The 72,089-nt window shown below is 39.7% G+C and overlaps 1 long non-coding RNA gene across 2 annotated transcripts; it reads left to right on the forward strand.

Moving 5' to 3' along the window:
* The first annotated feature begins 36,789 nt into the window (after window positions 1-36,789).
* Window positions 36,790-51,835, forward strand: LOC149919714 (uncharacterized). 2 transcript variants are annotated; one of them, XR_016469631.1, is made up of 3 exons: window positions 36,790-37,011; window positions 44,446-44,533; window positions 50,299-51,835. It is a non-coding gene; the product is annotated as an uncharacterized LOC149919714 (long non-coding RNA). The 2 variants fall into 2 exon arrangements; XR_016469632.1 differs by having other exon boundaries at window positions 51,580-51,835.
* Window positions 51,836-72,089: the final 20,254 nt, after the last annotated feature.

Consider the following 72,089-nt stretch of genomic DNA (forward strand, 5'->3'; position numbering starts at 1 on the left):
CTGTATCTTACCCATCCAGCATAGCACCTCTTTTAATCTATTATTAATTTATTCAAAAACACATTAATTAACATTGTGCTCAGGTAAAGTTTGTGATATTAAGTTTCATTTGCTTAAAATGCACTCTTTCAACTAAGTTGACCCACCTACTCATTGCTGTAGTACACCCCAGCTACAAACACCCCAGTGAAAAAATGGCATGATAAAATGTCATGAGCACAGTTACCAGTCAGGGGTTTCAGAACAAGCATCTATTCCTTGACAAAGGATTCCTGAATACCTAAGGCTTTATTGGAGTTGCAGTATTGGTATTTTCAGGGTGGCTAAGAATATGGTTCATTTTTCTTCATTTAAAATTCATTTTATTATTCATGTAAAAATATATTATCACACTAGTCTAGAAGTTATCTCATTATAAAAAGTAGCTAACTGCATTATTTCAGGTTATAATAAAAGTGTGTGTTAATTTTTATTTGGGTAACTTAAACTGTAACATCTTGAGACTGGAACTATCTTTTTTATTCTGTTTCTTTACAACTCTGGGCTGTGACTAAGATTCATAGGAGTTGCCCCAGTATTCATGAAGTAACAACAAAAAAGTAGCAGTTCCGAGCTTCCATTATTTGTGTTTAAATGCCATAGTCAATGCTATTGAGTATCACTGATATAGTCTAACAAGATATATCACAGGAAATGAATTCAGGCTTTCTCCTATCTGAAGAGATAGCACAAACACAAAAATAAAAATAAACAAAGGACAAAAGCCTTCATGTGTTTTGAAACAAATTAGATTAATCAGAAATAACATTGCAAATAGTAAAATGCAATAATCTTGGCAATATGATTAAAACCAGGAATTTCATGAATGTAGAATTCAGAACACCTATGTGGCTAAATATTGCAACTACATTCTAAAACATGCTTGATACACTTTTAAACTTTAATCTTTTAGCTTTACTTTTGTGTATGCACAATAGCTATTTCTGGGATAATTACAACAACTATGCAGTGTTTTATGTATTTTGAAATGCACAGTAGATAACAATGTACATTAACTTGAATACTAACATTATTAATTTGCGTGAACACAATGAGCTATGTAACATTTGAATTGGCATCCACAGCCTTTAGTTAAGTAGCTGCACTCAAGATAGTAAAGGATTATAAAATAGAAATCTTGTCAGTGTTTCATTTCAGTCTACCCTAGAAAAAGAAATATCTGTTGGTTCAGAGTTCAACTGTTCCATGTTTTTCAAATTTCACAACGAAAAATGCAAATCATTGTCTCAAATCTGAATACTCTGTCTTGTGACAAATTGCCCCAAACTCTCACGTATTCTGTTTTTTATTTATTTTTACATGAATGGATTTCTAGTGGCATTAATTTTGCAAAAGTAAAACAAAACTGAATCTCAACTAAAAAAAGAGCAATTCCAATCTTTTAGAAGAAGCATACATTAATATATATGGAAACTGCATATTAAACACAGAAGAAATAGAAATAAAATACACATTAAAAGTTCAACAGAATGGCTTCAAAACAGCAACTCCTGTCTCCAAGATAAGAACACCGATGTAACTATGCTTAGTTAGGGAATTTTGTGGGCTTCCTGGGCAAATAATGGACTCTAATCTCAGTTATTCGCGATGAAAAGAAGGCAAAGTCATAAAATGGCATTAAAGGCACATTATCTGCCAATATAGCCTGCTCCAAATGCGATTATTACTTGTAGAACATCAGCTTTAACAAGAAACCCATTTGAAATCACTAGACTTTTTTCATTAGTGTTTGTTCTGCCATAAGTCAGTTACTCACGATGCCTGCATCCCTCTTGTTCTTAATAGCATCTGAGAGGCTGTAGTCACAGAGGAGACATGAGTAGTACAATACCTGGCAAATAGCTTGGGTGCTCCATATGGGTCTCCTAATGTATAGGGAGAGCTTTCCTTTCTGTGGCCAGTGAATCTTACTGAAGATGGGTCAAATTAAAGACTAATTTGAAAGTGCCTGTTATTTACCAGTGTAGTCTCTTGGATGTCAAATGAAAAAATCCTTTCTTTAACAATTCAGGAGTGCTTGGTTACCAGTCTTTCATATAATTATATACATAATAATTGTATTGTTACTGTTATTTACATGTTTCCAGGACTACATCTAAATTCTTTATCCAAGGAGCATTCTCTACACCATTGCTGGTCAGAACTTGAAGCAGAAGCTTGAAAAAACAGATCTTTTGTTAGACCTTACTTGATTCTTCCGGTGCAATAAGTATGGGAAAGATGCAAGCTTTGTATGGACTGTCATGCAAAAGCTATCCGTAATAATATTTACTCAGTGACTTTATTTTAGGTGTAAGATTACAGGGCCTGAGTTTTATAAACTATCAAGTATCTACCCTTTCAAGATTAAGTATACAAACAGGTTTCTACTAACCAGCTCGCACTGCAGTGACAGACAGCCTACTATCCAGACAATGTAGCCCATCTCCTCCCAACACTCCATGTCCCTGTCTCTTCCTTGCCAAGCATTGCAGTCAGTCAACCTTATGGCCAGCACGCATGAATGTTGTACACAACATGCAAAAGCTGAGCATCCTAAAACTCAGTGCTTCTGCAGATCGTGTCCACACTCACCCCATGCTGGGGAAAGAAGCTGGATGCAACAGCATAGCTACTAAAATATTTCAGTCACTGAAACATTTAATCCCTTTCCAAAATCCCAAGGGTGAGTAGACAATATTGTAGACTGACTGTACAGCATGGACCAAGTTTTTACAGCCATATGCAAAACCAAACAAACAAAGGAACACAACCACCTGCAAAGAGGGGCATTCACGTAATGACACTCTTGGTCTAAACACTGCAAGTGCTAAACCTGTATTTACAACAACCATTATGGAAGCTCACAAAATCTATAAGTGTGACTCTGATCATCCATACATAGGGAGAGCAGGATTTGGGGAAGTGGAAACCATTGGTTCAGTTGTACTGAACAACCTCCTAGGTGACAGCACCCAAAAAATGACCCTGCCAACAAATCCCATCAGCTTGCCTCTATTCATGTGGCAGCAGAAGTGTCCTGGGCCTTATCAACCTATCTGTGGTATGGGGTCCCAGGAATTCCCAGGGCAGAATCCAGCCTGCATGGCTGCATTTTGGAAAAAGACAGTGTTTTGGGTGCTGCTATCCTTCCAATATGTTATCATTTCAGCCAAAAGAGAAAGATGAAGCACAAACTGTTGTCATCATGTGACAATCTACCTCAAACTCACTCCCCTTTGCAGCTAGTACTGTTTGAAGAAGTCAGATGCAGACCAGGATCCTTCTTTCTGTTAGTGAATAAAGGCAGCATCAACTGGGACATCCTGCATCAGGAGTGGACTGTTTTAATGAACCATACTTCCATAGAAGAAGATTCCAAACAACTAAGATAACTCTTGAGACCCCAGTGCTATCTTACAACAGACCAAACTGAAAGAAGTTTAGAGGACTTCACATCCTATCCTCAAGCACAATTAGAGCATGTTCATGTGCTACACACACACAAATGAGGAGGGCAGTCTCTGAAAACGCTACAGGAAAGCAAGCACAAGTGTACCTCTCAATAATGACACCAGGGTTACTGTCACTTTAACAAGCTTCTACTATAGTGCTATTATCATTCAAAGCTCCTTATCACGCCAAGTGCAAATATTATGACTAGCTGAACATCTAGAGTAATCATTGCCGTAACTGTGTACGTATATTTGTATTTAATATTGAGGGCTGTTGCTGTCACCAGGCTATAAAAACCAAACTGGCATTAACATCAGCACTGAGGATTTGCATAACGCTGACAAGGATAAAGACTGGCACACTGCTTGATGTGCACTGCACAGGCAGATTCGTTGCAGCGCAGAGCAAATGGCTGACCAGCACAGGCCAAGATTAGAGGCTTTCTCAGCAGATGTCAGCTTGACAGCTGACCGAATAAAATGGGGCACAGAAAATGATCACTGCTCAGCAGATTGCGAGCAGAAAGCTAGAAATGCTCTTGTGGCTCCCTAACTTGGTGACTAAAAGGAATCTGAGTTGAAACTCTGAAATCTCTGGCCAATAGTTTCCTCCTTCTGCTGCTTCTTCATCCCTGCAAGAATGAGCCTCTCTCAGAAAGGCCTGCTTAAAGCTGCCAGGGAAGACATGAGATACGGCACACTGGCACCAGACAGATGCTTTATTTTTCAAAAGAGATCTACCAATTGTTTTTTTGGTAGGTTTTCAAGGAATTGAAATTTCTGACTGCATCTTAATCGAGGCCCATAGATGCTGGTTAACATTAACTGGGACTCAAGATGATTGTGCTGTGCTCACCTCTGCCACAAAGCTTCTGCTTCCAGAGTGCTCAGGGTTTCCAAAGAGAAAAGTGAAGGGAAAAAAAAAGTTTGCATTTTTGAAAACCCACCTATCCTCAGTGTATAAGTCCTCATATATAGTATATATGGTCCTCATATAAAGCAGGACCATCTTTTGCCCAGAGATGTGGTGGAAACACCATCCCTGAAGGCTTTCAGTGTCAGGCTGGACAAGGTTCAGAACAACCTGATCTAACAGTGGATGTCTCTGTTCATTACACAGTCCAATGGGAGTTGGACTAGATGACCTTTAAAGGTCCCTTCCAACTCTCAGGATTCTATGTGCCCAGGTGGCCAAAAAGTGCAGACATCATAGAAATGGAGAAGGGGGGCAGCAACTGCAGTAAGGTTCCACTTTTACAACTATTTCTTTATTGAAATTAGTGCAAACCTGACTTAAACATGCAAAGGTCTTGTGAAGTATTGGAAAAAACTTGTGTCAAATTTCTGTCTGTTAAATTCACTGCTTTATACCAGAGGCCCCTGCCATTAGCTAAGCTCTGGTCACAAATTAGGTACATTTTGAGGATTCAAATTCTTATAGATTAAAGGAAGCAAAATGTCCTCTGAATTTAATTTTAATTTATGGTAGGATTACAGAACAATATATCCACAGAGAAATTATGGATGTGTGATTGCCAGTGCAACAGCTACCATTATCAGCAGCTTCCATTTTGAGGAATTCACTCTCCAGAAGGAAATATGCACACAATAAGACAGACAGATTTAAACATAAGAGGAAGGAGTGCATGTGCTGCAGCATCGGGTGTCTAAAAGGGAATATGGGTTCTGTGTCACAGAAATACAGACTTCTTCTGGCTGAATTGTTTATATCTTGCTTTTCACTGGCACTAAATTCATCAGCACGGAAGTTGAAAGTTGAGACCCCTCATCAGTGGCATTAATTAATTTTTTTTTAAGTGATGTTAAATCCTAAATCAGATTTTGCAAATTGCTACTGGCATCACTTTAGCTGGTATGAAACAAACTGAATGATTCATAACAATGACACTAATCAAATTCAGGGAAGCCAGGAGACCCCCTGCTCTTGCTTGATAACTGGGAAACAGTGAGAGAGAGGGCAGAAGGCTGCAAGATAAAAGTTAAAGAGGAAGAAACTGAAGCCAGCGATACTCTATGTAGCTATGCTATACAGAGAAAGCAAGCTGACAGATCTATTGTCCTAGAAAATGGGAGAATTTGCAAAAGTTTTCAGTGCACAACTTCTAACAAGCACATTCTCAGGTGTAATATATTAGAGCACAGCTATGTTTTGCAAATGTTTTAATATACTCAAGTCTTTTGGATATGCACGTGGATGCTTTCCTTGTTAAAACACAACTACATCATTTCCAATGACTTTGAGTTCATAACCACAAGTATGAAGTAACTAGCACGGAAGTAACTAGCATTACAAAATAATCACCAGCGGAATATTTCTTATTCCAGAACAGTAGCAAATGCCTGCTACCAACAGCTACCTCCAGACACTTCTAGATTTTTACTCTTTTGAGATTAGGTAGATAAACCTATACTGAACATAGCCCTCATTCAATTTTCTACTGCAACTGCATACGTAACGCACCTGACTGCATCAGCCTATGTCTTTTCCATGTTGTCTAAGGTACCACTCAGTGTGACCTTGCACAGGACACTGTGTATCCAACAGCACTAGAAGGTGGAAGAGGAAGAAAAATGTTTTTTTTTTTTTTTTTGAATACTAGGCACCATTCCATTCCATGGAGAAGGACATTTTAAATCAGGGTTTCCTAACTACAATAGTAATTGAAATTTAACAGGGCAAGTATTGTACAGTGAACACTGCTAAGTATGTTTTATATAAAGATTAGATGTAATAAGACACTTGTCATATATTCCACAACTGCCAAATGATTTTTAAAAACAGATTTATTGAGGGTGACCAGCTGTGTAAAAGACTGTACGACCTGTAACACTGTAGTTAAAGAAACATTATCAGCTCCAAAAAACAGTGAAATTACTTTATCTATTATAGCTACAAATGATGACTAGCTCTGTTACAACTGAACTACACTAGCAAAAGAAAAACCATTCCCTGTATTTTTTTCAAGTTAGCTCCACTGTACATTTGACAGCAGTTTGCATCTAGATGAGTTCAGAGCTTTACTCGTGATTAGTTGTCTCAGACAGCAGCTATCTGCAGTTGCTACGCTCATATCCATTTACTTCCTCTTGGCAAATGACTCTTAGAAGCATCACTGGAGATAAAGAATAAAGCTTTTACGTTTTAGAAGTATGTATTTTAACTCAAGTGGAGCCTTTATTTTTAAGGACGATTCTATCAGGAGGTTCTATAAATCAATATCAAAGACTCAGAAATTTCTAGTGACTGTGCTTTATACTCATGCTGAGATTATATACATATAAAGAACAAATATACATATGCCTATGTACACCTACACACAGGCATGTATACAAGCAAAAATTAATACACATAATTCAGCTATGAAATCCAGATCCAACTTCAGACTTCAAGACACTGCCCTGGGTAGCAGAGGGGGGCTGTCATTTGGCAAAGGAACTATGAGAAGATATAATTGTGAAGATGGACTGAGCTGGTTTGGTTTCTCCAAGCATTCCACCAGCTCTCTGTAATGAATACTGCAGGCCATGGCAGGCCCTTAATACAAACAATTCAGGAAGAAAAGTAATGTTTTTAAAAAATGCATTTTTAAATAGCTTGGCATGAGGCTGCCTCTAATTTCAAATTTTAGGCATGTCTCTCATTTTGTATTTCTTTCTCAGTAATGAAAATCTATGCTCTTATATCTGAGAGCTTTCAAAGAAAGAGTTGCCAGTGTTGCCACTACAAATGTACACTGTCAGCATGACACCATTATCACCTCTTCTTAAATTAATACCAGGCAGTTTACTCCAATTCAAGCTTATGTTCTGAGACAATCAGTTTAATAGTCTATGCAGGTGCACTGCCAAAATCAAGACAGATGCAACAGCACAGCCGTATGTCTTTTCTAATGTCTCATTTTAAGTTACCTTTAATTCTGCAAATCCAATTTTTCCATATTTTCAGCTCTTCGTAACAAGATTTACACCACCTATCCCTTTTCTCCTTCATTATAACTTTATGTTTCAGCTGATCAATAAACATCCCACCTTCTATAATTCCAGGAAATTTTCTATGGACTGCTGTCCTGACGTAGTTTACATGCTAATGCTCTGAGGAAACCATGCATTCACAGATGGCTTTCAACTCATTATGTCGACCAGCTAACTATAGGCATGTAAGGCTCAAGCTGGAGAAAAATATTCTGTTTGCATAGGGAACATGCAGGAAAGCTTATATACTGTTTAAAGATACACTGTGCAGTTCCTGTACACTACAGCTGCAAAGCCACATGCATAATTATTTCAATGAAATCTCTTCTGCTGACTAGGTAGATACCACAGGGACAGTGCAGCTGTTAGAAATAAGGTCCAGATCCATAAACACATCCATAAGCCTTTGATTTCAAGGGGCTATTAGCTGCAAAATGTCTCTATGGATCTGCACACAAGTCAGGAGAGCTTTTCCCACCTATGACACCAAGTCTTCACATGACTCTTGGTCACATCACTTAGCCTCATCATTTATATCACCCACCTGTGAGCAGAGGAAAGGGGGACAAGCATTCTCTACAACAAGGGCTCGGGGAGTTTGGTATTAATTTGTTTTTATTAATTGCTTGGAGAGCTAAGGAAGAGAGGGAAGCGTAAAAGCAAGTGTCATTTTATTAAAGGCATTTGGAAGACAAAAAGTGGGACAGCTCTTGTAATCCTGAAGGAAGGATCCCAGCTGGGAAAGGGAGCACAAGGGGAGGCAGCACTGTGGCAGAGCTGCCATCAGGCTTGCAAGTATTCAGCCTTCTTCCTTTATTCCTTCCTGCTGCACATTCCCTGTATCTCAGGTACTATTCAGATCTATTTCATTTCATACTCTGTGTACTTCTCCCAACCTCTGTGATTGCTTTTTCCTTGAACAAGATCAGAGCCAGGGCTCTGCTCCAGCTGCAGTTCATTGCAGGCTCTAGTCCTGCCTGGTGCTGAGCTCTATGGCCACAGAAGTCAGCAAGCTCTGAGGATGTTCCAAGCTCTGCAGAAGGGCAGAATCCCACCCTCAGAGAAGAAACTCAGCAAACAAATTGCTCCTGACAATACAGGTTAGCTGATGCTTCCTTACCTGCTGTGCAGTTCCCCTCATCTTACTCTGCAACCTAACAGCTGACCTGGAGAACTGTACAAGGTACAAGTCTCTCAGCAGGCTCTCAGGGACATCGCAGTACGGAAAAATCCTACAGCGCTCAATGTTAGCAGAGCAGCCGCAAGGGATGTGTGATCTGCCAAATGAAACATCCTCAAACACAGCCTTATTGGTACAGGACACAAAACATTTCATCTCCAGAGTGACAAACCAGTGCCCACGTTCTATTTTTTTCTAATTAATATTTGACTCACAACTCCAGCCGGCTGGAAATACATACACGTTCCTAAAAGACTTGATAGGCATAAAGTGACTGGTCACGCAGTATTAGCTACTAAGTCCTTTTCTTAGAGAGCCAGCTGTTCAGAAATCTAATGTTTTTCATGGGCAATTCCTAAGGTTCAACCCTGGAATTTGCTGGCTTTTGCTATCTATTCTAATAGCCAGCAACTGTGCTACACCTTTAAATGATCCCTTTTGCTGCAGCCTATCATGTCCGCCAACTGATAGAAGCGCTTTGTAGAGACTGCAAACCCCCATTTTGAAACAAATAAAACACATGTACAATAGCATACAATGTACATTTAGGAGAAGCCCCAAAACATTTGGCTTGTACAAACTCATATTTCTGGCTTATCTGTCCCCAAACAGCCCACAGACAGTACGCAGGTCTATATTAATACATATCATAATTCAGTTTATTCTGGATGACTGATAATGGGATTACTGTTCATACCAAAAGGAAGACATCCAAAATTGTATCAGTTTATTCCTAAGGAACAGAATGATTGTCACAGCCTAATATGTTTATTGTCATGAGGCTGAACCAGCAAGGTTAGCTCTACACAGTGCCTGGAAATGAGAGGATATGATTGTGTCACAGGATTCACAGTCAGTGTTTGATACAGCAACTGTCTATAAAAAAGGACACCCAACAAGAAAAGTGATTCTCTTTGGAACGGTACCTGTAATTTACAGGAACGTTTCATAATCTTCTAACTAACAAAGCAGGGAATACGAGGTGGTTTATAGACACATAAATGGTAGCTCCTGAATGCTCACTCCCCTCCCTACTTCCTACGTCTGCAAATGGCAGCTGAGTTTTTACGTTTTTCTGCACAGGTGGGGTGGGCCTGAGCACCACATCTGGGTAGGTCATTTCCTTCCTATGGGTCACAGTTCCCCAAAGGGTTTTACTGCAGCTAATCCAACCCTGAGAAGCATCCTTTTGCTACTAATCCTGACACTACCAGCCCTCCCCTCGAGTTTTACAGAGATCAGAGGCTGGCTAGACAGGGAAGCCAGGTTTGCCTCTCACCACAGTCAGAGCCTTCAGAAGTCAAAGGAGGGACTGGTGGTATGTAATGAGGGCTGGATAAGACTTTAAGGACAGAGCTGATTGGCAGAACCAGAGATGATGAGCTGGACTGTAACCATTTCCATGAGAAATGAGAGGCCTACTATACGGGTTGTCAAGCATCAGCTACACTAAGATATATTTTACCACTTTAAACTTCACTGCAAAAGCCTTGCAAAGCCACAGATTCCGCTAGCCACAGCAGAGACTTCATTAGCAAACAATGCCACAAGGAAGATATCACCAGAAGGAGAACTAAGAAGCACCACAAAGGTAAAGCACCCTCCTATTTCAATACTGTACCGCAGAAAAACATCTGTCAAACAGTATTGCAGACTGAAGTAATCAGTGCAACTAATTATCACTAATTGTAATATAGTTTCTGTCTTGCTGCTAATACATTTAGACTTGCTAATCAAATCAAACCATTCCACCTTGCTGTGCTGCTTTCAAATAAACATTTCAGCAAGGATAAAAAATGAAGCTTTGTTCTCTTTTGTTGTTGTTATGGCTGTCTGGAGAGGCCAGTGGCTTTTTTCATTTATTTCACACAGCGACAAAAGTAGTAGGAATGCCATCAGGAAGATTACTTGGTAAGATGAGAGGTCTAGTTTAAGAAGCAGAGCACAGGTGAGCAACCACATGCACAGCCCTGCCCTGCCTGGCAGCCTCCACTGCTTTTGGCCCAAAAGAAGGGGAATGGCACAGAAAGACAGGGAAGTGTTGTGGGTAAACAAAATAGACATAAAAACCCTGGATTCAGTTTCCAGCTCTGCTGCAAACTTTTGAGTGCAAACTTTGTCTGCCTTGCTAAATGCCTCTGTGCCTCAGTTGCTTATCCAAGGAAGAGGGATTTTAACATGTTTCTGTCTAAACTGAAAGCTCGTCAAGATAGAAATTGTTCTCCAGTGTCTGCCTGTGCCTGATTAACACAAAGAGAACCCTAGCAGGCGACCCTAGCAGACTTCTGGAAGCTCTTTTAAAATAATTAAAATATGATTTTCAGGACTGAATTTACATTTGCAAATACTTGATTCTTCTTCACCCTGATAAAAATTAATGGAACTTTGTAACACACATGGAAGTCCACCTACTCCCATGTGTGAAGCCAATAACTTTCGGAGGGAAAAACAACTTTTTGCATTGTGTCACAACAGAAATAAATGTTCTCAAAATGCTATCATCTGTAAATACACACTCACTTAGCTTTCACTGCAAAACGTTAGCCACTATTTTCATGTATGTAAATGCAGAAAATACCATAGTTATTGTAACAATAGAATTGCCTTTGAATATTTAGCAGCTCCTCAAAAAGCAATAACCAAATTAACTTGCAGCTAACATTAGTTGCCAATTTAGCACTAACGTTTGACATTCCTAACAATGAAGAAAGAAAACAACTTAATATTTCATACTGAAGAGTGCCTCAGATTTTAATTAATTTTTAGTCTTTGAACTTTGGAAACAGCTACTTATAGCAGAGTTTACAAAGGCCATTTAAAATCATGATGTTGATCTAGAAATCAATGCATCTTCACAAAAGGCAACTCATTAGGAGCAAACATTCCTAAATGCTGTTTTCCACACAGAAGATGAAGCACCTGGAGGCTACTGAAGTGAACAGTTGTGAGGATGGGGGAGGTTAAAATCATGACAACATGATCAAAAATAGCTGAACATAGACATTAAAAATATAGATGAAAAATTATCTGAATATAGACATTAAAAAACACTGACCTGGCTGAGAATAAGTAAGAATTCTTAAAAATCAGTGCCTACATTCTTTTAAAATGATTCTTTTGGAATTAGAAATATCTGAGGAAGCCCAAGTCTCTGTTGCAAGAGGCACTGTCACTCCACTAAATAAAAGTCATGCAAACCATGTAGCAGAAATTGCCTGGCAAGTTGCAGACTAATTCTGTAAAGTGCTTAACTGCACTTCCTAGGAGATACTACACATCTTCAATGCCCTCTCATTCAACAGGAATGTGAGGCATGCAGCACTGTCATGACTGACGAGAACAAAATAGAACCTGTGGACAGTTGTGACAACTCACACTATTATCCTATTCACAGTAATATCTTACTAACATGTTATCCATGCCCCATCCCCGGAAGTGTTCAAGGCAGGGTTGGATGGGGTTTGAGCAACCTTGTCTCCTGGGAGGTGTCCCTGCCCATAGTATAGGAGATTGGAATCAGATGCTCTTCCAACCCAGATCATTCTGTGATTCTACAACCCAGCACTTTGGAGCGCCTGCAGGAAGTCTCAGACAAAGTATCCACTTGTGGAGCTGCAGGGAAGGAAAAAAGGTATCCAAGAGGCTTTCTGAATGGCAGGATTAATGTCAAACAGCTTGAGTGGATTGCTCAACCTGCCAACACAAACCACTGGCCCCAGTTGGAAGCAAAAAAATTCAAGTTCTCATGCTATCACCAGAATATGCTTAGAAGGAAATTAAAGCTGAGAGGTACTAGGGTGTGTGATCAATGCTATGGAAAAGCTTCTTCCCAGAACTAAGGAAGCAAAAGATAGAACTCCACCAAACTTTCCATGAAGTCATAAAGTTCTTGCTTCCAGCCCACCGAGATCATTAAAAGTCTATGAACCAAGCCACAAAACCAATATTATACTTCAGCAAATCACATAATTTCCAGATAATGCATGTTTTTTTTTTACATAGTCTCTGTGTTTCAACACCAACAAAATATGCACCATTGAGTAAGGAAATATTTCAACAATATCAATTCCAAAATGAAGTAAAAACTTTCTCTGGTACAGGATCCTGCACTACATCAGGAATGTATTTAATGTATGGTGTTATGGAATTGGAGCTATTCTGGCTTTCGGAAGGAATCAGGACTGTGGATAAGAGTTTGGAGATGTGTAAGTACAAAGAAGTTGTGTGGGAAGGAGCGTGAACCTGCACAATACACATTTGTCAGCTCTAACAGATCTTCAGATACAACTTGAGTACCAAGAGACATCCATGGATTTTGCTTGACTTATTGAAATTCTTTGCAATTGACGATTATCATGTTGATTACATTAATGTATACATTAAAAACTTTATTCTGAGGAGCTAGAATATGGATAATATTCTTCATTTGAATTTTCTGTGATTACTCACGTAAAAATTAAGCATAATTTTACTAACACAGGTATAAATACGATTCAGTTAACTGCTCCAGAACATTGTATGAAAGAAAACAACCAAATGGAAAGATTTTACATGACAGGTCCGTGGGGATTAATCCACTATGTGGCAGCCTGCAAACCTACCAGTGATAATATCAAGCATGTCACATGTTTCCTAGTTGTAAAATGTTGCCATTGCATTATATGTGATATAGTCTGTCATGTACCATAAAATAGAACAGTCCAATTCTGCTTTCGTAAAGTACAGTTTGTGCCAATTTGCAGACATAATCCTGTACAGAGGTCTTGCCAATCAATCTGTAACCTGGGGGAAATAAATAACAGTATTTTCAAGGGTGTAAGGTTAGATGTGGGCTGAATCAGCTTCCTCAGCTGGCTAATCACCTCACTGCAAGAGCGTCATGCCACTGAAAGGCAGAAACAGGGCATATTCTCACCTAAAATATTACCCCAAAATGCGAATGCTTCTAATAAGAACTGTGCCACCGTATAAAAAAATAAAATCTTGACACTGAACTTCAGTGACAGCAAGAATTGTAATTACCATGAAAACGGGGTTTCTTCCAGGGCTTCTAGGACAAATGAATTTTCAATGGCATGAAAAAAAAATTAACCTAGCTTCATTTGGCCCTTTTCAGATTCACAAGTGTATAAAGTCCTCTTGACAACTCAGACCTCTTTTGGCCTGAATTAGTCCATAAGATTTTCAGATCTCTCCTGAAATCTTTTCTCAAGACTATTGACAGAAACAAATCAATGAACAAGTGTGTTTGCAGCTTACTGAAGGAAAGAAGTAGTTTGTGTTTTGCTTTGTATCTTACAGAGAGAATATTCTCACTTTTTCTGGAATTTCTATGTTGCGCAACTTTGAATTTAGATATTTGAACATTTTTGAATTCAGACACTTATATGACCATGGCAAAATTACAGCTGCATCATTTACATGTGTATTTATATATGTGTTTATACATTCAGCTATGCAGCAATCTTGAAAGTATTTATTCTGAAAGTACCATAGTGATTATGTGAAAAAGAGTGATTTACTGCTTCCATTTTAGAAACGTGAAAGGAAGCCCATGTACTTTAAGGAACTACTAAATTCCACACAGGAAGAAACCACCACAACAAGGAACTGAACTTACATCTCCAAAGACTCAAGCCAACAAGGCAGCTGCTAGAATCTTATTTCCAAGACATGTCAAATCTGGAGCCTATCTTTACCTTCCTGTTACTCCCTTTCTTTGTCATTGTCACAATTAAATTAAGCTTTTACCTGACCATGTAGTCAGCTGCCCTGCTACCCTTTTTCAGAATTAATTGCTAGATAGAGGACTAAGATAGCAAAGTCTGGAGAACAGTCATTTAGACCTCTATCTCCAGAACATTGCAGCTGTGTCCTAACTTTGGCTAGTAAATCACTCTGCCTGTAATCAGTAACATTAAACCAAAGTCCTAAACTTTCCAGAAGACTTTTTCCTCATTCCTAAGAGTCTTAGAGTGGCCTTTGAGAAGCAAAGCACACCTGGATCTCCACCGAGAAATAAAAGTAAGGTGCTAGGCCAAGGCAATGCAAGGAACTCCATACAGCCATTATGTTCCACTTTAAAATTGTACCATTTGTACAAATTCTTATTCAAGGTGCAAAATGCAATTTGATTAGCACAATCTGGAGGCAGTAACATAGCCAGAACAAAAGACAAGCTCTACTTCTTCTAAGAGAGAGAAGAAACACATTGTGTAGCAGGTATCCTGAACAAAGTGTCATCCTACAAGGTCCTCAGCCCTTCCCATGGACATGCTAAGCAGGAAAGAACACGATACAGTCTTAACAACTGGACAAATTTCAGCTCAAAAAGTCCACTGCTCCTACTGGATGGCAGACAAAACTCTTAGATAACACTGAGAAGAAAATGAAAAAGAAAGAATCCGTATCAAAATGTTTTTAATAAAAACATTTGAAAGTTAATTTCCTAGGGAAATTATACTTACAAAATTAAAATTATCAAAAAAGTGTGTTACTTTGAACCTATTTTGCAATTTCAAAAAAGAAGAGACAGAACGGTAGAGATCCAGTGGTTTTAAGTTACCAGCAAACTTCGTATAAACATGAGATCTAGTATTCGATGTAATTGAAGGCAAGGCACCACGGGCACCAGAAAATCCATATTTGAGAGAACCTTCATATGCTTCCATCACCTTCCAGACTTGAATTTGAGTTTGCACTTCCAAAAGTACCAAGATGAGGAATAAAGCAATCAAAAAAAGAGTTTTTCAAAGTGTTTATGCCAACAGAACAATAGATTTAATAGCATAAAAATGTCAGAGGACCATTAGGCCTACATAAACACAGTTGCATATTCACAGCAAGTTGAGATCCACACCATTTTGGTTTACCTTGATTTAACCAAGCAATGTTTCTGAAGTGTTTAGAAAGTCAACGGTATTACAGAAAGCTTCCTGCAGTGTCTGTTACAGAAGCAAAACAACATCTAATATAATTCCATTTCCACACATGCATAACTTGGTTTTGGAAACATCTGTTTGTGGAATGAATTCTGACTCCAGGTTCCCAGATCAGCTTTCCTTTCGTTTGTAGCACCAGTGCTTCACCCCCACCTAAAACTTTCTGTGTCACTGTTTGATCACCGTTTGATCACTGATCACTGCTTGTTTGTTTTTGCATTAGCACTGAGGTTTTTCTTTAACTAATTCAAACCCTTTCAGGTTTCAGGAGTGAATATAAATGTTTTCCCCATTTTAGTCTCAGATTGTATCCAGCTCTCATAGACAGCAAAACTGATCTGTAGTCCCCTGAAGGCAGCAAGAACTAATATAGTGGAACTGAGCCCATGCTGTACGTCAGGAACCTTTCAATTGACTTTAAAACGGCTTTGAATCTGGCCCACTCTCTTATGGTGACTCTAACACGAAGTAAATCTGGTGAAGAAAGAAAGGTATATTTGAATTAGTGAAAATGTCTCTTCTGAACATGTTCCTTGAGTGATTCCTACAAACTTAGCCGAGTTTAATGAGCATCAGTCCTACTATCTATTGTCCCTTTGCACTCAGAAAACCCCAGGGGTTGTTGGACAAGGGTTGATAGGAATTTCAGTGATCAAGGACTCAGGGACAGGGACCAGAAGTGCTGCTGTGATCAGTCTGTTCTGGGACAACCTACACATGGAACTGTAGTTACAGAGAGGCTTCAACAAAAGCTCTTGCTATAGTACTTAGTCTACTTCAGCTGAAGTCAACAGTAAAACTATTGACTTCAGTAAGAGATAGTATAGGCCACTGTTGAGAGCTTTTGAAAATTCGATGCTGCATCATTAAGCTACACAGCAAAAAAAGCAGACTGGTTGGGCAAGCAAAGTCTAGCTGCACACACTTCTCAGAGCAGAACTGCGCTTACACCACAAGGAATTCACCAAAAACTACACTGGAGAGGCAGTGCACCTATGGATATAGAGCTACATTGAAAACTACTGAACCTGCACTCCTTCAAAGTTTCTGGCAGCAATTCTGTAATGTTAGCTTTATGCACAGTGTTTCCTCTCCACACTGCAGTTAGCATAGTTTCAGTTTGAAAATTACGTTCTGTTACATCATCTATAAATTCTTTACACTTGGAAGCATGTCATCCACAAAATGACTCAGACTACACTGCAGGAATATGAAATACTAGAATGATGCAACACAATGTTTACCTCTGACTACTAACTACCCAATAAAGCCAGGGGGGGAGGAAAAAAATAAAACAGTTAATAATAAAAGCCTGATGCAAAACTTTCTGCAGTTTCTTCTGTCTGCAAAAATGCACGGACAGATTGTCTAACCTGCCATCCACCAGGAAATTTCAGCTCCCTTAACAGATATTCTGAGATCCTAGTTGAGATGAGATTTTCCAAAGAAGTTTGGAATAAGCATCCAACACTTGAAAGCTGTAGTCAACAACATAGAGAAATCAGTGCCTCTTTATGCTTCCACATACATACAGATTCTTCTTAAAATAAAGACACATTTGGCTTTACTGTGAAAGCCTAAATTACACACTTCTGAAACACAGAATGCTTATGCATCCCACCTGTACCCACTGTCTTATTTTGAGCTGGGACAGAATTGTTTTCTTCAGAGTGTTTAGTATGATGCTTTGTTTTTGTTGTAGGAGAAAAATAATGTTGGTAATACACAGATGTTTACAGTTGCTGCTAGGCAGTGCTGTACAGAGTCAAGGCCATTTACAGTGAAAGGCCCAACAAGCTGGGAGGGAACAGAACCAGTATAGCTAACTTAAACTGGCCTTTGGCCAGTCATGTCGTATGACATCATGTGGAAGCAGTTTTGAAGGGGGTGGGAGTTCATCTCTCTTTCGGTGCTCAGGGGGTAAACTGGGCATCAATCAGGGACAGTGAGCAATTGCCTGTAAATCACTTGTTATATGCATGTATATGCATTTCTTTTTCTCTATTTTAGTAAACAGTTTTAACTCACCCCACGAGTTCTATTTTGTTTTTTTTTCAGTTCTCTCCCCCATCTCACTGGTAAGGGGGGGAGTGAACAAATGACTGTGTGGTGCCAGCTGAAACCACAATACAGGGCCAAATTCTCCACTCATACAGGATCAAATTGTCCACTGGCCTAAATGTACTGATTTCAGAAACTTTTAAATGAACAGAAAATATGAGCCACACCTCTACTAATTATTTCTTAATGAAGAATTTGTGTAACTCTTCATAGTTCTGCAGTTCTTTTCACTTTCAGAAGGCTAAATAAATATTAAATAAATAGTCCACAATTTCAGTGAACTGCAACACCGAAGTCCCCTGCGTTAAACTGGCAAAAAGCTAAGTAACATACATTTGCAGCTGTGTGAAAGCAAACCTTGGGTCCAGTAAAGTGCAGACAATCCTTTTTTTACTATATCTGATCAAAAGAAAAATTTCCTCTTTCAAACAGGTCCATAGGTATTACTGCGTCCTGGCAGCCTCCCTGTTTAAGTTTTTCAAACACTGTAAAATAATGTAAGCATTTATCTGCTTGCTCAGTTCATTGATGTCAAATTAACAGCAGATTGTCCCTTCACATTACACACAGCTTCTTTCATGTTCTGCTCTTCCTCCCAGGGGAGAAAACAAATACACTTCTGTCTCTGTTTGTAAAAAGATTATTTGCATCGGTCAGGCTACAGTGATTCAGAGAGTGGAGGCTCCACCAGTTCTCCCCTTGGATGACAGCTGAATGTCCTGCATGAAGAAGGGCAACTCAAGATGCCAAAGCTTCAGTTAAAACACTGGGAAGCTCTGCAGAATCCCCCCAAAATACCTTATTAAAATACAATTAAAATACATTAGGATTGCTGCTAAAATGAAACCAACACCTGACTTTTATGCTCTGAACCCCAAAAGCTAGGAGGCCCTGGCACTGCCTTACTACCTAACAGCATGTTTTTTGGGAACTGACAGGAGTGGAAGGGAAGTGAGAAAGAGAAACCTGTGCCTTTCAGGGTCAACCAATAGATTCCTAAGGAGATACAAAAAGTTTTATGCCTAAATTACTGTGATAAGTTGCCATCTCTACCTATTACCACCAACACTCTTTTTGTCAGGCTGACCTTACTGAGTATGTTGCACCATGATTACATCACATTTTCTTTCTTTTCACTTCCCTGTCCCTTTTTCTGTGCCATCCAAACCCAGAAAAGGATATGACAGGCTGGACTTCACTGCTGTCCCTCAGTAGCAGAAAGAAGTAAGGATTAAAATACTGCATGTCACTGCTTATTTCTCTATGATAGTGTTTAACACCCTACTCAAGATTATTAATAGCATTTTCACAGGCTCGCTCATTCACTTTCAAGCATACATCTGTACAAACCATGCCATCTTCTGGTGCTTCCTTGCAGCAAAAAAAAAAAAAAAAAGAAAGAAATACCAGTGTCAGAACTTACACTGTCACTCCTATCTCTGAATGTATAGAGAGCCATGTGTTTACTCTTCTGTGATTGAGTGCAACACTGCAGTTCAGAAAAATGCTTCAGGACTCTACCAGGTATCAAAATCACAGTGAAAAATGAAATGCCAGAAACATTCTGACTTACTGTAATACCAAGTCTATCCTACAAACTAAGACAGCAATCTCAATTTTGGAAAAAACTCCACGTTCAGGTTATAATAAAAGACACTCCTATGAGTAATGCTTTAGTGTCCAGAACAGAAAATAATTTTGGAATCGGTTTTCTAATATGACAAAAGTACCTGGGATTGAGGAAATTTATGGCAGCTGGAACTGACTCTCCTTATGTACTAAAGAGAGATTGGCTAACATGTTGAGTTACTCTTTCATCCCTTAACATTTTTATCCTGTATTCTGCAGAAATATTTCCAAACATTACAGCTTACAAACAAGTGGTTATGTGTTATCTCCCCCTGCAGTCAGACAAATCTCCTCAATACCTTTGCATGTCACAGATTCCCCTCAATTTTAGAGTCTGGTTGATCGTTTCAGCTTTCTCTGCTAGAAAGTTGTTCCAGAGCATCATTTTTCATGTCTTTGAGGCTTACAGAAGTTCCAACCTTCTATCTACAGCAACAGGCCCACTGTACAATATACCTTTACACATTATGTATCTCAAAGAGTTTTAAAGAAACATTTGTTACACACTGAACGTTAAACATTTGCTATACATCAGTACACCCTCATCCCTTAGCATACACAATTATCCACTTAACTGTGAGACGTAGTCATGTGTTCCCATGCAGACTCATTACTGTGGAGGAGGAGTGTCACGACACTGAAAAACACCCTGACAGGATGAAATCATGACTGTGTATCAAGCAAGAATAGTATAATGTCACGCTTCCCTATCCTTACCTTGGTTTCTGAGCACATGCAGATGTGTGATCAGCTACATTATGGCACAACCTTGGCATCATTAGGTTGGGGTGAACCCTAACCCAATCCACGCAGGTCCCAGCCTGGCATGAAGAAGTACCACTGACATTCTGAACCCCTACCGGGCTACACAGCTCCTGGCAGCACTGAAGGTCTGCATCAGTAAAGTTTTGGCTGAAAGAATGTTAAGGTTTTTTGAAAGGAAATCCAGGTTACTTGCCATCTGCTCCTTTGTTTTATAAAAGCCACAATTATTTAACATTAAAGCAATCAAGGCACTAGTGTGCTTTCTTCCACTTATGTTGTTTGCCTACTTTTCTACAACGAACAAAATGTGAAAAGTAAACCAAGCCAAAGAATTTTTAACTGTGTTTATGAATCACATTTTTTTTTTTCTTCTGAGTTTCATGTGCAGAACAATGATACAAACATTAGGAATCTGGAAAAAAAGACAACATACTCTACTGAAAAAGTGAATTGTTGATATTTTCTTCAAGAAATATAAGAAGTTCTAAAGCATCCTTCTAATGTGATATCCAAGCAAGATAACAAAATTCATAGGTGCTAACTGCCCTTAACACGGGTAAATTGATTGCAGACTGCAGCCCCAAATACTAGCTTGCCATAGAAGAAGTGACTTTCACCTTGAGGGAGGGTTTTCCCTATTAGACTAAGGTACAGGCCTTAAGTCTGAAATGATAATAAAATAAAGTTTTTAGTGGAATTTCAGAAGTCCATTAGCTCTAAAATATTCCAGAGCTCAAGGATGTGGGAAAAGATTGTAGGACCTGATTCTTTATTCAATTTCCCTCTAGCATTCAGAATACAGAGGAATACAGTTAATACACCCGTGCCCACAAGGCAGTAACTGCCTTCCTTTCTCCTCTCCATTCAAGACCTGTGATATCATTATTGATAAAGACAGAAGAGCTGGAGTTGAGTGGTGACGTGCTAAATGTCAGAGGAACCCATCAGCAAGGAATTCACACAGGCTGAATAAACATTAATTATCAGTTCCAAATCAAGAGCTCACTTCTGAAGCAAATCATTCAGTTCTCAATGCTTTCTGTGCTTTGTTTGACATCCCAAAATCATCTTGGAGCAGACTAAGTGGATTTCTTTCAGATAAAGAAAAGGGTCATGTTTCCACATAAAGATCTTTCAGAGTGAAAGTGCCAAAGCCATTCAAGGAAGGTACGAAGCCATCTGGGAGCCAATGCAACTTCCAGAGACTAGATGAAATTCAGATTTCACTATGTGATTATTCACACTATTCAGAAAGCATTCCAAATATCCATGAAAGAATCAGATTGTCTTAGTCATGCCAAGGGATAGCATCAGATGAGATAATCTCTCAAGACAACGCTGAAATATTTTCTTGCTTGCCCAATGAAAGCCCAGGATGAGTTTTCTGTAGCTTTTCCTATCTAAACTAAGAGAAAGAGGGGTTCCTTACGTGTTTTGCTAGATCAGCTTTTTTATTATCTCTTGGTACATTGGTAGGGAAAGAAAATCAGCTCATCCCATCTGGGAATTACGAACAAGTATAAATGAATTGACTTGGCTTTAAATCACCACACTGAGCAGACGCATCATAACTCTAACTAGAGTGTTAATCAAACATTTTAACATAGGCATCTGAATATATAATGGCTAGTAATGACACTCCAGTAAAGAAAATCAATTGCACCTCTAGTTATAGCTGGTAACTGAGAAAGATAATCATCTGCTCAAACTTTTACCTCTCCCTCTCAATTCCCTGTCACCACAGAATCATAGAATCATAGAATGGCCTGGGTTGAAAAGGACAACAACGATCATCTACTTTCAACCCCCCTGATATGTGCAGGGTCACCAGTAGTGGAGCCTTCCTGTTTTGTTCACAAGGAACCTACGAGCTTGAACTTTATTAACTTCACACTGACATCATTTCTTACCCTTGTTTATCAAGCTCACTGGGTGTTTAAATGTCTCTGCAGTGTGGAAGCCTCTTCTGTCAGGCAGAGAAGATTTTCTCTCTTTAAAAAACAAGGAGGATGCTTATGCCAAAGCCCTTGAGTTTGACAGAAGCTGGCCCTTGAAACATAAACGTGTTTTTACTTCTTCTAAGCCATTTTCACTAAAAGCAAACCAGAACAACAATAATCAAAAATTTATACGTATTTGGCTGTTTAAACAAGTGCTATTCCTTCAGAATAAGGTTGTAAGGTTGGATGGTGTAAAGCAACCAAATAAATTTGTTTGCAACCGATTCATTGCACATTCAGTATATCAAACCAAATTCTCATAGAATTCCAGTACTTCATTAATGCTAATTTCAAGCCTTTCCAAGCTGCTAATAGCATAATGATTTTGGAGCAATTGTTTCTACCTAATAGATCCTTGACCCTGGAAGGTAAAATTTCTTCAGTGGGTCGTAACCCAATGGACTGTAAGAGCTCTGTTATGTCAAGAATCTGCATCTTAATAAACCTCGGGTCATGTATTTGACCAATCTGGTGAGAAATATGCATTTTAAAAACTTCATAACAGTGTATTTACATCATAGTTTGTAACAGCCCAAAAGCTAGCTGATGACTGAAAGTCATCATGAATTGTTAAGTAAATATGTAGTAATATTTAGTTAGCAATTATTTGAACTTTCTTCTAGAAGAACAGCATTTTTAAAAGTTACTTTTAAAAGAAATAATCAACACTAAAATCTGAAGGTCTAGACTTATTCTTTACAGTCTTTAGAGAAATTACAGTTTCAGCATGGTGGGAGTCACAATTCAAGTGAGCCAAACAGAATAAAACTAGATCTTAATCCAGCCAATTAAACAGCGATATCTTCTCTTTCTCATTCTTTAAAACAAACAAACAAAAACAGCAACAAAAGCTCAGCTAACACTAGTAAAACCAAAAGGTATAGAAACAGTAGAAATTTCCTTAAGAAATACCCCAGTGGATTTCAGGATATTGGACCATATAACAAAATCCATCTTTATCATCTGACAATGCTCACTTTAATAGGTGGCAACTAAAAGCATAAGAAGGCACTGAAGTGCAAAGAAAACCACCCTTCAACTGTAGGAAGATAACAACATATACACTGTTTTCTGTGAAACTTCTTTATATGATAACAAATCCCTAACTGTAGACTCATTGAACTATCTCAGCGAACCTACGCCAGAAAAATTCAGACTTGCTTACTCTATATTTATAACAACCTTGACAAAGACACTCAAAGATGAGTTTGGGGGAACGTTTATCCCATCACTGTATATGGGTAAACTATAGCCACTTTTGCCTTCAATTTATTACTCACTGTTTGCATTACCTTATTGTCTGGGTGTCTTGGAAAAGAATCTCGTGAAGCCAAACACTGAATATACACAGGACAAAGACAGAATCAGATCCAATGAGCTTACAGTTCAACATCTTTAGAAGAAAGACTTCAATTAAATAAATGCAATAAGAAGTACGGAGAAAATAACCAAGTACAGCTTTTTTTTTCCTTTTTTTCAACAGAGAGCCTTGAAATCCTGAGCTTAAATCCTGACTTAGTCTCATAAATAAAAATATATTTAAAGGTACCAGAAACATGAGTGAGTTTACACTGAAGGCCTTGTAAGCTCTCTGAATTAAAACTCTTGAATTCAAAGGAAATCAGACTCAAGGCCAAGAACACAGACTCTATTCTTAAATCAGGTCTTCGGCCTTTCCTGCACCTACCTAAGGCAAGCATTAAAGCTAAATGTTGGCCTAGATTTCAACCTGAGTTTCATCAGTTTTATGAATTTACTTCTGTCTTTAATCATCACTGCTAGTCTTGTGTCTGTGTATGTTGGCACATCCACGTGGGGGAGAGAAGGGATGAATCTCCAGTGTCGAAAAAATCAGCTGAATGCTGCACTCCCACACTGAGTTTGGCATACTAAAATCATAGGCTTTTCACAACCCTCAGTTATATTATTCATGCAGAATGCACTCAGCTTTCTATTGTTCCTGCTCTCATTGTTTATAAATGAGTCGTTGCTACATCTGGGGATGGAAGTTCTTTTAAGTTTCTTTTAGTAAAATTACTTCTGTAACAAGGTGCGGTACTATCACTCAGAGGTTAAAGAAGTTTCTGGAAATGTTTGTGTTTCTGGAAAGCAATATTTCCTTGCTTTATTGAAACAAAAATGAACAAACTAAACTGATCATTTCGTTTTGGCCAACGGAGACACAGTTTCTTAATTGTTTCCTAAATGTTTCAGAAAGTAATTAAATGCTTCATTTTGTTCCTCGTTACTGCAGCATTTGCAGAAGAAATTTCTAAATATGTTAAGATTCTTGCTTTTACATCTCACTTAAATATTCCCAGCACTGACACATTAAAAAAAAAAAAAAAAAAAAAAAGACCCTGAGACACAGACTTGAAATGGTTGCACATGCTGCAAATACTATTTCTCATTATAGGACATGAAATGTGCCAGAAATTGCTGCTCCCTTCTGTTACGTCCAATACAGCTGCAGAAAACCATGTAACACCTTTGTCTAGCAATATTGTGAATTTTGTGATTTAGCTTGTTCAACAGTTCAGGCTGTCATCATTAATCCTGTGACTGCACAAGATTCTGATGCATTCCCCAGCTTAGAGTTTTTTCAATCCAATTTAACTTAATAAACAATAGGCTGGATTGCAAAAGAAAAAAAGTAAGTCAGTCTCACAGCAACTTAAATACTTTTGGCTCCAGAGGACATCCTGCTGTTGAGGTTTAACATCACACTATTTTAAAGATAGTTGCAACATTCTTTTACTCCTCCTCACATGATTCTTTGTTTTTAAGCTTAGAGGACGTCTTTTATGTGTCCTGATAAGGCTGAGATATTGCAAATCCAAAGCTGTCAACTGACAGACACCTAAAATAAACTGAAAACTGGATTCAGTTCCATCTATCCATATTCTGGAATGAAGAGGAACCTGTGTGTGGTACTACAGACTCATTAAGTGTATCAGTTTGCCCAGTTAACGCCACATATAATTGTTTAACCAATGTTAAGCAAAAAAACAATTCCATCTTTTTCAAAAACCAACTCCTGTCTACTGGCAAATACCCCCTGACTTCAAGAAATGGATGTTTTTGACTTTTTAACATCAATCCCTAACATACTAGCTGCTAAAAGAAGTTTAAGGAAACCTTTCCCAAGAGTAGTGTCATTAAGCCAACAAGCTTTCCCCTCTTCTCTGGGTTCCTCTAACACTCTGCACTATCTTCCTCCCTCACCTCTTGGCTGTTTCTTTCCTCCCCTGGTTGGATTCTGATTTTCATTACATCAGTGAAAACTCTGGGTAACTTCAGTGATCTCCAGAGAAATATGTCTCTTGATTTACACCTGTCTAGCCAGCAGAAAATGCAAATTGAGCTGAATGGTTTTTAGTTTGCTCATTTGTCCCTTTCATTCATAAGAAAAAAAAAAAAATAAGTCTAGATTCCACTGCTCATGCACGTCTCCAGTAGTACCTCATTCCTTAACAGCATATATTGAGAAGAGTGTTTTTCACTCAAAACATACAAGTAAAACTTGGTCTGCAATTAGTAATGGAAAAGCACAAAAAGTATTCATTTCAACAATGAAACTCTCAACTCTTTCAGGTCATCTAAAAGAGTGACAAGAGTGCACTGTTTTAATTGGTTTTAAAACAGCAGTTATTTCTTTATATATTTGCATTTTAAGTGCCAAGTTTTGTCTAAGAAGAAAGAAAATGCTTGCAAATGTTCCTGTCACAGCCATATTCCAATTAGTTTCAGAGGAGCAAAAGGTGACAGATTAAAACAACTCTGTGTAACAGTGGAGAGTAAATAACCTACAAATCTGGAAACTATTCTGCGTGTGTGATGAGGACCAGCACCACACAGAACACATACAAGCAAAAAAAAAAAAAAAAAGTGCATTGAAAGGAGATTGGGTTGTTTTTAATTTAAATCCATGCCTATTCAAAACAGTCATATCTGAATTTCTAAGAGCATGCAAAAATCACTGTGCATTTACCATACTAAATGCCTTTTTCGTCAACTAACAAAACAGAAAAGATACAAATGAACCAATCAGGGATTTCGAGTGAGCTATCAGTGTTAGAAAAGCTAGTTTGCACATTCTAGTTGAGTCACCACAGAGAAGCAAGAAAAAAAGAAAAAAAAAGGAAAAAAAAAAAGGGGGGAAATAAATTACTGTGTGCAACTCCATCTGCAAACTGCTTCTCCCGCACTGGTATGTAATAAAATGTGTTGCTAAGATACAAGCTGCTAAAGAAGTTCATTAAAGGACACTTTAAACAAAGCTGCCAGACTCTTTTCCCTTTAAAGATTGCTTATTTGGTTCTGTCCCTTGTGTTTATAATTAGATCCTCTATATGAGAGATTGTGCTCCATTCAAGCCCACTCAGCAAAGAATGTTAATAAAATAACGTACAGAAGACACTGGCTTAGGTGGTATATATTTATGGGCTACAGAGCTGCTGATAGAAATACATCTGGATTCCACTTGTATTTTTAAACAAGAAATAAAGCTTTTCCAAGTAGCTTCTCTCCACTCTGGAGAGCAGAAATGTCACTTTCTGTATCCGGCACTCTAACCTAACTTTTAGAAAAGACAGCAAAGAAAACTGGCTTCTTGCCTAAAGTTTGGACTTTCTGATATGTCTGTTGTGTAAGCTTTTACGTACAAGCCTTCGTTACCTACACAAAAATAAAGGCCAAGATTGTTTATGCTTTCACATGGCAATCTTCATCCTTTTCCACCTGTATCTGAGCTCCTAGATGTGCGTTAATGAGTGCAGAATTTCCTTGATCTTAACATAATAATGACAAAGGAAGTCTGTTGTTGTCACAGTTTATATCCAGGAAAGTTATTTTAGCAAAGAGGTCTTTATCTGACCTTGAATAAGATTTAAGTCTCTCTAGTAACATTTTCATGGTATTTTGGCTTTTGTTTTGGCTGAGAGGAGAAGAATGGGCAAGGCATACTTTGCATTCACTCACTGTGGTGAAATTATATCTTAAGAAATAATTCCAGCATTTGTCTGTTCAGCACTTAATAACAAGAGACATATAAATCACAGATGAGAGTTAGTATCAGTGATTATATAGGAAATGTTACTTGTCACTTTGTAACCTGCATCTCATAGAAAATTCTGTATCACAGTCCCCAGTATGTATATATTTTTAATTATATTTTCAGGCTCATTTACATGCGCATATTGGCTTTCTGCCTGAATGATATCAAAGAGAAAGACCTTATGCTCACACTCAACCAACACACACACACACGCAAGCACATTTATACACAGAGATGCTCGAGTCTGTACATTTCTGAGAATGGAATCTTCTCTCATCTTTTTCATTCTTAGAAAAGCTTCAGTTCGCCAATAAATCTTTAGGCAATCTTAGCTGATTCAAGGCACTTTAGAAAAATGTAAAATCACAGAAGATGCAGGTTAATCTCTGCTGCATGTCAAAAGTATCAATGATTATCACTTGGCTCATGTTAATCAAAATGTAATACACATTTTTACTTTCTGTAACCGTATAAGATTTGTCAACAATACCTGAGTTTGCTCAGAAAGGCTATTCCATTCCTTCTCACTGGCTAAGAAGTAAGCTACATCATAAAGTACCTTCAAGACCAAGTTAAATCAATGTGGAAAGGCAAACAACTTAAATACTGTATAGATTTAATTTATGTTTCAAGACCAATTATATCCTTCTCTTGACGAAATGTAAGCAATCACACAAATTTTCAGATGAATGCACTGTTCTTACCACAGCCTCAACGCCCAAGCTCTTAGGGCTAAAATCCAACTCTGAAAATAAAACTGCCTCACAAAACCCCTAATTAATACCACATATCATATCTACAGAGTTCCAAATACTTCTTGTTTTGATTTTACTGCAGTCACATTTAGAGCAAGTTCTCTGGTTCACTTCCATTCAGTCAAATGAGTTACTTCGTACTTCAAACTCAGGCATACACTTAACCCCTCCACAGGTTAAAAAAAAATAATAATTACATTTTCCTATTTTTTTCCACTGTTTCTGTATATTAGCCAGAAGGGTCTGCTTGTACATGTGCAAAAGAATCCTGCAGTACATATTAGGTTTCAATAGATGCTTACTATTGGCAGTCGCAGGTTGTAGCTAGAACTAAGCCGCATCAGCAATTTCACATGACACTTGGAAATTGCTACTACATAACAATAAGTAGCTGATTCAAAAAGAGAGCGAGGGAGAAAGCATGCAAAAGGAAGTACATTTTAGCTCAAGCAAAACATTTCCAAATAGCAAAGTACCACCACCTTAAGTGAATAATAATAATAATATATATATACGTACATTTATATACGTGCATATAGGGGAAGTGTCTTTAAGTCACTTAACAAGGAGTAGATAGACCAAACATGATTCTGGTAGGCTGAAATAACTGTCTACTTTAATGGCAGAAAGGCAAATTTGCATTTCAATTAGTCCAGTTCTTTTTTTGTTCTTCTTTGTTCTTATCTTAAACTTGCAGTCCATTTTTGTACTTCTCTCCAACTACTGTGCACGTACAAATTGCCCTCTTTGACATCATGGTCACACATACACCATTTACCACGGCCTTGTCTTATTGATTTGCAAACTTGTATCTTTTAACTCTATTGATTAGAAATTGTGTTGATACTTCACATTTTGTTTTAGGGGTGGGGGGAAAAGCGAGGTATCATTTTATAATCAAGTAAAAAAAATACTGCATATTTTTATCTTTGATCACAAAGAGAAAGGATTAGAAGGAAAAGTTAAAAGTAACTCTGTATTAACACGCTTTTATATGCCTTCACGCTTTCAACTTGAAAATCAAATCTGGAATGAGATGAAAAGGGATTTTCTCTACTTGAACATACCAGAAGTGTTTAGACTGATGAAGTATCCTATTGGAAATGTGATTCAAAAAACCTTCTCTAGCATCATGATACATAGAGGAGACACTTAGAGCCATATTCTGCTTCTATTCCACAAGCAGAAGGAGCCAGTGGGCTAGATACTGAAACAAAGTGAACTGATACGAATATCTGACATGAAAACACTGTTCTGGATCAGCCGTACACAAGGCATGAACAAGTTGAGAATTTTTCCCACTAAACCAGAGCTCTAGACAAAGACTCCCTTGGACGTAGAGCTTTTAACTGTCCAAGTGGCTACTAGAAAACTAAAACAAATTCTAACTCCAATACAGAATTCCTACATAGAACTAAAGTTTCTTTGAAAAGGTCTGCCTACCAAAGTATCTTGTACATCTGAACAAATACCTGCTTGCTACAAGTATATAGAAGATATTTTACACTGTGTAACAGGTAGCAAATACTGTTAGTGTAAAATCAAAAGTGAAATAAGAAGGTATTGTTGCCATAATTCCTTTTTCTGAATAGACAAAGGCATTGTAAGGAAAAAAATTGCTAAATCACAGGGATAATCATCATAGCCAGCTTCTCTAATGAGGCATCATGGGATTACTGGAGTTATTATAAGAGTCATCTTATTGAAGAAATTCAAAGTTCATTGAAATCAATTGTACTGTTCTGACAGCAGGTGTTTTAAGTGGCTAAAATATCAAAGAGAACTCTTTAAAATGGTTAGAATGAATGTAACATTCACTTTTCAACTCTTAGCCATGCCAAGTGATATACTGTACAACTACAGAAATGTGTACAGTCAAAGAAAAATGCTAGAATAAAATCGCATTTCACATGCTTGTCAAGCAGCTACCAAACAAAAGGTGATTCTAACTCCCTCCAGTACATATTTTCATTACAGATGTACAATTTCCATGAATCTTAGAAGGGTAACCTAATGGAAGGCAGAAAGCCACAAGTATACATACTTCCATTGTGCTTCACCTCTAAGAAAATGTTCTTTATTATCCTTTTACCCAACGTGAACATGGAATGTCAACATAGTATTAGTGAAAGCAAAAACAGAATGCTAAGTTTGCCATTATGCTAACTGTATTCCCACATTTATCCTCCAAGGACCTGAAGGTGAATTCTTTCCTAGTTTTCATGCCTTCTTCAACAGATGGCAAAGCAGTCAGTAGATTACTAGGTGGTTCTAGAATGAAAGAAGGAAAGAAGGAAAGAAAAGGGAGGAAGGGAGGGAGGAAGGAAAGGGAAGAAGGAAGGGAGGAAGGAAGGGAGGGATAAGGAGGGAGGAAAGAAAAGGAACTGAAGCTTTTTGAATCAAAATCCAAAGCTAATTCTTACTTCGATATAGTAAGTTTGTTTGATTCTGAAGTTGTTTGTGTCCTTGCAAAGTTAGAAGGACCTCAATGTGCAGAAGAACTGCCTACTTCTAATACTTGTGATTGAAGAATTGAATATTTCACCTGGGGGCTCCTCACATTGTCTCTCTCAGCTTCGGCAGGTGGTCAGTAAGGCCCTTCAAACTAAATTCTGCTAGGATTAACGGATGTAGATAGAATTCATGGCACAATGAATAGGAGTGTTATGGGACAGTTTTACATTAGGCACAACTTGATTTGGAAATGTCTTCCAGGTTTTATCTGTTTTCGCTGATGCTTATAACCCCTATTTTATTTCAACAATTTTGAAGGTACCCAACCATATGAAATACTGAGCTTTGGCAAATGTCAATAATTTCCCCTCTAACACATGTAAACAATGCTGCCATTTCCACACACACACAGCACAGCATGAATTTAAAAACAAAAACAAAACAAAAAACAAAAACCCAAACCCTACTTCCTCCTTTTCTCCAAAACAGAGAAACAACATCAGTAAAATTAGACATCTTGAGCCAAATCCTTTCCAACAACTCATATAAGTACTGTATTTTAATTTTAAGAAGTATAACACTTTCTACAAACAAGCTTTGTGGTGATCACCACAGGCAAAATACAGTTAGTGATTTAATTTCAGATATACTACCCAAAAATACAGTGCAGCAATAGCACAGGTTGAGATAGTCTGCCTGAAACTAATGTTGATTTTCTGCATAGATAGTAAATTATCGTAAAGAAATGAGGCAGTGCACAAGTGAATGGCACATACATAATGTCTTTCAGGAAGACATATTTTTATTACTGCGCTCCAGGATAGGCTGACTGAATTCAGAGTTCATCATTGTTGAAAATATAGTAGCCCATGTGTGCTCACTGTTAATTTTTAAGACCTGGTTTCCTACCTCATACTTATGTCAGTAACAATTAACTTCCGACTGGAGGTTAAAGGTATATTTATTTGTTTATCTTGACCTATTAATTAGTAAGAGACAACTTTCTAAAATTAAAAGACACTTAATGACTCTGTAAGGACATAAAGAAAGCAAGAAATGCATGCAGCAGAGCACCTCTTGTGTGATTTTAAGACCAGTGCTGGCTCTTATGATAGCCCTTTTATTTACACATAAATGCTTGTTGCTTGACAATTTAGATAAAAATGTTACTGCTGCTCTGCATGTGCTGTAGATTGAAGGTGTAAAACCACTGGACCAACTAATGGAGTCTTCACACATCGTATCTTGTTAAAGAAAAGGTAACCCACTCTCAAATGCTATTACAATTCATCAAAACTATGGTATATTAAGAATAGACTCTGAACAAAAATCTAACTTCTGTCTTTCTGAGTAAGATGCCAAGTTACGCACTGACTTAGGCCATGCCTTTTCAATAATAAAAATAATGGTTCCAAAATACCTTGAAAATATGAAAACACATTTTTAATTCCATACTTCTCCTAACAATCATAATCAAAAACAAAAACAAACAAACAAACAAAAAAAATCAGTGATACTCCAGGGATCTTGAACTAGGCTGCAACTTAAAAACCAGTTCTTCACATGAGTTTACTTCATACATTTACTCAGGCATCAAAATTTGAGTTTCTCATTCAATTCTTTCTGGTTTTAATTTAAGTTTTAAGGAGAAGTAATACTGCCACAAATGCTAACAGCTACAACGAAAATTTGATAAGTAGAGGTACTGAAAGGTAACACTCAGCCCTGCTATATTTCTAACAGATGTGGATGATGCGATCATCCATTCATTTTACTGTCTGTTTCACCATCCACACATGCATTTTAATTGAAACGTAATTTGAGAATCTTTTGTATTCAGCGCATGCACAATCAAAGGTATACATTATTGAGTTATGAATTAATTGTGCCTAAACAAACTGGGGGAAGGAAGAAAAGGGTGGGGCAAGAAGGAAGGAATATAAACATATACGTAAAAACAGCCTCCTCCCTCCTTACACGCCTTCTTCAAGTTACCTTAGTGTTTTAATACACACAAATGTGTGAGCCCAAATCTGCCAAACAGCTCCAATAGTAGCCAATTTGTTGTCTCAGTCCTTCAGACCCTCAAGGACTGACAGTTCATTTGTAAGCCAGTGCCCAAGAAGAAACTACTAATTATACCAAATCTGCAAAGTTGCATAATGGTTTTGTGATTTGGTTGAAAGCTAAGATCTCCAAACTCATTTCACTTGTGAGCTAAGAAAAATTCTGTTTTAGACCTCCAGAGGTGGCAGTCTGGAGCAAGAGAACATCACGTCACCAGCAAGGCTTTATTTATAAGCTCTTGTTGCACAAGATACTGAAATCGGTCATAGAAATCTAAAACTAGGGGTTTGTCTAAACATAGCATGTTTCCTGCTAGGTCAAATCTGCTGTTTATAGAATTTCAGTATTTTATGTTTAATTACTACATAGATTATTGATTTATTTATAAGACTATGCGAAAGTCAAGTCATAAATATATAGCAATTGTTTACTAGTTAGTTTGGATTAAGCATAAATAGATTGTGCAAGCTTAGCAAAAACCTTTCACCAAGCTGAATCAGAACATTCAAACTGTATTTTCAAATGTGTCTCTCTGCCTTATCTAAATTCCAACATGACACATAATAAATAGCTTCTCATTTACTATCATCATAAAAATTTAAACAGCCTTGAAACAGTTGCTACAATACAGGGGAAAATGATCAAATGTATGTTCTAAATACCCACTTAGAACAGTAAAACTATTTCCATATTGAAGAAAGAACACATAAAGATGCATTGTTGCAGTAAAGACTGTTACCTTGTTTAGAAAAAATCTTCTACTCAGAATAGTACTATTAGAGTCAACAACTCACTGTTTTACACTGCCAAAAAAAAAAAAAAAAGGACTAACAGCCCTTAGCTATCATGTAGTGTCAGATTTGCTTTAAAAAAGAAAGTATCTGATTTGATTCTATACAGTGATTAAACATCTTTGTGCTCTGCTGAGTAGGGTATTCTATCCCCTCCCCCCTCCAAAAATGGCATCAAAGCAATCAAAATGGTAATGTTCAGCATGAATGGGGCCCCATCCCCCACCTTCAAACTCTGCAGACTTTTCTCCATGTTAGAAGAAACCAACACCCCTTCCTCACAAAATGGAAGCTTCCACTACCAAATTGAGAGTGCTGACAAATTCTGATTACAATAAACTGGGAGGAAAAGGGTGTCATATAATCACCATCACCTATGAGCATGCATTAGATACCCGTGGATCACTTCGCAACTTTAAGAAAAACTCCGGGAATAAAAAAAAAAAAAGACAACGAGGGGGAGGGTGGGGGGGCGGAGGGGGGAAGGGGGGAGAAGAAAAGAAAGAAAGAGAAAGAAAGAGAGAAAGAGAGAAAGAGAAAAAAAAAAGAAAAAGAAAGAGAAAGAGAGAAAAAGAAAGAGAAAGAGAGAAAAAGAAACAGAGAAAGAAAGAGAGAAAGAGAAAGAAAGAGAGATAAACAAGGAAAGAAAGAAAAGAAAAAGCCCATGAGGTCGCACACGTGCCCCCTGCCTCAGCACCCTGCCGGGAAGGCGGCCGCCCCTGGGCTCCCCCCTCGGGCGCTGTCCGCAGCCGTGGTGCTGAAAGAGCTGCTGCATTCCGGAGGAACAGCGTTCGTTCCCTCCCGCCACCGGGAGACGAGGGATGGGGAGGGGAGCTGGCCCTGAGCTGCCCGAGGAGCTCAGCACAGCCGCACCGAGCCAGGGGAACCGGGAGGAGAGCCGGGAGAGCTGGGGGGGAAGAAGGGGGGCGGGCGTGAGGAGAAGGAAAGTTCACCCCTGGGGGGGTAGGGGGGTTAAGCCAGCAGATCAAGCCAGCAGATCTCATACTGCCTTTGTCAAGTGTCCTTTCAAGCATTGGAAGTGCTGAAAGTGGGGAAAGGGCTTGGGGGGGGGGGGGGGCGAGGGGGAAGGGGGGGGGAGGTTGAAGAGACGAGTTATGTGAGTGTAAGAGCGTGAGCACGCGCCCGGCGGCGGGGCCGCTGTCCGCGGTGCTGAACGCCCGCCGCCCCCAGCAAGTTCCCTGGCGGGGTGGGAACCCGCGGCGCCAGGGGTCACTCGGCACAACGAGGGGGCCGGAAAGTTTGGGGAGGACAGGGGGGAGTGGTGGGGGGAGGCAGGAAGACAGGTTGCCGGTTTGTTTTGTTCCTCTCCTCCGGATTTTTCTTCCCCCAGTAGCTGAAACAGGTTAATCTGTTTTTATTCCTATTTTTGAAAAGGGGGAGGGGGGGGGGGGGGATGGGGGGGGAGTGAAAGTGCCTAAGTGAACTCGAATCAAAAGCTAACACGTCAGATCAGACCAAGGAAAGAGAAAGGCAAGTGGGGAGGAAAAAATAAAGAAGAAGAAAAGAAATAAAATAAAGTGATCAATAAAAATCAGTTTTGTAATCAAACCCAGAAATGGCTCCAAACTGGGCTCCAGCCTCCTTACTCCCAACTCTTGCTCTGCACATTACCCGTAAGTGCACAAAGTAGCCCAAGACAGGAGAATTTTCCATATTCCTAAAACATGTCGACCAACTCAAAATGGACGCCTCTTTTTTTTTTTTTTTTTTTTTTTTCCGCTTTAACTACTGCTTATCTTTTTACTACTAGTACTAAAATCATCCTTTCCCCCAGCAAGACATACAAGAATCTAATCTCATTTTGAAAACATGCATTTTCTTACTTTACGCTTAGGAAAATGGATGCTATATTCGCTGCTGTTGGTATTTTTCAGCTAACGCAGACACTTTTCGGATGTTTAGAAAGTGCATCGTACAAACAAGAAGAAAAACCAAACAGAACTGAATCGATCTGTTCCTTACTTGTTTCTCATTAAGAGCTGCTATCCTTGATTGCCTTTCATGGATTTGTTTCTTAAGATCCCCGTTCTGCAAAAACGGCAATAAGACGCATATTAAAGGCAAAGTGGAAACTAAGCCCTGTAATGAATAAACTTGCGATCTAGAAATTGTTCAAAGGCAAAACCGTTCCATCGCAGCCGTACAAAAGCATGCACACACACAACACACAACCTTAGTAAGAAAGCTCAGCACAGACTACAAAATGAGATCTCTTACTGATAAAGTTTCTCATCCTGCTGTCCCAGCATAACTGCGCTGATTACGGCAGGGATAAAATACTGAAGAAGAGAAAAAAAAGGATCTGCATTTACCTGTGGATCTTGCTTCATCTGTGCAATTAGTTTCTATTAAAAAAAAAAAAAAAAAAATCACCCCCGAAAAAGGAGGAATTAGAAACTGTTTCAAGTTTAATGGATTTTTTTAAATGTATGTATTTGTGTGGACGGGGGAGGGAGGGGGGTAAGGAACAAAGAGGCAAGTAAACACTGCGAGTCAGTTTCAAGCAAAGCTCATAAATATTCAAGTCTCGTCCTAATCTCTCCAGCACACACACGCACACGCACACCCGCTCACACCCGCACACACTCACACGAGCCCCAGCCGCAATGCTAACTCCGGCTCCACGGCACGCAGGGAGAGGACAAAACAACAACGGCGCAACCCCCCGAAGCACCCCGCAACTCGGGCCAACAAACCGCCAAACTACTTTGCCCGACTGCACGTCGTTTGCCGCGGGGGCCGGGGGTCCCCCAACCGCAACCCCGGTCCCGCAGCCCCCCTCCGCTGCCTGCAGCATGCAACACGGGCGGCCCGACCCGGCAGCCGGGCGAGGAGCGGCTCACGGGCAGCTCGTGGCGTTTTTTACCTGATGACATTGGATTTCCACTTTTAACGCCTCTTGCAAGCTGTGCAGCTCCATCCCCGCAACTTGCCGGGCACTTTCCTGTCACTTTCAGCTCCGAATGAAGTTGTTTTGTTTGTTTGTTGGGTTTGCTTGTGTTGTTTTGTTTTTGTTTGGCTCGCTTTTTTTTTTTTTTTTTTTTTGGTTGTTGTTGGTTTTTTTTTTTTGGCTCCTTTTTTTTTTTTTTTGGCTTTTTTTTTTTTTCTCTCTCTTTTTTGCAACCAGGCAGCCACCCCCTCCCCCCCCACCCAAAAAAAAAAAAAAAAAAAAAGAAAAAAAAAAAAGCGATGATAATAAAATCTATTAAAAATAATTTTTTTTTTTTTTAAAAAAAAAGCGACAACAACAACCGAAAGAAACAACTACTACTCAGGCTGCAAAGCAAGTTCGTTGCTTCTTTGCTGGGGACACAGACTCATCACTCACTTTCCGCCAAACTAGGGGGGCCCCTCCCCCGCCGCCCCCGCCCGCTCCCCCCGACACCCCCCCCCCCCTTCCTTCCTCCCACCGCCCCCGCCCCGCCCCGCTCCGTGCCACCGCCCCCCGCCGCCCCGCCGCCAATGGGGAGGGGAGGGGCTGCGAACGGGAGGGACTATATTTCCTCGCGGCGCGCGCGCGCCTTGATTTCACTTTGCCTGAGGAAAAAAAGTTGTGCCGCGGCTCTTCATGCTAATGCGGAGGTACCCGGATGGAGCAGGAGCGGATGGGAGGGGGAGGGGGAGGAGGGCTTTGGCGCCGCGCATGCGCTCTGCCCGCACGGCCGCCGCCGCCGCCGCCGCGGTGGGCGAGGCAACAACAAAGTGCGAGGGCCTGCGTGTGGGGGGAGGGGTTGGGCTGCCCGCTGTGGGGCAGCTTCCCTCTCCGCCTCCCGGGAGTCCCTCAGGGCCCACCTCGCTTGAGGGGTACGCGGCTTCTCGCTGTTGGGAGGGAGACGTTTCTCCCCGCTTTCTCCCGCCATTTTCTCGCTCCCCGCCTCTCCCTCAGCCGCCGGGACACCCTTGGAAGCGGCTGTGAGGGGTCCCCTCAGCGCGCCCCCCGGGCCCCGTGTCCGAGTAGGACCGCAGCAGAGAGAGGAGCGCAACTTCTGAGGCACGGTGCTCCCTGCTCAGCCGTGTTGCAGCGGATCTGCTGCCAGGGGATATCGCCGCGGCCTCTGCTCGGCGACTCAATAAAGCTTTAAACCGATATGGAAGGGTTGGTGTTAGGCGATATCCCGCCCAATTCAGTCAAGCCGTGCAGCAGTTACACGTGCCACCGACACGAGCCCTAGAATTGGGTTTACTGTGTCGTTGATCCCATTGTTGGGATGGGGTTGGAAGCCAAAAGTAGTGCTCGGAATAATTTTACTGATAACGCTCAAAATTGAGGGCACATCTTAACATGCATGTTGATGGCAGAGTGCTGAGGACAAGAGCCTCAATGCACAGATACTCACATGCCTGCAATGATTGCATGCTGGTCTTTTATTAAAGCAGCAGGAAAACGTGATGTTGAAAATCACCCTAAATAATTAGTGATTATTTGAAACACCACTGTACTCCAGATGTGCTTGAATGCCGATTTTAATAACAAATTAATGTCAATACTAATTAAAGACACCAATGCACACCAAACTTACATCAAATATACTGTAATTAAAGCTATACTGAAGTATAACATGCCAGGAGTCCAAAACATTGAACTCAATTTACATTAAACTTCTCAAATATATTTTGTCCAAACATTAATAACTTCTTACATTTAAATCATAGAATCATAAAATCATTAAAGTTTTAAATTCATTAGAAAGACTTCAAAGGTGATCAAGTCCAACCATCAACCCATCACCACCATATCCACTAATCCATGTTCCTCAGTGCCACGTCTACACACTTTTTTAACATCTTTAGTGACTCCAATACTTCCCTAGGCAGCCTGTTCCAAAGCTTGGCTACTCTTTCAGAGTGTAAATTCTTCCCAACATACAACCAGAACCTCCTCTGGTGCAACTTGAAGCCATTACCTCTGGTTCTATCACCAGTCACCTGGGAGAGGAGTTCACTGTATGAGGAAGTAGTAAAAAGAAACAATAATATCTCAAGATTAAAAGGTAAATCCAACAGTCAGTAATAAAAAAAAAAAAAAAAAAAAAAAATCATAATTATTTTCAGGGTTTTAATGCTTAGCTTTGAAGCAAGTCCTATATTGATTCAAGATCATAAGTAAAATTCCTGTTTTCAAAGTGTCAAGTTAGGTCTTCCTGCTTCACTAACCAGAGGTTTGGCTCAACCAAATCCCAAAAGCAGGAACTCCAGAAAAAGTCTTTCAGCTAGAAAGAGACAAGTTGCATTACAGATGACAACTACCTCCTCGCATTCACATCCCAAGCTACTTCCTTTCTACATGAATGATACAAAGAGTCACAACAACATGAAAAAATTAGGAATAAAGCTTAAATTAAGCAGAAGATTTCTATTTACCTCCTGATCAAATAAATTAAAAATATATATAAACAACAACAGCAATAACAACAACCTTAGTTAAGTTAATAGTGAAATAGTAATGGTTGACAGACTACATTACAGTTATTATAACAGGACATATTTTCAGAAATTTAGTGTTGCCACATGACTTGAACAAGTAAAAACCAAGAAGTTAGTTTCATTCTTTTTCTAAAGATAATTTCTAAGGCAGTTTATTTTCTTTTGTCAGCGTATTGTTCTCTGGATTGAAAGTATTGGAGAGAGGTGTTTAATTCCCAGTCAATAAAAATGGCTTAACTGCATATGGGATTTTTAAAAAACAAACTCTATTCGCATGAGTAAGGACAAATATGTGGATCCCACAGACAGTGGTGAATATGAAAATGTTTCAGTGTTAAATCAATGTAACTTCTCATGCCTTCTGTACAGAAGTGTTTTGTAGTGCTGGACCCAAAAGAATAAGGCTTTGCAAGGTAAATAAAAAAAAAACAGACGAGACCAAAAGGTTTTTGTAAATTGGGAACATTACCTTTGTAACCTTTGCTTATATCAGTGCAAAATTTCTGTGAGTTTAGAATCAGGCCATCAACTAAAGCTGACTAAATTATTCAAGGAAGATTTATTTATGTATTGTTAATTCATTGGCATTCTTGGAAAAAAAAAAAAAAAAAAAAGGGTATAGTTTCAAGAAATGTACAGTTCATGATATTACCTCCAAGGGGCAAAGGTTATTATGTCATACTTCCCACTTCAGTGAGATGCCAGGAGAAAAGTTTTTGTGAAATTTATTTCAACCTGCTTGCCATTCAAAATTGGTTTATATGTCTACAACGCTATGATGGGTCACAGATTTTAATATAAATATAAATTATAAATTATAAAACATAATGAAGTACTTTGCTTTTCATTTATTGATACTACTTATATTGTTGTTTCCTAGGGAAGTTGTGTAAAATACATTAATCTGTCAAATTCATTTATGCAATAATATTATGCAGTCACCTATAAAAATGTTAACAGCTTTATGCAATTTACTCAAAGATTACAGTGGCAAAAGTCATCCTTCTTTCTGGAGGGATGTTAGAGCTCAATGAGCTTCCCTTCCATCTATGCATCTGTGTATGAAACACAGTTTAGTTGGAGAATGCAAAGGAAATGGGAGACCAAGTGGAACTGCAGACAGTGTGACAGAGGGATCTACTTAAATGTAGAAATTTACAGTCAGTGCTAACTAGGAAAAAAATACCATGTTACATGTAGTATAATTTATCGTATGATTAAACACATTTTTTGTTATACCTTGGGAAGGTTGTCATTACTCATACTAATGACAATAAGCTGAGGGGTGCAGCTGATGTAATAGGTGGGAGGGACATCATACAGAAGGACCTGGACACTTGAAAAGTGGTCACATGAGAATCCAGTGAGGTTTAACAAGGCCAATTGGAAATTGTTACACCTGGGCTGAGGCAATCCCAGATATGAGTATCGAATGGGAGAGGAACTCATTGAGAGAATTTCTGAGGAAAACTTCACAGAATCACAGAATCATAGGGGTTGGAAGGGACCTCCAGTGATCATCAAGTCCAAGCCCCCTGCCAAAGCAGGTTCCCTACACCAGGTAAACTTTAAAATAAAACTTTAAACTAAAAGAGGGTAGATTTAGGTTAGATGTTAGAAAGAAATTTCTTACCCAGAGGGTAAAAAACTGGAAGTGGAGCAGGTTCCCCTGAGAGGTTGTGAATGCCTCATCTCTGAAGGCCAGGTTGGGTGGGGTCATGGGCAGCCTGATCTAGTGGGTGGCAACCCTGCCTATGGCTGGCGGAATTGGAACTAGATGATCTTTTAGGTCCCTTCCAACCTAAGCCATTCTGTGATTGTATAACTCATACAAATATTACATAATTCATACAAGTTTTGGAACTTCAGAACTCTTGAAGAAACTGTACCCTGCCTTCTTCCTTGCATTGGAGATTGTATTTAGAACCTGCAAGGCCACTTTCACATTGAAAGATACTCTGTAATCCTGGAGCAAAGGTGTGTGTTTGACAGGGAAATATATTACCTCTCTACTGTCAAAAGTGTTGTTGGCTTCTATATAATACTTATTTATTTTTCAGATGAATAGGAGCAAAGAGGCCAGTTTCGCAAACACTCTTGCTAGTGAAGAGCTTTATGCTTGCACTCTTGCTAGTGAAGAGCTTTATGCTTGAGATTCAATTTGATATTCCTTGGTAAAAAAGTTACATATGCAACATGTGTCCGCAAATCAGACTCTCTGCAAAAATTATTACAGAAATGTATTTGACAAATTGCCATACTTTATAGGATTATCAGAACATGCTGTATCAGTAAAAACCAATACATGGCACTTTTTGTAGCAATATTTGCTGCATACAGAGACTCGTGACCATTGACCCTAGAACCCAAAACATCCCAAAGATCTTACTTCTAATATATCTAGTTAGAGGTTGACAGGAATCCGACACCAAGGAGTAAAATCTCACACTTGAAGTCCCAACAAGAGGTGACGATGTTCTTCCCTCACCAAGATTACTAATTCAAGAAGAGATTTGCAAAGCTACAGAGAAGAACAAGATATCTAATTGCTTGTTGAGGGGATTCCAACTATTAGTGATGTGTCAATAGACAACAGCAATATCAGAAGGCATTTTAGTCCCTTTGGAGATCCGCTGTGGGGAAAAAAGAGCTTACCCTACCTATCAAGACAAGGACTGTGGCTGAACTTTGGCAGCTCTCACTTAACTGGAATTCCTCAGGCTATTATTCCCCATGTGCAACTATCTTCCTCATCTTGTTTTCTTTGTCTCTTTTTTTTTCCATCACTCTTTCATTTCCCTTGTTGCTCAACTCACATAACTTTATCCAGTCTGATCCTGCTCACTCAGATTGTTCTGGAAGTACAATGGTACAGCAACATCAGGTGCCTGCAGATGAGGCAACAATTTAAGATTCTTCAGCTTGTCTCCAATGGCAGTCTGACATCTAGTGATCTTCTGTCAATACAGACAAATCCTTCCACCTACTCTCTTTCCTGCCTCCTGCTAGAAAATCTTTGACTCCAAATAACATTTATTACTCTAAAGGTTGAAGGGAAAAGAAGCAGCAAATCAGCATCTTGCCAGATTTCTCACACTGTCATTTATGACTGTGTGATATTCTCATTTATGAACTATGTGATGAAATGGGGAGCATTACATTTGGAGATAATCTTAGCTTTGGAAGGCAGTATGTGTTTTGAATGAGAGTTCAGAATGATTGTGACAAACTGGAAAAACACTCTAAAAAAGTAATCTGTGATTCCATACGAACAATTGTGAGAGATTAAATTTAGGTAGATATGGTACTAGCTACCTAAACATAGGGATAGGTACTAGCTGCTTAGATAATGATTCTGCAGGGAAGAGTTTTGAGTTTACAATGAATCACTAGCTTAATAAGAGTCAAAACCTTCCCTTTATTGTAAAAAGGGCTGAGATCTATAAGTAAGAGTGAAGACATTAAGATAGACAAAATGATCCCTTGTGCATCACTCAGTAGTGGCAAAACCTTAGCTGGACTCCTACATCCAGTTTGGAGTACCACACCTCCAGAAACTTGGCTGAATTGGAGAGAAGACAAAGAACACTAGTAAGAACAATCAGAAGTCTGGAGAATGTTTTATCTAAAGGAAAGAGTTAAATAAATGCTTGGAGTTACTTAGGCTAATGGGAGGACTGTGGAGAGATGTTGTAACAGTCTTCACTCATATAAGAGAGAAAGGGAATAACTGTTCCATCTCATCAAAGGCAAGAGAACAGAAAGGGCTGGATTTACATTACAGCAATAAAGATTCAGACTAGACACTGAAAAAGCATATCTAAAGGTGAAAGCAGGTGATGATCATTTATGTTCCTTTTGGAGACGAAGATACTGAAGATCCCTAAGAAGAGGTTAAATAACCTACAAAAAGGGCAGGAGTACAGTTTGATACTCTTGGAAGAACTAAATAGACAAACAACATTCTGAGACCTTTTCTGGAACAATATACAATTATCCCTCTGATAACACACACATATTTTCTTTGCAATAATTCAAAAAGTAGCACAACTTGAAGAAATCTAAAATGAGTAGGTCACTCCAAAAGTAATGCTTCTTATTTATTTCCATGGAAACTACATCGGATATGAAGAGCACAGTAACACTATTTGATAGAGCAAATTCGCAGCTACAAAGCAGTATTTTTCAACACAGTCACCAGCACTGGCTAATTGATGTGGATGAAATGGTCAAGATGCTCTTAATTTCTTTGTGTGACAGCTGTGAATGGCCATCCAGAACGTGGCTCATCTTTCACATCACTGTTGGCACTACTGAAATACATAACCCACTGCCTCACTATGCTCACATAGTTGGTTTCCGTAAGTGGTCAGCAAGTGTTGGTATATGTCACTGGGTGCCATTTTTTCTTCATGGAGGAATTCAGTGACATACCTTTGCTTCATACACACTTCCATATCAGACATCATTTTGTCAGACTGCCCCTCAGCTCCCATCTGTTGCACAGCAACAAAATGTAACAATATTGGTGGGAAGGTTCAGCTCTACTGTAATGCTTCCAACATCTGCCTCTGATGTCATGGGCCAACATAATAACATAGGAGGAATTACTTTCAGAGCAGTCTTTTGAATATGGTTATTTCTTGCTTTTCTTCTCCTGCATGACCAGAAAGGTCATACAGCCTCAGAAATATGCTTAATATCAGTGAAGATGTGCAAAAGACTCTTGAATCTAGTAGGTATAAGTACACTCTCATGGCTTTCTTAGTGAGAGAAGGATCACATCAAAAACTGCAGAAGGTACAGTATCAATATAATGGAAGACAGGATGTTGAGGCTTTTCCTAAGTCTTATTGTATCATTATAAGAGCAAAATCGCTTCTCCTTGCTCTAGCAGTGTATTCAACATTTGGTTTAGGAAGTTTTCCCTATTGCTGCGTTCATCAACCACGTCTCTGTTCTGGAACACCGATTTACTCAACACATAAGGCTCAAGAGCCCAGAAAGCTAGGCTTGTAAATATATCTGCATCTCTGACTTGGATCCCAAACACATTTATATATCTGACTCATCCTGCAAAGCACAGATTTATTTGACTTAAAAAGGCGTTAGGAGCCTGTATACCTTTAAATTCTGACTTTTCTCCTGAAGAAGGAGCTCTTCTGGGAGTCTCAAGTCCATCGCTTGCAATTAAATGGTGTTCTTTCAGCTCAAAGCTTTTTTCCACTTATAGCACTCTCCCTTGTTCTCCTGATATGTTATAAGCACATTCCTGTTCTGCCTTTCTTCCTGCCCTTCTGTATCTCATATATTTCCCCCAGTTTTTACCACCTATCTTATTTTAGCCTTCTATTTGGATCAAAGGATCAAGCCAATCAAACACACTGAATCACAAGAAAGAACTAAATTCTGTTTGATATGCACACAGCATTTACTGACTTCAGAAGAAAATGCCAGATTACAACTGCAGAAAATATTTGGCCACCTAAATGCAAAATGCCATCAGTTTTTAATGCACCGGGCAAATTATCAAGGGTTACATAACACTAATTCAACAACTGGGCCTTTACTTTCACTTCAGTCCTTGGAAAGTCCCTCCCTGTGCTGTCATATATTCCTATGAAAGGGGACTTCTGAAAAATGTAGATAACTTGATGCAAGAAAAATCTATTAAAATTTAAAAATGGCACATTTGCAGTTCTCAACAATTCTGTCTCAATGATTTTTTTTTTTAATGGAAAATAACTGTATTAAAAAGTGTAACTTAAATCTCCAAGTAAGAAGAATAAAAATATATTTCCTCTCTTTTTTCAGGCATGATCGTCAAGAGCTGACTTAAGTTATACTGATCATCCCCCTGAAATCAGAAGCTCAGGACACATTCTTCATCTGGGGCAAAGAGGTAAGGTCAATTCCATTCTTTACCCAATTCCTTGTTATTATAAATATCAAATTTAGGCTATTGTGTGCCACTTCTCATATGTCATGTACTTTACAGTGGTTGGTAAAGTAAATGAGCTACTTTTTGGAAGCAAGATTACTCACTGGAGATTTTGGTATTCATTTTCACTGGGAAGAATTAAAGTTATTTTCTCTCTTGATTTCTTTGTTTAGAAAGAACAGCATTTTGAATGTCACTAAATAGACTTTAATATTCATGTTAACGACTCTATGTAGTGTAAAACTATGAAAACTAAACCCCTATTACTGTTCCTATATTATGAAGCAACCAGGCATTTGGGAAAAGGTGGTCAAAAAAACACTCTTTCTGAAAGAGACTACTGCTGTGTCAAGGAGTTGTACAGAGTAACCAGGACAGAAAGTATGTCTAGCATCTTTCTCTGAAAAGATGTGCCTGGGCTGAACTGCTGAAGCAAGTCTTGAGATTGTAACACACCCCTGATTTACTCCTGTGGTGTCAGTGCAAAGTATAATCACTGGCTGAGACATTTAAATCAATGCAGTGTGATTTTCAAAAGCTCTCATACTGAGCTAGCATCACTAACTTTGAAGTGAAGGGTAAAATTCAAATGAGGTATAATAATGCTAGTGCTGAGCACTTCTGAAAATCCCTCCCGTGACCTTGAGGCTCAAGAAATACGTTAAAATTTGATCAGCAAATTCTGGTCACTTCTCATATTGAAATGAGTGCTTTTAGGGGTGGGGATGGGCAAGCAGGGATCAAGTCACTTTGAGGCATATAAAGCTACACACCTGAAAAAAAAAACCTGAAAAAAAAAGTAATATTCTCTACCAATTTTTTTTCTAAATTAATCTACAGGCATAAAAACATGGGCATATAATTGGTAAAACAGGAAAAGAAAAGTTTGAAAGATTTAGAAAAGGAATTTACATCTTCCAAGTAACTTGAACTTATGATGCTCCATCCTTTTCAGGATGTGTACATTCACACTTGAATGACCATTGACCTTCAGTGAGCTTTGGGCTTCAAATCACCTTTGAGAAAAGAATTCTACCTCTGCTGAATATCATATGCTCCCAGAACTTTCATATTAGTGAAGAAATCAACAGGCTATTGAAGTTCTCTCCTCACTTTCAGTTGATCTTTCGCCTTTCCCAGGAACGAGCGGTCCATACCTAACAGCATCACTCTCCAGAGTGTGCCTTGACCTCCTTTCCAGGCAGGAGGTAATGAGCCAACTGTTTCTACAAAATGCTTTCCGAACAGGTTCAGCTCCCATTAGCACATGGGAAAACTTGGGAAGCTTGATACCTAAGCCTGGCTGAAAATCACAGTAGTACAAAGAATGTCTCACACTATGCCTGAGGTTTCCCAGCCTGCCAAGGAGATTTTAAGGCCTCTTTCCAACAGTAGTTATGAGTTTAAATGTCTTGGGCAGCCCGAAAAATCTTTTCTTTAAGCTCTCTAGCAGGGAAAGATAGGAGAGAATAACCAAGTATCAGACCAAACCTACTCATACTGCAACCATGTTGTTTATGGCAGAGGTACGCGTGCCACTAGGGTCTTCCATCTACCAAATGAATGCCATGGGGGAAATTTTATTCTTGTTCTGCTACCAAAGGAACCAGACCTGGCTCTGGCAGGGACCTCAGACTTTCTGATCTCTGTCTTCTTCTCATGGTCAGTGAAGAAAAAGCACACTGACACCTGTCATCTTGGCTTCATCCCAATTGATGTAGCTGCCTGATGCCATATTTTGCTCTTGCACAAAGTGCCTGTAAATGTATTTTCTAGGCTTTTTTCCCGTGCACTGCTGGTGATTTCATTCAATGCCACTTTCACTTCAGATGAAAATATTAAATTAATTTCTGTGGCAGGATGCAACAGGGCTTTGTAGTGAAATGAATAGACAGTGATCCAGCGGGGAATGAGAGGGGTAGTATAATGAAGGCTTCACCTCTCTTTGTCTCTGTGCAAAAGTTCCCAGCAGTACTGAGAAACATTTTCATGGGACAGTCAAATTTCTGCTGAATAGGATGAAAAGATGAAGAAGCCCATTCCACAGTATTCAGGCTCCTGTACAGAGAAGTCCTGCTTAACATTTCTGCTGAACAGAGCCTTAGGGCAGAAAATACATTGAACTTCCATAGTAGAGTACTATTAATGGCTTTTTAAAACAGTCTCAGTTTGTATCATTTGCAAAGCACGAATATTCTATCTGATTTTAATTATAGGATTCTCCTAGATATTGTATTTCGTTTTCTATCTACCTCCCCACCTCCTCTTTCAATTTTGTTGTTGGTACTGCTGTCCTGCACTTACAGCCTCGCTCCGATTTGCAAGGCTGATCCCATCGCCAGAATCCTTTTATCACTCTGCTTTGAAAAAAGAATTGAATTTCTTTTGTACATTGGGGTGAATTTGTAAATAACACTCGTTCAACAAATTTTGCTCCAAGGATCACTCTGGGAATATATTCAGATCAATATCATCCCTGTTAATATCACTTGAAAGTAGTGCTGCACAGCACCACAGAAAGGCTCTGGGAGTATCATCTTCAAAATAGAGAGTCTGAGAAAGCCAAATGAGAAGCACTGAGCAACAGTATAATGTACATGCAGTCCATGCACTCATTCTCAGAAGCAGGAGATACTAATTATCTCCTAGTATCACAGCAGTGCAAACACAGCCTCCCCAGATCCAGGAGCTGTACACACTGAACTTAAAAAAATAAAATATATTTTTTTTATAGAATCATAGAATCATAGAATCATAGAAAGGACCTCAAAGATTATCTAGTTTCAACCCCCTGCTATGTGCAGGGTCACCAACCACCAGACCAGGCTGCCCAGAGCCACATCCAGCCTGGCCTTGAATGCTTCCAGGGATGGAGCATCCACAACCTCCTTGAGCAACCTGTTCCAGTGTGTCACCACCCTCTGTGTGAAAAACTTCCTCCTAATATCTAACCTAAACCTCCCGTCTCAGTTTAAAACCATTCCCCCTTGTCCTATCACTATCCACCCTCGTAAACAGCTGTTCCCCCTCCTGTTTATACGCTCCCTTCAAGTACTGAAAGGCCACAATGTAGTCTCCTCAGATCCTTCTCTTCTGCAAGCTAAACAAGCCCAGTTCCCTCAACCTTTCTTCTTAGGAGAGGTGCTCCAGCCCTCTGATCATCTTAGTGACCCTTCTCTGGACGTGTTCCGTTTCTGTGACCCCACAAAGACCCCATGTCCAGTGAAATTATTTTTCCTTATGTTTTACTTAACACATAATCACAGGAAACACCTCCAAAGAGTATTAAAATGTACAATCAGCATTCTCTAGGTTTTCTTCTCTTCTTTAAATAAACATATGGAAGTTCTTTAAATAGTTCTCTCTGCACTAAGCACAAGTGCAACAAAAGATATGCAATGACTGCAAAACACAACAGAGCACCAGAAAAGAAATAGATTAAACCCTTGCGTTTATGAGTCTTTCTATCTTGACCACCAGTGTTCTGCTAGGGTATTCAGATGCTCTCACCTCAGTCAAAGGATGATGAGACAAAAAGCTTTTAAAAGTCACCAGGTCTGTCAGAATAAAGCAGGGAGTATATACATGAGGATGCTCATTGTTCTTTCCCAGGTGAACATAAAAAGGCCTTAAGTACCTTTGTAAGTCTTAGATATAGATGTGTCTTCTGTGTGAATATATTGTCCCCAGCCAGGACCATGCGGCATACATAAGAACATACAGACTGAAGTACACACAACCTTGTTGATGCAAATCTCTGAGTTGCAGTTCACCCAAGTTGAGCAGAATGCTGGTACCAATGTGCTGATACTTCTTATGTATTTTCCACTGTAAATTCCCAGTCTAGATGCTTCTCCTGTCTTTTTCTGGGTTAAATGTCAGCTTCCCTGGCCTTGTCCCAGTTAAATACTAGGTGAGTTGTGTAAGGATGCCAAGCAATTCACACGACAAGGTTCTGTAATGTCTGTTTTACTCTGCTTTACTCTGCTTATATCTCTGCAGAAACCCCTTTTTTCCCTTTTGTTTTGCTTATTCTTTTAAGATTAGCACTTGGCTTTTTTTTTTTTTTTTTTTTTTTTTTTTTATGTCCCTTATTGTGGACATAAATCTACTTTTTGTCCTTTTATTTACAAGGAAAAACTTGGAAGCATAGCCCAGGCATATGACAAAATCAGAATCAGAAAGTTAGCAAAAGGAAGCCCAAATTTACTTAGAGAGCATCTCATTACTTTTTTATTCAGTCTCATGATTAGGTAGGAACAGGCTGACTCATAACATTTGAGTGCCCTGGCTCAGCAATACTGCTTTCACTGTCAGAAAGTTCCATCCTCTGTTCCATTACGGTCCTACATCTCACCCTCGGCTGATTTGCATTGCTAGGCAAGTACAGGATTACAAAAATTAAAAGAGAGTTATGAAAAATAATTTGGAGCAAAATAACAAAGAGGTCTTTTCTTGTACAGCTGACTGCTGTAACTGAAGGCTTCCTAAGTTAAACAACAAACAAGTGTGGTTGGGATCCAACTGTTCTCCCACTTGGTTCTTTGCAAATGGAAATGATCCTGTTGGTATCTACTCCTCTCATTCATTTCTCAACTTCTATTAATTTGTTAGTGATACAATACTTTGTGTTAATCTTTTTTGTTAATTATGTTAGGTGCTGAAACACATAACTTACCTTTCTAAGTGCATTCCACACTCATCTGCTCTGAAGTGATAGGAAAATACAAAGTAGATTTGCCACTAGCAATATTTTTCTATCTACCTAAAGTTAAACATCTTCAGTTATTGGCTGAAATGGTAAACATAAACTACGGTCAGGAATACAGCAGCATAGCAGAATGTAAGCAGTAAGCAGAATAGCAACCAAAGATCTAGCTGCAGGTTTGGACATCTGCTTTACAGTATGAAATGCCATCAGTTTTGAGACGCAATCCTGCTACTCACATGAATAAATCTTGACACATGAGATTAGAACCACTGAAATCGATGAATTCTTTTATTCAGCCATAACAACACTGACTTCAATGAGGTTTGCCTAAGGACATGCAGAGTCTGTTTCAGTGGTCCAGCTTGTTTGAACAAGACCTGGTTTACAGCTTGCCTTTCATGAAAACAGTAGTCCTGATCCTTCTGAAACCTAGGAGATCTTCATTTTCATCAAAGTCAGATCTGGTCTCACTGCACCAACAAGACAGTAAAATTACATTTTTAACTACATAATGACAAGAATTATTAATGAAATAATAGCACAACAAGTGATAAATTCATCAGGAAAAGGCAAGAACAACAACACTTTCATTAGCCAGAAACTGAAATGGAAAAAGTTCTATTTGGATCCATTACTGAATACAGTAGAAACACCATAGTTCCAGGGACCTCAAAAGGAGTTAGGTGAGTGCAAATACAAAATGGATGTCTTGACAGGAAGAAGCTACACAGAAAGAGGAGCTACAGAAAGGACATTTGTGCCAAAGGAGTTAAACAGGAGGCCATAAAAGAACATGTAAACCAAGCTGATCTAATTCTTCTTTCAGTATAGAAAGCTCCAGTGGAGAAACTACTTCAGTTCCACACCCTCGGAAAGCTGAGGATTACCTAATCAGCAAATGGTTTGGAAAGTGTAACCTCATAAATACATTAACTTAGACTTAATCTGAAGGCATTTGAATATCTAAACATCTAGCAAATATAAACAAATGTTCTCATTTGACTCCAATCCACAGTTCCTACAGCAGAGTTGAAGAAGCCCTCAGGTTGGACCTACAGAGGAGCTGTGTCTGATTCTCACCTCAGAAATAAAGACTTGCCCTTCAAGAAAACATCATGCTGGAGCTTTGTCACTACTAGATGAGTTGACTGTGATTCAGCTCAGCCGCAGGAGCTCAGGAATCTGAGAAAACCCATTACCACCAAACACAGAGCAGTTTAGAGATTAAATAGGAAGCTCAGTTGTACTGTATTTGGTGGAAAGGTGAGGATGGGGCAATAGACAGAACCTGCTACCATTCCTTCACTACTCAATGGATCAGGCCAGAGGGATTTGGATAAGACAGGAGATACTAACATGCTTTTCAAAAAAAATTTGCAGTAAATTATTTTTCTTAGGAATAAAAATGAGATTCCAAGGGCACCACCTGCGACTCCTTACCACTTCTTTTTCAGGTTTGTGCTTGAAGTCACAAAGCTGACTCAAAACTGTTAGAACAAGTGTAATAAATATAACAACTATCTAAGTTGTTACAACTAACTAAGCCCTGCATAGTTCATATCAAAATACTACTTTGATACCGGTTTTGGTTTTAGTAAAAATAATGCTGTTTGTTAATATATTTTAACAATCGTCTGTAAGACTGAAGTCAACAAAAGGAACAGCGTAACGTAGTGACACAAGTTTGACTTTGTGCGTGCTGCTACAGTGTAAAAACAAAGAGAAAACCTTATTGAGGAAACCATGGATTTAAAACTTCTGCCTTTAGAATGGTTTACATGCTGTCAGCAGCACAGGCAATTATTTTTTTTAACACATACATATGATGATCTTCAAAATAAAATATTCGTGACAAGGTATGACAGGGTTGAGAGCAAAATACTGGAAGCTATAGCTGAAGAAGAATAATTTTCTCTGCTGAACCATCCAGAGAAGTTAATCTTTGAAAATTATCATGTAAAATAAAATGCTATATTTCATCTATATTTATATTTGTCTTTTATCACACAGACAATTGATGCACAGTGGATACTTGTTATTTAAATACCTGTATATCTTCCATGTCTGCACACATGCGCACGCCCCTGTATGTATTTATACAGACATATATGCACACCCTCACATGCTAGCATGTAAGGTTTACTACAAAGTTTTGCTTCAGTTATTCAAATCTAGCTGCTAAACACATGCACAGCTGCAGCACAAGTGCAAGTTGAATCAGCTCCCCAAGGAGCAGAGGCTTGGCTCACGGATTCCTTAGTTCATTATAATCACTGCTTTCAATCTCTCATTACAGAGAAACTGTCACCGAGATTCTTCAGAAACCTGAGGCCAATGGCTCTTCATTTAAACTAGTGTCACTTAGTCCAAGTCAAAGATATAATTGAGAGGGCAGTGTTTCTGAGAAGACCTCTTAAAGCCAACAATTTTTAACATTTCTGTTCTGTAAAGCCCCGATAAGGTTTCAGCTTCCACCAAATCTCTGCTAGCACTAACTACTCTCAAACCAAAGGATTCAATATTAATTAAACAGACCTCTTTCTCCCCGCTGTAAAAACACAGGGACTAAAAATAAACCTGTTACAAAATATGCATTTTGTTTATACATATTTACATAGATATCAGATCTGAATATATGTGTTACCAGAAGGTTTAACCAATCTGATGCAGAAGATCAGTAAAGCAATCTGCAGGCTCTACAGAGGCCAGAAAAGGAGCATTTGTCTGGTGGCAAACAGCATTATGCAAGACATGTACTGCTTTTAGATCGTGAGGAGGAAATAGTTGCGTAAGTTGTGTATCTGGACTGACTGGCAACAATACTGCTCATTCCTGCACACAAAAGAAGAGAGGATCATCTCTCTTCTGTGCATTTCTTAAGATTTCCAAGCTCAGGGCTACCTTCTTGCTATTCCAGTATTTAACAAATAGTTAAATTTCAGCTTCCTTTTACCTTTTTCTCTTTTTCTCTTTCTCTCTTTTTTTCTTTTTCTCTTTTTATCTTTTTTTCTCTTTTTCTCTTTTTTGCTCTTTTTCTCCTTCTTTCTCTTTTTCTTCTTCTTTCTTTCTTTCTTTCTTTCTTTCTTTCCTTCTTTCCTTCCTTCTTTCCTTCCTTCCTTCCTTCCTTCCTTCCTTCCTTCCTTCCTTCCTTCCTTCCTTCCTTCCTTCCTTCCTTCCTTCCTTCCATCCATCCTTCCTTCCATCCTTCCTTCTTTTTTTTCTTTTTCTTTTTTTTTCTTTTTCTTTTTTTTTCTTTTTTTTTTTTTCTTTTTTTTTTTTTCCCCTAAATGTGTCCCTGGAGTTTGATTTTGGAGGCAGTAACATCGCTCCTTGTTTTCAGCCCTCTGTCTCTCACAGCCCTGCTCCTCTTGCATGCTCAATGCATATGATGTCTCAACAAAATGAGTATGTTTTTCACCATTTGTTTCACTTGGATTTTTTTTGTGTTGTTTTTTTGTTTTGTTTTGGTTTGGTTTTTTTCTCCTCTAAAAAGGAATCCGATGGGGGAGGAAGAAGGCTGGAAAAGCCTGCTGGGAAGTGTAGTCCAGCCACAGCCACGTTAGAACAAAAGAGAGCAGAGCTCTGTGTAACCACACAGCCCCTGTGCACAGTGTGTGGGCAGGGGTTATGGCCAAGGGGACCACAGGGATCAAGGGGGATTCCACAAAAAGCCCATCTCCTCAGGTCACCTTGACTTCATTATTCTTGGATTTGGGGCAATTTCATGGAGAAAGCCATGTGGAAGCCATGTGAAAGCATACATGCGGACAGATGCCTGGGCTGGGCACAGTGGGGTGCCAGGGCTGGGACAAGGAACAGGGTGAGGCCTTGAGCAGCAGGAACTGCTTCTCTGGCTGCTTCATCTGGCAGCACAGGGCTGTCTAATGGGAAAACTTTCCCTCTGTTTTTTTCTTTGAAAGAGATTTTATTTTCACAGGAGCAAGACAAACTGTCTCTTGGATCTGCCTTCAGCTTTGCATCTCAACAGGAATACAGCTTTTAACACATCACATACATTTATGCAGTCATTCATATTTCTCAATAAAAAATTATGGAGGGTGGGAGGTCTTCCTAATTATTGCTGGTATTTTCAGCACACAGCCAGTTGCATGGTTACATTGTGCAGCACCACTACCACACATCATCTCTTAATTTCTTTATTTATTTTCTACCTAGGGGGAAAAAAAGGAAAAAGAAAAAAAAAAAAAAGTGAAGTAATTTCTTCCTTTTAGCCTCCTGGGCAAGCAACTGTGAGGTAGAAAATGGAAATTCTTGGAAGTCTTCTGAGATTATTTTTTTATTCTTATTTTATTTTATTTTTAAGAAAATCAAGTGCTCAGCCTCATGCTTTTAAAGCAGAGAGTTATTTGCTCTTGACAGTGCAAAGGCTTTTGCTAATGTGCAGACAGGAGTTCTCCTGGTGATTCTTTCACAGCGAGTGTAGCACATGTAAGGCAATAGGCCCAGATCTCTTTCCCTTGCTTTCTCTTTTGCCTAGATAATTACATGAAGTTTCAGCTTCTCCCCCCTCCCCCTTTCCGTTAACCTTGGATCCATAGTTTCTGCTGATTACTCCCTGCTCCTTTCCTCCAGCACATCAGCTGTTACTTTTCATTTCATGGCTCAGTGGTGAAACTCTTGAACTCTTTTCTCTTTACATGTCCAAGCTGCTTTCTTCCCCCAGATGCTTTTGACTTTTCTCAAGGTCTCATCCTTTATCACAGGGACGTCGTGCTTGTTCACTAGGGCACAGATGCTCCATAGGCACTGCAGCACAGTGAGGGCGGGATGTGTATTGCACACTGGACAGTGGGGACAGTGAGCAGCCCATACCCCCTGCCTTATTCTGGGCACTAAGAGAGGAGGAGGCTCATGGCTGCAGCTCCCCAGGAACGCCTGTCCCAAAAAATGGGCTGGCAAAGTACAGCCAATTTAATCCTCTCTTTTACAAGCATTAAAGACCTGGGCTTGCCCAGAACTGCTGTAACTCAATGCAAGCAGAAAAAGGAAAGCTTCACTCCTCCAGATCGCCAGGAATAATTTTACAACCCCTCTCCAACCTTCAATCTGGCATGGATTGGCTGGTTAAACATTGCAGTGCCGCCAGATCCCTGCTATTTGTGCACCTGGCAATACCACTCTGATCATAAAGGTGTTAGCAGCAGCGGGGCTGGATTTTCTTTCTTTTCTTTACTTTTTTTTTTCCTTTATCTTCCACCCCCTTCCCCTATTTTCTTTTAATAACCAAAGCAGTGAATGGCAGAGAGTACATGAAAGGACTGATCAGCAGGCACTCATCATGGTTGTGTCAGTGGGGGGAAGGGAGACACATCCGCCTGATTTAGTGACGGACTGGGGAAAACACGCTCTGACGGGAAAGGGGCTCTTGGGGGAAGGGAGAGCAAGGAAGGGTTAACGAAGCAGCATCTGCCAACATGAACAGGCAGCCCTGGAAAATCTCTGCCCTGTGTTATCCGAGTGGGGGCTGTACTAGCCTCCCCTTTCAGCCACAGTTTTTGGGGAACTGAGAGCCCATACCATCACAGAGGTCCCAGATCTTGAGCACAGAAGAAGCCCTCAGGACCACCACTGACTTTGTCACAGAGCCCTGCTGCCACCAGCCTCACTACCTCCAGGGATGGAGGATACCAGCTCCATCCTCAGCTCACGGCTGCCCCAATTGTACATGAATTATAAGCCATGTAGTAAAAAATTAGGTTATGTTGCCTGATTTCTCCCCCTCACACACATCAAGAAACATTGCTGTCATTTTTTATGCGTACTTTAAACGAGGTGTTTTCCTCTTAACCAGTATCATTAGTCTCTCTCTTCCTGTTTCTCACTTAGTTCCAGTGACAGTTTCACTTAGAGATGCAAACCCAAGGCATGGGCTACAGAAGCCCATGGGCTACAGAAACACTCCCTGTGTTGTTTTCAACCATGGTCTTTGGTCAGGAGAAAGCTGCAAGAAGCAGCACACAACTGGGAACTTCCTTCCCTTCAGGACAAAAGGATACTGCAGTAGGACAACAGTGCTCCATTGTGGTATCATGGGCTGAGAGTGCCAAGCTTTGTCACTTATCCTGCCTCTGTACACACAGCCCAGTTGCCAGTTCTCCAGCAACACCTCCTCTTCAGCCCTGATACTTGTGGTTTTGTGGTCAGCCAGTTCAGAGAGCTGATCCCACCAACAGCTATCCTCCCAGCGAAACAAGAACGCTGTTTTTCAAAGCAGATCTCCCCACTGCCTTTGCATCCCTTTGAAGTACTTATCATGAACACTAGCTATGGAAACGGCCATCTAAGGAGCTACCCACAAAAAAACTACTTATTACATTGAAGAAGACACTTTTCTTGCTAGGTTTTAAAGAAATTTCAATCTCTTCCTTGTTTGATCCTTTTATCCAGATGTGTAGGGTAGCACATTTCCACGTTACCAAAGAGCTGTTAAGTGTAATATGTATTAGCTACCTACAGTACTTCATTATACCTTATTCTAATTCTGTACCATTCTAAAGATACAGCTGTACTTTGGTGACAAAAATAAGAATTTCTGAACACAGTGTTCAGTACACACATCTACAGCATTCCAAATGGTGACAGCAAGTGCAACCTTTTAGCAAAAATAAGAAAAACAGAGTTCTCGTGATTATAATTTAGAGTTAAGAAAAAACTAACAAGCTTGAATCCACTTGTCAGCTGGGTCCTGTAGAGAGTCTCTGACATTTTTTAAAGGGGCAGAAAACCATCTTTCAACTAGTAGACCAGCCCTCTGCATGCTGTGGAAATAAGTGTGTATATGACAGATCTAATAATAGGTAGCTGTCATGGTGATGGGTGACCAGAATAACTAGCATACCCCCTCTGCCTCCCTCTGCTTTCTTCTCAGTCTCCCTTGGATTTTCCATATACATCGCCCCATCCTCTCCTCATTAAACTCAATGGGATTCAGTTCAGACCAAACTACCTTGTTTGGCACTATTTACATAACCAGATCCTAAAGAGTGACATACCAGCACTGAGTCTAGATTATCAAAACACACTGAGCACAGGTTGTCTGTGCAGAGATAAATAACACTGGCATAGTAACCAAAGTCTTAGAGGTGCTCAACTTAATGCACATATAGTGGATGCAAAATTGACGGAGACCGGGTCAGGCTGACCACATCAGCCTCTCGCTAGTGTTAGAGAAGTGTGAGAGTACAATAGGAGAATGTGAGAAAATGTACTGTGGAAACAGGGGTGGGGAAGGAGAAGAATGTAATAATTCCTCTATAAATCCTAAGGATATGTCTTTCCCTGTGCAAAGAGAAACTTCAGTGTAATCCTTGCATTTCTCTGCAAAATCACCCAACTCCTACTTCTCTCTCCCTCCCTTTCTCTCTCCTTTTTTTAAGGACATCAGTATTTTTCAGTCGTAAAAGTCTTTGTAATGTACTCATTTTGTGAGGCCTTTTGTTACCTCCATATAATTCTCCCAGACAATTATTATCACAGTCATTGTTACACAATCCAGTTAAAGCACTTCTTTTGCGCCTCTGTCTCTTTCTCCTTCGACAAAATGAAATGTTTGAATGAAGAGTTACATTCCTCAAGATAATGAACTCTCCAGAAGGAAGGTAATGGAAAGTACATATTAATTAACAAGGCTGAATTGTGGTACGGTATTTATATCACATTGAGAGATTACGAACATGGAAAAAGAGTTTTGTTTGTTTTCTCTGGATCAGGCCTTCTTATTTAAAAAGTAAAAAAACCCAAACCATGTACACACGCGCCTTTACTATTCAGATTATTCACACAAATCATTAAGCATATGCATTTTTTGTCTCCCTGTTGTGTCTTTGACTATGGTGAAGTTAGAAAATTTCAGACCTTCTCCTAGAAGTCTCATCATATCCTACCAAGGACATCTTACTTTGCTTTCTGCCTCATTGGAATACACAGTAGAATTACAAAAGCTTCACTGTCTGTAAGTTTGAGGCAACTGTGTCCCTTCTGGTTAGACTTGGAGGAACAGAAGAAGGCCTGCTCCAAAGCTGGCTCAAGGAACAGCACAGTGCAATCAAGTGTTTTTGAATTTCCTTTATTATATGCACTTGCCTCTATCACTCTGTATTTCCCAAACATCTGCAAAAGTCAGCTGTACCATTTCTGGCAAAACATCTTGCTTGTCTCCCTGTGAGGAGTCTGGTCCCTCCAAGGGCATGTGAAGGACATTTCAGGCTCTAGTCCAAGAGTCTGAAGTCAATACAACCATTACCTTCCAGAAGTTTTGATGAGAGTGGTGCTGAAAGCCTTGCCTGTACCACAGAGCATTTTCTCATATTTCTCTGCCAATGTACTATGCTTCCTGAGCTCCCTTGACACAGTATCCTGCCAAGAAAGAGGAGCTGCAGCCACAGCAGTAGTTTTGTCAATCCTGTGGTGTTGGTAGGCCCAGCACACAAAGTGGTCTGCCATAAGGGTGACCAAAGTCCTGTTATTTCTGTAAAATGAAAAGCTTCCAGAAATCTTCACAATGCAAAGTTATCAAGTTGTAGGCCATTCTACGATCCCTGTTTCAGCAGCCATGAGCTTTATTGACAATGTCAGTCTGTGGGCCTTTTGAACATGAAGAATTTTGCTCCTGAAGTTGTTTCAGTTTATGACACAGCTTCATATGTTTCTTTTCATTATTTTTCTAAGCAGTCAACTCTGTTAAAGCCGTTATATCAAGAAAAGACTTCAAAATTTCAATTCCTTTTGAATTTAAATTCAACATTTTCTCAGCAAGGAATGATTTCAAGGTTTGGGAAATATTAACGTGCCAAAACCTCTCTATTTCTTCAATGGTACCAACTGCTACAGAATCACAGAATTGTAGGGGTTGGAAGGGACTCCCAGAGATCATTGAGTCCAACCCCTTGGGCAAAGCAGGCCCCCTACAGCAGGCTGCACAGGTAGGCATCCAGGTGGGTCCTGAATATCTCCAGAGAAGGACACTCCACAACCTCCCTGGGCAGCCTGTTCCAGTGCTCCATTACCCTCACCGTGAAGAAGCTCCTTCGCATATTTGTGTGGAGCTTCCTATGTTCCAGTTTTTGGCTGTTTCCCCTTGTCCTGACTCCACAGACCACTGAAAAGAGGTTGGCCATGTCTCTTACTCCCACACTTAAGTTATTTATAAACATTAGTAAGATCCCCTCTCAGTCTTCTCAAGGCAGAACACACCCAGGACAGGCTAAGCACCCTTACAAGGGAGATGCTCCAGGACCTCTATCATTTTTGTGGCTCTCTGATGGACTCTCTTCAGGAGATCCCTGTCTTTTTATACCGGGAAACCCAGAACTGGAAACATCACTCCAGGTCAGACCTGACCAGGGCAGAGTAGAGGAGGAAGATCACTTCCCTTGACTAGCTGGCCACGCTCCTTTTAATTCACCCCAGGGTGCCATTGGTCTCCTTGGCCACCAGGGCACACTGCTGGCTCACGGCCAATCTGCTGTCCACCAGAACACCCAGGTCCTTCTCTGAAGGGCTTCTCTCAAGCAGATCATCCCACCACCCGTACTAGTACATGCAGTTATCCTTTTCTGAATAAGGATTATGTCCCTGGTTTATATTCTCATACCATATGTTAATGATGCTACTATTATGCGGACATAAGCCTTTTTCATGTTCACAAAGCAGATAACTGTTTGTGGCTATACTTTAAAAGCACAGTTGGTTTCTACCTGGCTGAAACTCTAATTGAAGACTTGTTTGAGCAGTGGGAAGCAGAAACTACTCTACATTACACCAGGTAAATTCTGTAACGCAATATCAGATTCAAAGCTGCATGAAAGCAAAGCAAGACTCTGGTTTGTTTGAATGCCATAATTACAGTCTTTCTGGCTGAGGATGATCCTGATGAGTGTAGCTGCTAAAGACATCAGTCTAAATATAGACAAACTCCATGTGACTGTATGGCAGATGTCAATTTGCTATTTAAACTCTGCTCTCCTGTGACTTACAAAGAAGAAATAAGTGAAAAGAGGAAGAGGAAGACTTCAGTATCTTACCTATTTAATTATGTGCAAAGTTAAATCTCCTTGAGAATATTTTAAAAAATCACTAACAGCAGTTGAATGACATAGGAAATGCACATCTGAAAACCAGAGCAGAATTATGAATTGAATCACTGGTGAAATGACTTTGAAGGTGTCATCTCCATCTTAAAAGAATATTTGCCCTTCAAATAAAGGAAGAACAGGATTACATTTAGCTGTCCACCCTGCTTGGTGTGGACCTGCTGACAGCACTGCCACTTAGAAGAGGAGCTGTATCTTTCCCATGGCATAGCAGTGTGGCTCAAATAGACCTGAGACCATAGTACTAGGCAAGAAGTGAAATCAGAGAAAGAAATTAGCAGGGACGCTTCCCATATTTTCCTGGTGTATTCACAGCTTTTACCTCTAAGCACTGCAACACATTTATTTGAATTTTAAAAAAGTAATAACAGATGAGAAATAGGTTAAATATTGAAGAATATGAGTGATTTTTTTTTTTTTTTAAACTGGAGACAAATAAGTAAAACATATACTAAGGTAAATAGCAAAGCCTGTTATTGATTGTCTTTATTTATGTATTTATTTATTTTTGCTGCTAGGAAATACTGCTCAGAAGTAAATGATTTTTGCTGCTAGGAAATACTGCTCAGAAGCAAATGCCACCTTCAAAACTTATCAGTTTTAGAAAGAAAAGCAAATGATTTTTGCTGATTTTATTTATTCATTTAGTGTAGTATATAGCAAGGAAAGTAAGGTAAAGACTTGCTTTGTGTTCTACCAAATAAACAATATTTATTCATCAAAACTGGTCTCCAGAAAACAAACAAACAAACAAACAAAAACTCATAGATTACACAGGACTGAAAAACTTGGGTGTCAAACTAGATATTTAGCTAATGTCCCATTCATCTTTAACAGCACTTTAAAAATTAAATGTAATTTCTAAGCCAAGTATAGTTTCAGTAGTTAAAAAAGAATGAGATTTCTTACATTTTCATCCAAAAACCCACTTTTGAATGAGTAAACTCTGTGTTTGAAAATTTCACTATTGCTACTGCTGAGAAATCTTCTATAAAATACCATTTTTCTATGCAAACACTTTCCCTCATTCATAATCAAAGGAGCACTGGTCTGAGCTGTCAGTCAAACTTAAAAGGGCCATTTCTGATAGTATTAGAGAGACCACATGGGAAGATTTTGTCATTCTAGTAACAAAGGCCTTGAAGCATGACTTTGACTTAAGAATGGGTACTTTTAGGATTGAATTTAAGATACGCATTCTCTCAGATGCATTTATCAGAAATGCTTTGTTTCAGGTAGAATAATCTTGGTTTCTATTTCTGTAACTAAACTGAAATTATAAGGCTCTCCAACAATTTTTGCTATTTGCTTGTCTACTTTCTGAAAGGTGTTTTTGTAGGGCTTTCAGCACAGAAAAGCTGGAGATTTAAAAGCATTTATGTTGTGCACACTGGTCATTATTCCTAAATTGCTTACACAGTTATTTAAGTACTAAATGCTAAATGTCAACATGAAAATAAACATATTTACATAGCTTCTCTTCTTACTGTTTACAAACTTCCTTTAATCGGTAACTCCCATACTCTTTTTTTTTTCTTTTCCTGGGCTCGTTTGCAGTGAGGGTGTACTAAGCAGCAGAATAAAAGAGAGGTGGGGGCAAAGATTAGTGAGATTAGAAGACCGATTATCTAGTCAATATCTCTCATGTGCTGCTTTTTCTGCCCGATGCTGTGGTAAACCCAGGAATATGCAGGCCATGTTCATCAGCAGCTGGGGGAGAGCATTTCCAAAAGCCTGGAAAAGACAGGGATCTCCCCAAAGCCTAACGGGTGTATGTGTGTCAGTGTGTGTCAGGCAATGCATTGAACAAGAATGTCCAGGATCATTGGAAATATAGCAAAACAACTGGTGATCAGATTGCATACATGGGAGACAAAGGAAGGGCCCTGTCCTGCTCTGTATTGCCAAAACTGTCAACTCAATGGCAGCAATGCTGACCTCAAAGGAGAAGAGTGACTCAGAGCACTCACCATTTCATGAAAACATTTCCCTTATCAGCAGTTCCACAGCCCATTTGCTTTGCCTTTTGGGGTGGTCCCTCTCTCTCCCTCTCCCCACTCTTCTCCTCATCTTCTCTTTCATTATACATTTTGGAGTTCTTCCTACTTCAGCTGAATGATACAGAGAGCTGATGTTGCATTTTTTGTTACTTGCAAAACAGTGTAAAATACTGCAAAGCAAGAGCCAACCAGAGTAGAGGAGTTACAATGACCAGTCAAATGAGAGAGATTCACATATTTTCCATCGCATTAAAGAAACAGCAATTCCCCTTGCACTGACTGTCTATTAAAGGTACGAGAGAACCAATCTCTCGCTGGTAGATATGCAAATTAAATACAGAGCTATCTGCAAGAAAAAACAACCAAACACAATGCCTTCAGAAGCATCCTGGTCTCTGGAAGAGCCACAACAACTCCACTTTGGTGCAATCCCAGTTGCACTTGCCTCCCAGTCTTTCTTCTTCACTTTGCATGGGAAACTGTACATCCCAACCATGGGAGGGAGCAGGGAGGGGAAAACTTTAGAGACAAAGCTGGCTGGGAGAGGGCTCAAGGCTGTGACTGAAGGTGTGGGTGGTTCATAATCTCTATGTTCCTGGCATAACCAAGGAAAATTGGACACAGTTACAAAGTTATGTAATGGCACTTGTGGGTTATAATCCTACTACTTTGCACAATTTCAGCCATGGGGAAACACAGCATGAATCTTCAAATACATCATTAATGTGTATGGAAAGGTTAAAGTCTCTTAAAAATGGGAAACTAAAGTACGTCTTCAGCTTTGCTTTCAGCGATGTTTTTCTTCTACGCAGCTCTTTAGGACACCTATTATTAGTTATTTATATTAAGTATTCTATTATTAGTTATTTATATTAAGTATTTGTACTAAAGTAATCCAGTAGAACATATTTGTGCCAGATTAGATTGCCCTTTGAGTGCGAGACTGTCTGGGGAAAAAATGGCCTCCAAAACAATCTAAAAACACTAACTGAAGGCATGTGGGGCCATGAAAACTGTATTTGCTTCCAAAGCAGCAACACTATTTGTGTAGTTCCACCAGTAAGAGTCCACATAGAGATGCCAAAGCAGCTCTATTCCTGTGCAAACCCTGAAAACAACGCCGATCCCCAGTCTGTGCCACAGCACAACCCCTCCTTTGTGCTGACTCGTGCAGCAGCCTCCTGGAGAGGCACGTGAGATAGCTGGTAATCACCTTTCCAAGTTTCCATTCAGAGCTATGTCAATGCATCTCAGCTGCAGGAGCAAAAGTGATTTTGCCACCCCAGTCACAACAAGTGCTTGCCTTTTTCCTCACATTAATAGCAAAGCTTAGCATCAGTGGTAAAGCAGAGCAGATTCCAGGACCGTGTTCAGATGGTTTGGTTGGACTTCTGTATGGCACAGTGGGGTCGTGGCGGATGTTTCAGGAGACTGTGAGTGGGAGCAGCTCCTCTGTCTTCCTGTCCCACCTCCAGCATTCTGACTCTGGTGCAGGACAGCAGGATCTGCTCCTGAAAGACTTGCACTGTCCAGCCATCAAGAGGGGGAAAAGAGAGAGGTGTCCCCTCTGCTCTGCTCCTACAATCTCTTCTCTCCTGTCATACTCTCTTTTTATCCTCTGCTTTCCATTGCATGCAGCCCAGAGCCCCTCCAAAATCACTGGCATTATTAGAAACCACCTGCTCCTCAAAACAGCCCTGTAATGCTGTAACACCCTTCACTGTGTAGACGTGTAGACCTATGTTCTTTAACTTTCTCTGTGTGTCCCTTAAATGCCTTTTTATTTTTCCCCTTATTTCTCTGTATCTCTTGTTTCTTTGTTTTTTCCCATCACCTCTCCTGTGTTCCAGGACTTCTGTACAGTTCTAAATTTGCCTACGCATAGTCTGTTTAAGTGGGGTATTTTTAAGGTGCTAAAACCATTTGAGTTCATTATTAGAAATGTAAAGGAAAATAGTCAAGAGAAGCTTACCAGCTGTTCATGTTTCTCAGCCTTCCAAATAATTTCTATTTAAAATAAATAAATACATTTGGCAGAAAATTTTCCTTTAAAAAGTCTAATAGCAGTTGGTAGCTTGAAAGTGTCTCTCTACAGCAAATGAGTACAATGTATAATATAAGTTAATATGTATGTTTGTGCATGTGTGGAGTGTACTTGCAAATATCAACAGATAAACTAGATACAGTGAAACTTTCTCACTTGTTTCTTCAGAATAAAATAAAGTACAATAAATTATTAAATTGTTTTCAATATAGTCATTAGAATTACTGTCACTAAGAGTCAGCACTCTTGCCCAGCTTTGTTGGTCTGAATGAGAGGGCACTGCTGCACTGGGATTGCCCAGTGCTGAGGGACACTGTAACTTGGGGAAAGCCACTGCACCTCCTTTTCCTATGTTCAGTATGAGTGAAGTGTTCCCTTTTGTGGTGAGGAACGCATTGCAGGAGATGAGTGTTCCTCTGATTACAGTGAGACACTGGTATTGCAAAAAAATCTTCCCCACCCCTGGAGTTTTGCCCCCACACACTGATTATACAATGCTACTCTAAGCAGAAATTCCCAACCATCCTCAGCTTTCTTCAAAAAGGCAGTAGCAGAAAACTCTCATCTCCCATAGCACAGCTGAATTATGATTTGTTCCCTGTGGGTAACTGTACATAGCCTGCTTCTTCCCCCCCACCACCCAAAGGGGACAAGGCATTTTGTCTACATTCCTCCACACAGCCTTCATCCTAGGTAATGGAGTTTCTTTGGCTTTTCCCCAGACATACCTTTGACACAAGCTGGTGGCTACTATGGCCAAAAGCATGTTTTCTTTTATCCCTTTTGATTATGGTTCATGTTGTTTGAACATCATATGTTGTTCTCGAGCCAGCACTGCAGGGAGTCATTGGGATTGCAGTACAAAAAGGGAAGCTGTTCCACCTACAAATTGCATCAGCTATATTGTTTCTGGCCTCTGAAACCTTAGGCTTGGCCCAGGTTGTCCCATTTGATTGTCATTTTGAGGTGCTTCTGTTTTCAGTGAGTGTCTCATCATGCTACAGGGAATGCATGGTATGCTCCGTCTCCTTTCTCAATGCTGAAGTCAATGGTGAAGCTGGGCCAGCAGGTCAGGGCTGGCTTTGTCCCACTGCTCCTCCAGGGCTAGGAACAAGAAAAATAAGAATTGTCTTTGAAATGAATTTTTGCCTTTGGTAGGACACAGAGCAGGGCTTGAACTTGGAGAATGGTCTACCTGAGCTCACATGAAGGTATTGCCATCAGTAGGATCATGTTTATGCTGTCTAGCATTGCCTAAGTAAGCTTTTCCTAAGTAAGCATGCTTCGGTAGTATTCAATAAAGCGCAGCAGACTTCTGAAGAGCAGGAATCTCATTTAAGCACTGTGAATAAGATCTGTCCTGTGTACAGAGCTGTCTTAGTGCCCATGCACAATTTATGTCCCACTTGACCTCCATTTTGAGGGCTCCCTCAGCCCACAGGCTCTTCCAGCTGTTGCGCAGGAGTGATTTCCCCCTCTGCACTGGGTTTCTTTACCTGGGTAGTAATGACCTGTTGCTTTGAAAAAACAAATTCAAATGCTGAAGGACAAAACTGAGCAGAACACTACCAGGCATCTTCCCAGAAGCATTGAATATCTAGAGGGAAGCTTGTGCCCCTTGAGGAAGCACCACACTGGGGCCAGAGGATAGGAGCAGAGAAGGGCTGCTGCTTTCGAGTTTTACTTCTTGGGTGAAGAGCAGGAAGACAGCTGAGAGGAACCTGGGGAACAAAGCCCAGGGCTGAAGGCAGTGGCGAGGAGGAGGAAGAAGGATAAGAGCAGTAAAGTCAAAGGGCACCAGCACGCATCACTCACACCTCAGCTCCCTACTTGTCAGATGAAACCTTAATTTAGCACAGGGTTTAGTTTGCCCCTATAAGAGTTTATTTAACTTCTACGTTATTTCAGAGAGGAACTGGCTTCTCACAGAGTGAGAATGCCCTTGCAATATTGCAGGCTTCCAGTTCAGCCTATCATGCTGCTTTTCTCATCATTATAGGCCCATTTTTAATAAGGTCTGCAATTCTGATCCTGCGGACTCTGTACAGTAAAAACACCCAGATCCAGGATATATTCTTTCAGGTGCTTTTCTAAGAAAAATAGAAAAGCCAAACCTTTGAAACCATATGGGATCCCTTATTGACCCAAATACATGACATGGCTGAACAAACACTTCCATTCATTTAAACTTTGCATTGTACATGTAAATATAACTGTCACAGGCTAGGTTTCTGAAACAGCACCTTAATGCTCTGAAAAAGTCAGGGTTTTTTTTTTTTTTTCCATTCCTGTTTCTTTTCAGTTCATTATGGCCCCAATACTGCCAAGAGAAGAAGGTGCATTATTTTAATTCATTATTCATGCATTATTTTAATTCGTTTGACCTCAATGAGACTATTCACATATGTAAAGTTATGCACAAGCTTAAATCTGTGCAGAATCAGGATTTGTGGGCTTAATCTAAATCCTACTGAAGATTTCAGTCAGTTTTGGATCAGTCCCCTTCTCCTGCCAGCAACAGAGCTGTGTTTCTAGCAAAACACGTCAGAACCAAGATGGAGCCTGGCCAGAGACTCAGCTAACACAGGCTCAGATCCTTCTGCAGACCTCAGACAAGACACTTGGGGAATTCTGCTCACAAACTAGTGTGAAGATCCTGGAGCTAACAGAGAGCAGGGGCTTACCAGCTGGAGGCTGTTCATTCACGCCTGGCTCCTAGCAGTCAGCCCTGCAGCAGGTTCCCCATTTTAGACACTGTATGGCCAGCAGAGGCACAGAAAGCTCACATCTCTCTACGTGCTACTATGCAGCTGTCCCTTGGGTGTCATGCATCAAAAAAAGCTATGCAGAAGTACATGGATAGTGGCAGGTGAAAGTATTGTGTTCATGTACTTTTTCTTGTTATTTAAAATCCATATTTGTATGCTAGATATATGAAATGTGAGCTCAAGAATAACATCAACTACGCAACCCAATCACCACCAAGCTTCATTCTCCTACCATTGAAGTCCTTTCTAGTGGTGAATTATGGACACCTTCCACCTTAAATACTAACTGTATTTTAGCCACAGTATCAGAGTTGCAGCTGCAGGTCTTTGAGTGCAATTTTATCTGCCACCTCCATCCCCACCTCAGAAAAGCAGGTTTTGTGCCCCTGGATTCAGCAGGAGAGTACCTTTAATTAATGACAAGAAAATTTTGTCAGTGTGATCCACATCTAGTCCAAAAAACAACATTCTTCCTAACCTCATAAGCCAAATACCAAAAAGCTGATCAAAGGGCAAATTCCAGAAATAGCTGAAAAGTCAGAGATCATACTGGCTTTCTGCCAAAGTCCCAAAATATCCCTGTGGATCACATCAAAACTGAATGTGCTTCCTGCCCCCATGGCAATGCAGCAGCCTCTGACTGTGCATTCTCCAGGAGGGAGGAACTCCTAGAAGCTGAACTTTCATGTTCACACAGCCCTGGATGTATGATGTGACATAGGTACAATATGGGATCCCTATAGAAATTGCTCAAGAGCTTGAAAAGGATGGGCAATATCCCATCCCCCCCATTCTGCACCTGGAATACAGGACTCCAAATCATCCTGAACTGATAAAAGCAGCCAAATACCAACAGATGTGTCTCAATTTGAAAACACAGGCAACCAAAGCTGATTACTTCAAATTGTCTGTGATATTCTTTGGAGATTTCCTTAACCTGAGAAAGCTCTTCCTGACTTGAGAGACAAATCTACCAAAATACGATATGTTTAGACAGCAAGGCACTTTGGACATGATTTAAAGTTGTTGGAAGTAAATGCAAGAACTCCTATTTATATTTGGATCAATCCTTTGGTACTAGAGAAAGTTAATTTAAGAGTAAGGGTAGAATTTGAAGATAAGATTTAACTTTAGAATATTTAGGAAGATATTGACATATCTTCAGTAATTTGTTAGGTTTCCAATAAGGCAGCCTGACTTTCAGCAGCAGTAAAAACAATAAAGGCATAGTATGGTTGCTATAAAACTTAATTTCTCAAATGCTCAAATGTTTACCAAAAAACATCTTCTGCAGTCAAATGTTATAGGCATGACCCTAGGTCACAGCTGAGTTTTGAGTTGTTTTTAGAGAAACATCACTGCATTCTTAAATATTGGAGCACGAACTTTTTCTTTGTAAAGAAAATTTCTGGTAACTTTTTTCTACTCATGCTCCTGCAAAAGTATAGCTCTGAGCAGGTATCATTCATGGGATCACAAAGGAAATAAAAATGTTGTTTTGAAACAAGGAAATGCAGAGGTTTTTTTTTTCATTTATTAAAACATGCAAGAGATCTGACATTATAGAAAAGCGATGCACACAGAAGCATGCACAGATGGTTCAGGAAAGCTCATACATTTATATTAAAAGACTTCAATAACATTAAGCACTTTGCACAAATCTAAATTTTGATTGCATGAGTTCTTCAAAAGGGACTATTGTCCACAAAATAAATTGTTGACCCATAATAAGGTCTTTATGGCTCCTGGATCACTTAGTTCAAGCCATCTTTAAAGAGTCTCTACTGTATAATCCCATTAGTTAAAGACTTAACATCTCATTTCTTTAAGTGTCTTCATGCTTTAACTCCTTTTAAGCATTATGAAAAATCCCTCTGCTTATTAAAGCAATGATTTAAAGTGAGGAGTTACCCTGAAAATGGGAAGATCAGCTGACTGCTAGCACTACTTGTTTTACACAGTATTGGTGAAGAGAAGGAAGGAAAATGCAGACAGTCTATTCAATAACAGCTGATAGGAAAACGATGCTTTCTGACCCAATATCCTCTCACACATTTGTGCTCTTCAAAACAAACAAGTGAACAAACAAAACTTCAGAAATCTGAATAAACTGTTGAGTCTTCTCTCAAAAGAGCAACAATTCAACTGCTTGCTGCTGATGCACACACCAATCTCTCCTTCCTGTAGTTTTGTGTCTGAAGAAGTCAATGTTCTCTACAGTCTTCTGGAGTTTGCAGTATTTCACCAAAAATGTATAAAAATTTATTGGCCCTAAAATATCCGGAAACACTTTAACCATAACGGATTAAAAGAAAGGGAAAAAAAAACCTCAAATCAAACATGCTCTTTCTTCTTTATGTCCTCATAAAGGAGAGTTTGGGCTCACTTTTTTTTATGTGTCAGAGTTTTTATGCTGGCAAGGGAGTAATTTATGACAATTTCTAAGGAGCCCCTCTCCCTCCCTGCAAAAAATCATTTTGGAAAAGGTAAGTAGTGTAGTCCTGTAACTCCTTCATACATGAGAGCTGGGTTTTAATAGCAGGACTGTATTTGTGGCTGACACCACAATTCCTTTACTGTGAAGACATTTCAGAAGCTATGCAATTAGCCTCATCCACTAGAGCAGTGACTTGATCTTTTCTCTTCCCCCCGACAGGACACACAAAAACTCTATGGGATTGCCGACTTTCCTTGCTGACAAGGATTATTCTTCTCTACCTACATTAAAATACTGATTTTGCTCACTTAATCAGCTCTCTTGATGCTCTTTGTGTTGCTCTGCAGCACAACCTTCCTACAGCTCCAAGTTTCCAAATGGGGTTATGTAGGGCTGTCAGGCTACAGCTGGAGCAGGGGAGAAAAAAAACCAAACTCTCAGTCCTACACTACCACAACTTTGCTCACGTTTTTCTTGGGTACAGACTACATAATTAATTCCAATTCACTTACTCTCCACAAAACTAACCTGTTTAATTCAATAACAGCCACAGAGATCAAAAACACACTACCCTTGCCTTGATAAATGCCCTGAGGATTGGTCAGATGGTCCCCAGAGCTTGCAACAGAATCCCAGCTCCTGCATAGACCTATTCCCCTTCCAGAATGATGGCAGAAGGAGACTTATAACAGCAGCACATTCATCAACGGAATGGATGCGGCTTCGAAAGTTAAAGGTAGAAGCAGTTTCACTCAAATAGATGAAAGCATAATGATGCAGGGAATATTTTAATTACTCTCTGAAGAGTGGGAAAATTATTGCATAAACATAAAAGGAGCCCACACAACCCACGCTGCGTGTAGTTACACTGTGTTTTTTCTGAAACCCTGCATTTTGTTACACTTCACTGCCTGATAGCTGTTTTCCTCATACACCTGTACCCCCACTGTGGATTCTGCAGTGCCTTCTGCAAAGCTTACAGAGCCAGCTCTACTAGCAGTGGATGGTTAATTTTCAGTGTATCGTTTAAAGGTTAAAACAGACATTAAATTAAGGCCTTATAGTCCAAGTAATTGTGATTTCTGTTTATTTCTGAACTGGAGAACACAGAGGACAGCATCTCAGGTTAATATGAAATACTGTAGACTGATTGACTGTTTTGTTCCATGGAAAGTAGAGAAGTTTAATATGGTGATCAAATGAAAGTTGTCCAAACTTCATGGCTTTCAACTTTTGAAGTTCTGTATAAATGACAAAATATCCAGAATGTGAAAGCCAACCAAAAAACAAAACCAAAAACCCACAAACATTTACATCTAAAGTGATTTTTTTAGAGGATGAAGCAATTTAATAAACTCCAAACATTATGGTGAAGTGTGCCAGCAGGAATAGTTGCTCTGAGGTCATGCTTACATCCCAGGCACAGCCAGGGTCACCAGTCTCCATGCTCAGCACAGATCTCCATGTTTTATTCAACTTCACTTTAGTCACTTCATTTCATGTTTTCTCAGATCAGCTTTAACCTTTGGAGTCTTCTGCTGCTTATGGTTACAAACAATTTGTCACGGGAAAGCTAACGTCTGTTCTGCTCTGCAGGTGATCTCACTTTCCTCATTCCATTTAATAGAGAGCAGAGCCCTTCTTTATCCTCCACCTCTGCTCAGAAGCTGCAGCCGCAGCCCTGTAAGCATCGAACCTCCTGCAACATGTATACAGCCTTAATGTTAAACAAAACTGAAAAATTTGGTGAGAGCTCAGCGTAGGGAGCGATGGAGAAAAGTGCACTGTGACCACTAGATGGCTTTCTCTAGTAAACCTAGCTCTGGTATGCAGAATGCCTCTTTTTAATCGCCTTCTTCCTTCGTGTATTTCCCCCTTAAAGTCTTCACATGGGAAGAACACCAAAATAAGTTTAATCACCTTGTCTCTAGAGCTGCTTCCATCAAGTTTCGGAGCACCCTTTCCTTGTGGTGCATTAGAATGTGAGCCTCCCAGGTGTTCCCTGTGGGAAACCTCCTAGCAAGCCCAAGTAGGCCTGGCGTTCTCCTAACAGCCAGACAGCTGGCGTAGTGACAGTATGGATGTTAAAGCAGGGTGCACTGCAATGGCACACAAGGCTTCTTCTCCTAAATCCTCTCCTCAGCTCAACCGCTCCTTCACATGATCAGTCTGTAAAACTGGATGAGAGAAATTGCGGGCGTGCAGCTATAATTATCAGACCTCAGCAAAAGAGTGAATAAGGAGTGCATTTCATAAGGGATTTTAATCCATTCAAAAATCGGATAAGTGCCCATGCTGTGAAAAATACTGCAGTAGTGGTGAAGACAACAACCTGATACTCCTAGAGCGACTTTATCTGTTGCAGCATTCTCAAAAGTCTACAAGTACACTTCATACTACAGCTGGCTGTGCTGCAGCCTCACAGCTCTGCCCAGCAGTCAAAACATTTGATTGTGTCATGAAAATCTTTTCCCTTGATTAATACCATTTCATTTACTTCGATGTCTGTTCTGATTTATTTTTGTCTCAGCCAAACTGCTGTTGTCAGAGTTACGACCCTCACAGGTCCAGGAGAAAAAGGAGCAAAACCACATGTCCCTTCTGCACCAACATCTTGTTATGTTAGTGCTGGCAGTGATGTATAGTATTTTTATGTACATATTGTATATCTCAAATTTAAGAAAAATAACAGTAATAGGACAGTGCCACGGACAGATAAGAAGTTTGAGGTCTGAATGCAAAGGACTGCAATACTGTTAACACCATGCCTACTCTACACGATATTTATTCGATGCTGTCTTTAAAGACAAAAATACTACATTTTAAAGATTAAAAGGAACAATTTCTTTTTAGCAAGGCTCAAAAACTCCGAAGTATTATTCTTCATATAAGATTTTAGTACATGTCCCTCAATTCTGTGAAATTAACCTACACTTAGCATTAGCCAACGTGACGCAGGTAACTCAGCCAAGCCACATCCTCCTGAAGTCAGGAGGAGCAGCCAGACCTGTGCAATCTTTGCTTTCTACAGAGAAGCACTTTACAACACGTATTTGAACTATTAAATATATGCTATCAGAGCAGGAAAGTGATCCAAAATGGAGAGGGAAATGACAGAAGATAAGAAAATTGCATGCCACTGACTGTTTCTTTGCATCAGCCCTATCAGAAAGGATGATGAGGCTTTACAAGGCTGACTCCTGCTGCTCCCATGCCTGTTTTCTGTAGCCTGATACTCTACCCTCAGTCAATTTCAGCTCTTTCAACCGAGAAATGCCAATTCATGCCTGCTGAAATCTGGACCAGTAGGATTACTGCCTGAGAAGACAGAAGTCTGGAAGATCAAGCTACACTGATATAAAACAAACGAGCAAAGAACAAGGTGGGAATCTTCCACACAATAAATCCCTCCTCATCCAAGTGAACTAAAAAAAAGAAAGTATCT

The sequence above is a fragment of the Phasianus colchicus genome, chromosome 1 (assembly GCF_987193195.1).
Source record: "Phasianus colchicus chromosome 1, bPhaCol1.hap1.1, whole genome shotgun sequence".
Lineage (NCBI taxonomy): Eukaryota > Metazoa > Chordata > Aves > Galliformes > Phasianidae > Phasianus > Phasianus colchicus.